Source organism: Patiria miniata, unplaced genomic scaffold (assembly GCF_015706575.1).
Source record: "Patiria miniata isolate m_02_andy unplaced genomic scaffold, ASM1570657v1 HiC_scaffold_1, whole genome shotgun sequence".
Classification (NCBI taxonomy): domain Eukaryota; kingdom Metazoa; phylum Echinodermata; class Asteroidea; order Valvatida; family Asterinidae; genus Patiria; species Patiria miniata.
Window position 1 is genome coordinate 18,038,963 of NW_024037047.1, and position 71,496 is coordinate 18,110,458.

Here is a 71,496-nt window from a genome sequence, read left to right on the forward strand (position 1 = left end):
AACGCTAATTAACTTTGGGAAAATGTGAAGCGAGAGCGCAGCTATTGTTTGAAAGACAATTTGTCATTTGAATGAAATTTTATCTGGTGTGTCTTTCGATATAGCCATTTTAAATTGGTTGGAATGGAAAAATAGAACTGGCCAGTATGATAATAGAAACGTTATGGTCCAATGCATGCTGGAAACTAACCAAATCCGTCGGGAATTTGCTTACTCATAATTGAGGTTTAAACAGTAATGTGGCTGTTTTTCTAATAGTTTTGAAAACAATAAAGTAGAAAATGTAACAAGTTATAATGGGCTATGATTGCATTAACAGTAGACTGAAATTCATTTTATGCCGTTTGTATTATTACCTGTGATTTAATTTCACTTTAATTTTAAATATATTCCCACTTTGCAATATAATTGAAAGATTTTTGTTTGAACAAAAAGCGGTAAATATGTTTCAGGAAGTCCAAGATCGGTGCATGCCAAAGGTTGGGGGGGGGGGTGGTGGGTGGATGGGTGTTTCCCCTCGACATGGTTGGTTTCCCAGAATAGGCGGGATAATGTACTGCCATCTTAAATGGAATAGACCCTCGGTACCAGAATTTGCTAGTCGTTGTTGCTAATTAACTAATTGCACATGGAGGTTACAACTGGCTGCCTGCTATCACTTATTAATCAGTCTGCCGACATAATGTCTAGAATAACTTATACCTAATTAATTTTAATGGCCCTGTAACAGAACTTATTATGCAGTCGAAGCAGAGTCAGTAAGAGTACAACGTCAAATGATAAAAACATTGTACTGAAAACATTCGATTATATTATGCATTCGTTGGGTGTATAGATACTTCTACCCAATTTTCTGTAAAGGTATTATGCATTTTTTTTTTCAAATATAAAAAAACCACCAAATAATTATAAAATACCTTACTTGCTTGTAAATGAATAATAGCATCAGCAGCGGAAGCAGCAGCAGTAATGCCGGCGAATGGGGTGTCATGGGGGATGACCAAAATCCAAAAATTGCCTGGCCGTTGCAATGCGAAAAGCGGTGGGGGGGGGGGGGGGGCTGGACACCGCATTACACTAGGGGCTCTTCAAGATGTAGATGTATTATCAATATGTATACTCTTGCCTACATCAAAACGGCGCATTTTAAAAGCTTTTGTACTTTCCCCCCCACTTTTCAGTGCTATTAAATGCAGAAAATAATACATGTAGTGGTATTAATATAGGCCTTTGCAAAAAATAACGAAAAGAGCCTGCTTGGTAACGGGGGTATTTGTACACTATCGTGTAAAATAGTATTAATTATCGTAGCATTTGAACAGCGACCCCATTCAAAGTATGGAACGAGCCCCATGACTGCAACCTTTAGACTACACGAAGCAGTCTAAAGGCTAAAGGATGCAGGCTCGTTTTGGGTGGAAATCTACCGCCGCAAGAATTGATCCCTAAACCTTCTGTTAATTAGGCAATAACACAATAACAAGGACAACTGGCAACTGAATGGTCTGTAATCTCAAGTAACAACGATGATTTATTTCAGAGACAACAATTAAATGATTAATTGATTTGGGAGTAATTGTCTTGCGTAGCTTTATTACAACCTGTGATTTTTGGAATATGAGCCCTATTTGCAATACACAACCAATGCTGCACTGCATAAACAATATCGCATTGCATAGCAGCTACGCATGTAGAGTACTGAACGACGATCTGCAGGAATGAGCATGACTTACTGAGACCAAACCTGATTGACGCAATGATCTACTTAAGAACGGCTTTATTACCGCTAATTACTATTGTATGGTGCGGAGGCCGATTTCTGCACGGCTGAAAAAGTAAAAACATACCGCCATAGCGAAACATTTCTCAATGCACATGCTTAATAGCTTAACGAAATAATCCCCCGGCGCAAAAGCATTTCTACGCACGTACTGCTTTATAACATAACCCCCAGAATTGCAAAATGCTGCAATGTACTTTATCATGCAATAATATTACGCCGGCCTAAATGTTCGAAATAGTAATGCTTTTGCGAATTACGCAATAATGCAACCTTTCACATTATTGAGAAATACATATAAATGTCCGCGTTATAGTCCAATTCGTCAAGTTGTCATGGCATTTAGATGTTTTGTTTACTATGTAGAAAAGCCTGCCCAGCACATGAATGTACTGGAAATCATTCTAATTAAACACACAAAAAAATAATTCCTTAGCGGGCGACTAATTTTTGAACTTTAACTCGTTCTTAAGCACAAAATGCACCGGAAAAATCTATTCTTAAACTGCGGATCTTGCATTCTGGTCACGTTAATTAGCTTTTAGTAAAGGTTTCACGCTTGTGCTCAAAATTCTAATTTAAGGTGAATAACTAAGCAGTAATTAGGCCATTCTTAAGCATGGAATGCACGGGATTTTTCATTCTTAAACAATTGGTCATTGATAAGTTCATCGAATACTATCTTTTCGTGTTGGAATCGTGCTTGTGCGCGACATTCTAATTAAAAGTCAATTTTGGGGGGTCTTTAGGCGGTGCCCCCTCCCAAACGCACGGGGTGTGACACTTAAGAATAACGGTTTCGAAGGTTGGACACCCCCACCTACTCGCTGCCACCATCAGACCTTTTGTGCGCGATATTCTAATTAAACCTCACTGGGCTCTCGGACTATTTTATATAGAGTGAAATTTTGTCAGCGCTATCGGAGAGAATCACCTGAATGCTTCAGCTGAATTAACCACGACGACATCCAAGCAGCTCCAATCGCAGAGCGGCACGAGCATACCGTTCAGTAGGCTCAATGCGTACTACCGTGGCCACCACACTCTCGTCAAACAGGTTAGTGACCGGGGTGTTTCTATCAGTGTTACCGATGAACACCTGAAATGAATCCCAACGCAATAAACGAAGATTTGTATAAAAATAGCCTACTTGTAGTAAAGTCTAGGACCAAAACTTCAAAAAGGTGGGCATTCTTAGCTGACGGGGTCTTCCTTCGAAACAGAATTTCAACAAACCGTAATAACTGCATAAAGTAAACTGCTTATCTTGGGTGGGCACTCACTTTTCTGAACATTCTCAGCGATATTATAGACATAATGACCTATTATAGACATTATAGACATACGTTTCCGTTTCAGCTTCAGAGCGTTTTGCTATTTTGGGACCAAAATCTGGACTAAATTGGACTAAATTGGTTTTGTTTAAGCGTGTGAAATTTTTCGTGGACGAAATTGAATGATAGAGTTGGTGAATTTGAATGAAAAATCTTTTAAAATAGCTGAGAAAACTAATCAAAAGCAGGACATGCTTTTTTGTTCACACGTGGTATAATCAGACGCGATTTCAAAATGGCTAAATGGTTGCATGAGCATGGAACCGTAGAAAGTCGTAAATAATGAAGTTATCATATTGCGATAAAAGCCCAAACAAAATATGAGGAAAAAAAACCTTTACATTTTCTTTTCAAAACTGTTTTACGAACGAAAGCTTAATGTAGCTTACAGCAAGACTTAGTAAAGATTGATGTTTACCTTGATGTTTCCGTTTCCATCCGTCACGTGTTCACGGTCGGATGAGGGCTGCTTCTTATACGCCACCTTGTACGCAGTTACATGCGAACCGCGGCCGGCGCCTTGTGTGATGACTCCAGTCACCACTGTACTCTGGACGAGGTCCACCTCGATCCAGGGATTGGCGTCGTCACTGTACACAGAGTGAAGAGAGGATGAGGAACAATGAAATAACGATACTCCGCAAATCCGCTTGTGGAATGGATTTGAAAATCAAATATTATTATTAAAACTCGTTACAGTGTGCAATTCAAATGCGCATGAGTCCGGGTTGGGCTTTGGCCGGAGATGATAACTTTTTTTTTTGGATAATGGAAAGGAGAACCATTGCAAAAAAGAAAAACAATGCCAAACAAAATAAAACAAAACGTACAGAAACAAAACCCCACTGAGGCAATTAGATGTTCATTAATTAAACACACTCAGGAGGGTTTTGTGGCATTGTAATGATACAGAGTGAATATGAGAGTGAAGTGTCAGGTGTTGTATTTCCCTTTGATATCTACCTCGAGGCTAACCATCCCTTGTCATTGTTGAGGCGTGCCTCCCGGGCTGGATATGTAGCGCTCCAAATACTGGACGTCGTGATGCGATCATCTTGGATTGTCCCGTCCTCCATACCAAGGGGTTGCAGACTGGAACACTCTGCTGGCAACAAATGAGTAAGCAAATGAAATATTTATTCATATTGATAGTTTAAAAAAAAAACAGTGATATTGAGAGAATGATAATTTGATCGTTACTGCAAATTTTACCTTACAAACATTACATTGATAGTAGGGCCTCGTTATTGCAAATAAGAAAAAGCCCCCCCCCCCCTCGAATTGGGCAGTGAGAAACGTTTTGAATTTAGGAGAAAATACAATGAGCATGACAATACACCAATGGTTTTTCCGTTGTTTATCTTTGTTGGGTTTACTCTGGGGGGGTGCACAAAAACACCTGAATGGATTTTCTTTCAATTGGGAGGAGTTGGGTAAGCAGCTTTCGATGAAACTTGATTAACGGTTAAAAAGAATATATTTAAAATGTTCAAACTCAATGCTATAACCTTGTGAAAGAACAGATCCATATGCTTATTAGTCAAACCTACGATATGGGATATTTTACGACGACTTAAAGTAAGGTATGTTTCCACGAGTCAGATAAGGTGGGTTTCTTCGTACCAGCCGAAGTAGGTTTCTCCGTAGCAGCTGGGCTAGGTTTCTCCGTACCAGCTGATGAGGAAGGTTTCTCCGCACCTGCTGGGGTAGGTTTCTCCGTACCGGCTGGGGTAGGTTTCTCCGTACCAGCTGGGGTAGGTTTCCCCGTACCAACTGGGGTAGGTTTCTCCGTACCAGTTGGGGTAGGTTTCTCCGTAACGGCTTGGGTAGGTTTCCCCGTATCAAGTGGGGTAGGTTTCTCCGTACCAGCTGGGTAGGTTTTAGATTGATAGTAGGGCCTCGTTAGTGCAAATATAAAAAAAACCTCCCCTCCCTCGAATTCGGCAGTGAGAAACATTTTGAATTTGGAAGAAAATTCAATGTGCATGACCATGCAACAACGGATTTTTCAATCTTTTCTTTTTTGGTTTTACTCTGGGGAGTTGCTAGACTTGATGACAAGTCGTTACAAACCCGTATTTTGTCCGTGAACTTCAGTCGAGCTCCATCGGTGCGGCTGGTATACGACTAGTACCTAATCGTATAATCTACGTTCTAGCACCGTTATTCATATATGCAAGCAGTGAAATACATAATGCAGTGCATTTTTCCGGTGAGATCCAATCGCGCACCGCTATGCAAATGAGGTCTCATTGATTCATTCCGTTACATGTGGAGTTCTTCTCAATACGTCAGGGACATGTTTGCAGTTCTGGCGACGTTTCTAACGACCAATACACTCAGCTTGCTCAATTGTGTATCGAAAAGAAATGTATCATTGTGATAAACTTGATTTATTTGAGTCGTGTATGCCCTATAATGAATTTTGTGATGTTACACAACACAAAGTACAAACCCTCGAAGTAATGAGAATGATCTTCCGTGCCGGCCTAGAATACACTCTGGAATCTGAACCAATCAGAGTGCTCCCATAGAGTTCGCAAATAAATCAAAATCAAAAAACTCCCATATGTTGTGTACAAAATTGAAAACGTTTTCTCCAAGTTGGTAATTTATCAGAAATAGTCAGCATTATTTGGTCTGGGAACCAGACTGCGCGCATTGCAGCGATATTTTGCGTGCGTGGAGCCAGTAACCGGTTAACGTACGCAAAACAAATACGGACTTGGCACCAAGTCACAAAATACACCGGATATTTTTTTTAATTGGGAGGAGTCGTGTAACATTTTTGAGGCAAAGAAGCAAACATGAAACATATTTTATTTCAGCAGGCCTTTAACGTCAGTTGCAGTCTTCGACGAACCTTGATATTCGGTAAACAACAAAAGTTCGATCTCAATACAATACATAACCTTGTGATAGAACAAATCCACATGCTTGTTAGTTATATCTAACGTATGGGTGATCATAGGACGACTTACCCGCTAGGGTGGGTTGTCTCCTTCCCGGGCAACGCTTCCGTATCTCTTGCATGACTTGCTTCATCCAGTCATCCGGATTATCAGGATCAGGTTCCGGTGGGGGACCGGAGTAACACACCCTCTGCTGGCTCTCCACACCAACCAACAGCACTTTGGAATTAATTACATTAAAACATAGATGCTAGCCCATAATGCCATAATGGTCGCTCTATAAAACAATGTGGCTAGTAAAATATCAACTTGGTATTTTTCACAACTATACGACAATCAAATAAAAAACAATTCATGTTTGAGGTGTAAGCCTACTGCATTACATGCGTCGCCTCTGATCCGGGGTCCCCATCCTCATTTTTCCACAATCATTTTATCCCAGTTCGTAAATATTTTAAATATTTAACCTAATATTACTATATGTGCATTGTATTTTACAGTGCAAAACAGCTAAAAGATATTGATATTGCACTTCATTGAAATCGCGAAATATAACGAACGAGTAAAATGTCCGTCTTTATGTATGTCTGCAAACATACATAAACACGGACACACATACAACCATTTATATCCTTGTGGAGTCATTTTTTGTCGTACATGTACATACATACATACAAATCGAAGAGCGTCCTCTATTGTCAAATGGTGACAGTCATATGGTGAACCCCCCCCCCTCCCCCCCGCTTAAATCTGGTTCCCAGACCAAAAATATTCTGACTACTTATATTTGTTATGCTTGTTATTTTTTTAAGTTGAGTTGATAATTGATATTCATTGGTTGCATTGAGTTTGAGAGGCAAAATCTCGTTCCCAGGGTGTTGAGCAGTACCCGCCTACCATTACCAGCTCTCTCACCCTGGTATTGGATCAATTGCACGTGCTTAAATTTTTAACACGTATGCAAAGAGAAATATTCTGGTGCCTGCCTGTGCGTTACAATTGCGTTGGTTTTTGTATGCGGTGTCTTGGGTAAAAACAGAATCAATTCATATTAAAAATGAGCAAATTGGAAAGAAAATGAATATTTTTGAGAAGGCGTTGACGTTATAATGACAATGATCGCCAACCCATGTAATGCATGTTGGAAATAACAACACCAAGTACACGATACAAATCCATTACTAGCCAATTTCGGTATCGAATCAGGATACAGGAAAACATGTCCTATCCAGGGCCTGCTTCTGGAAACGAGGCTGGAATTAAAATAAGCACTGGGGACGAAGTTGCGATTAACGAGCTTTTCTGCGTCATTTCCTTTTTGGAATCGGAGGACGGTCACCTATACGTGTATTCCAAAACTCGGCTTGGTCTTCATTTCGGCTTCGCCCACTATATGGGTTCCTAACTTGAAGATTCCAGTTCATCATTAATACTGAGCTCAATGTTTCCTTTAAAGAAATATCGAACTGTATGATATACGAAGCATTTTTTTCTTAAATTTGATCGGAACTTTAAAAGCTTTCAATTATAAAGTCCAAGCGGTGACGAAGCTGAGCTTTGAAAAAAAGGGTCGTCATGTTAATTTTATGCCCGGTGGCAGCTGCCTGACCTACAATTTATAGACGTCCGGGCGGAATTGTGAGGTCAGGGAACCAGACTAGACGTAATTCACGATCCGAGGAAACCATTTTCGATCATGTTCCCCGAATCTATTTGACAAATTGTAAACTGTTGAATAGGATGGTGCCATACCTGTGTTTTTTGACGTCTCATCCTCAATTTCATTATTTTAAAGGTAGTTTAAAACATAAGGGTATGTTTAATCAATGATGGTTTCTTAACAATTCATGAGAGCAATTTGGAATGAATCTTTCCTTTCTACTCTCAAGTTCAACAAATGAAGAATTTACCTCGCTTTGAATTTAACATGGCCGACACGCGAATAAGGTGTATTGATCTTTGGCGGTTAAAAAATTGACATCTGCTTTTCAGCTAACAGAATTGCAGAAAAGCTGATTGAACGTTTTTTGTCGAAATGCGTTTTCTAATTTTCTGATTGTCTGTCACAAGAAAATTCAAAGCAGATTTTGCTAAAATGCGCTTTGGTACTTTTTGATTTTCTGCTACCATAAATTTAGCTGATTGAACTTTTTGCTAAAACGCATTTTGCTACCTATGAGATATTCTGCTTCAAAAAAGCAGGTTTTAATGGCGGTTCAAAAAGGTACATCTGCTTTTAAGATACCAGAAAAGCAGATTGAACTTGTTGTCAGGTGGTTCAAATTCACAAGTGGACATCTGCATTTCTGCTACAAGAAAAGCAGATCAAAAATGTTGTCAGAATTAGAAAACGCATTTTAACAAAACATTCAAATTGCTTTCTGTTTAGCAAAAAAGCAAAAAAAGTAGAAAAGGCATCAAACAGCTTTTCGGCTTTTCAGTTAAGCTTTTGGATCACCATAATTGACCCCACTAATGTATGTACCGAATTTTAAATAATTTGAAGGAAATATCGAAACTATGAATATATTCACCAAAAATGTAATGACGCTCCCTTTAGAAGTCACCGTCGCGCTAACAAGTGAGGTTATGTTTTGGATTATAATTGGCCAACCAACATTATTGCTCAATTTTAGGGGGGAAAAAGTGGCTGACGTACTTGGAATTAAGGGTGGGGACACAATACTTCCGCAAGCAGGTCTGATATTGACGCTTGTCTGGTATTGGCAGTCGGAGGATCGACGTACTCAAGGTGATAGATTATTAAATCTTACCTGCCATTGCTGACAACATCAGAACCAAAGCTGCTGCACCGTCCATTGTCCAAGATGCAGGTGTATTCTGAGCACAATGCGCTAGGATGTATTTAACGACTCACACACCAACGCGACTACTGAACAACAATGGGAAGAGAGCCTCAACTTAACACTTTACTGGAATTCTTTCTCTGATCGATGCAATGAATGACACACACACACCACACCAGCTACGCATGTGGAGTACTGAACGACGATCAGGAAAGAGCCTGACTACTAAGACCAAACCTGATTGACGCAATGATCGAGACTCCGTTAGTGTTGATCGTATAAATGATCGAGTACAAAACGCCACTCGCTCGCCTCAGCACCTAAGCAGCCGCAGGCCACGAACAGGCTAACGTCATAGCAAGCCTATAGCCAATCACGAACGAGCCTGAACTTGCCACGAAGGCTTAAACTTTTATGATTTGTTCAATCTTTCAATATGCGTATCACGTTGTAATTACAGTTTCCAGTTTTAACAAAATAGCGTCTTGAAATTAACAAAATATCGTCCTGAAATTGAACAATAAAGACCATCGTGGTCATAAACAGTCAGAAATCGATATGAAACGGTGCGGCACCGCGTACGAACGGAGACGGCTTCCGGTAATAAACACATAATCCTCAGCAGCAATCAAGGTTGTTTGATTACAGAACCGCGTAAACAACGAACCTTTAGAAAACGATACGCATCGAGAGGGCCGTAATATTACAGATATTGCAATTAATATAGTTTGCCTCTGATTGTCAAGGCAGTATTGACAGAAGCCGAACAAGTCAGAAGGCATTGGAATACGAAATGTTGGCGGTGAAACCTCTAGAGCCATTTGCCCATAGACTTTGTGCATAAATATACCCTAAGCTGCCGGCACATACAGCACAGGGACGTAATCGTACATGTACAATGATAACGAAATTGGACATATTATATGAGAACTCAAAATTGTGGCAAAATTGCGAAAATAATTTTCTAACCAGAATTTGAGTCAGTTTGTTTTCTTGCAAATGAATAATTTAAGAGCCTTTTGTGCTTAAAATAAATTGATAACAGTTCATCTCATAATATTGTAGGGTGTACTGTTGTCGGGGTTCAATTTTATTTAATAAAAGGACAGACAAAATAACTCGGAGGCAATCACATAACATTCCAATGTCTAAATGGCTTGTAATCACTTCCTCAGAACAATTAATCAGTGTAATAATTTGAGATTTACCTCATCTCAGTAATCATGAACAACACTCGAATATGGAGCCTCGAGTTTCACGGAGCCAGCCGGTCGGCCGTGAACGATCCACAACACTCCATATCTGCACGGCATTTCAACTGCCCGCGCACGCGCGTGACAGCGATGCCTGCTTGTGCGTGCATGCTGACCTCACGCTGACCCCAGTCTCCACTGTAAACAGCGCCACCAGTAATTAACCTAAAACTCTACGATATAATGATTTGATGCTTTATGGGCTCCGTGCATGAACAAGAGAGGGCGCTTTTTGCAACACTTTCGAGAGCCCCTTGAACCTTAACAGTCACTGTGTTGTAGTAAACATTTGATAATTTAAAAATATAACAATCACTGTGTTGCAGTAAATAAATTAAACTATAATTTCAAAAAGTTTAAAATGTCAAATTTGAAAACGAATACAGCTAGGGCCAAGTTCGGGCAAGGACCATTAGTCGACTAGTGGTGGATTTGTGACGTACCTTACGCCTGCGCACTGATAGCGACGTGCGAACGTCTCTAGTCAAACGCTGGTTAAAATGTCATCGCAAAACTCCTGGATCCTGGCTCCCTGCTAGCGTTATGATTGCGCGCGACTATTGGTTACCAGCGAAGCAACCAACCCCAGTAGGCTGGTTCCAAATAGTCGACTAGTGTAGTCAACCATCGTCGACTAGACAGAGTTCGGGCAAACGTTAGTTAACCATTGGTCAACTATAATCCTTGCGCGAACTTGGCCATGTTATAATCAGCTTGACAAAAGCTCTATTTGTAAATTGGAGTCAGTGAATGTTTATAATTATGTTTGGTTTTTAAATATAAAAACATTTTTGTTTCAATTTTCAATTGAAACGAATTCTTGCACAAAGAGCTATTCGTTGTATGCTGTTATACTGCTCGTACCAACTGCAATATCGAATGGTGATCGGGGCGACTCATTTCATTCCAAAAAAATAAACGGGAAGCATTATGGGTACCTTTACCGCCATGATTCATAAATATGCATTCTGCGTGCGCAACGCGAGTCACCGGTGCTAACCTCGGCTCATGGTAAAATCTGCATACTAGACAGCCCCTGGATAGGTTCATAGGTATGATAGGGATCTCTACATGTCATCAGTCGATTGATATTTCGTTGTTGGTCGGCTCTGCAATGGCCAACATTTCTGTCGTCATTTTTTTCCCCTCAGCCTCCTTCTCAGGCTTCTTCTCGCCTGGTGTCCGCTCTCGCTTCAATCGCAGCTCCAGCAAACAGTACATGCCCAGGGCGAACACGAGGATGCATATGACGATTGAGATCACGTGGTAGGCACACATGGATTGTGGGATACCAAGGGCCAATATGGCGGCGGAGCCCAGGGACTGCCAGAAGCACAGATTGCCGAACGCTGCCTCTTGTTGACATACAAGCAGCATTCCCAAAAGAGCTATATACAAACATGACAATAAAGATCAAAGATGTACAGTCGTTTCGACTCAAAATGTGAACCTAAATTTGTAAGGTTACAGAAACTGTAAGTCAAGGAGATTAAACAAGTAATCACAATTCATCACAGGTCAACAAATCACAAGTCAAATCATGGGTCAATCACGTTTTTCACAAGTCATTCAGTCCCAAGTCAAGGGATGATTAAGCAGTCCCGAATCGGTGACATATTCCTTCATATATCAGCGTTCATTCACTGTCACCTTTCTGTGATCGACATGTGATTTGGCTTTTTATTGACTGTGATTCTTTTGATGTCACTTGTGATTTGATTGACTCGTGATGTATATTGTGAATGACATGTGTTGTGACTTGTGATTGACTTAGTGTTAATTGTATTTGACTTGTGATCGACTTGTGACTGTGACTTGTGAATGACTCGTAATTTGATTTGCGATGGCTTACTTGAGCTTATCGTAGCAATGCTTGCTCTCGCAAAGCCAACCGCCACAGCCATCAGAACGAGATGCCACAATCTGCCCTGGTCAGGGTCCCAGACCAACATGAAAACTAGTACCAGCAGGTAAGTAGCGCCCCCAACGATGAAGAGTGCAAACCTGCTGACGCACTTCATCAGCCGACCAATCAGGAAGGATGAGATGCAGCTGGAGACGGAACTGCCCATCATGACGTAGCCGACAACCTCGATCCCTCGTGTGCAACCAACGAAAAACTATGTGACCAAAGTTAGTGGATACGAGCAGATAATTTCAGACCACTGCAATAACGGAATCAATACACTATTTGATTTACAAAATGCCTATCTACAGGGTCTATATACATGCTGAGGTTCAAGTCACCATACGTCTAACTTAACTTTTGCAGTGGTTAGTTTTAATTTGGTTGGCAACTTGCACAACATGTAAAACCGATAAATCCAAGCCTGTTTCGGTGAATCTTTCGGTTGTGCGCAGGCGTGATCATTCGGCATGTTAGTCTGGTTCCCAGACCAAACGATTCTGACTATTTCTGATGAATCTTAGGTCAGGTAGCCTCCGGTAATACATTGTACATGTATTACAATTTATGTCACGTGACTAAAACGGGAGGAATTCCTCCTTTTTTCGAAAATGTCCGAAGTTTGCCGAATTTTGTCGACAATCGGATAGCGCCCAAGTATTTCCAAGTATAATATTGTTTTAATTAACTGTTTATTGCTTATTAAAAACTTTTTTTAATGAGTTGATAATTAATATTCATTGCTTTTATTTAGAAAACTTGAAATTCAACGACGATTTTGTGCATCGATCGGATCGTATGCGCGAACTTTTTGCTTCGTCATGTACTATTTTAAATTTGACGACCGTTACTGAGATTTTCCAAAACTCGGTCTTCATTCGGTTCCGCCTGCTAACAGTGCTATTTGGGTGCCTAATTTTCAAGATCCCAGGTCAACATTAGTCAATGTTTTCTAACAGAAATATCAAACTATATTATCATCTGTATGATATATGAAGCAAGTGATTTATTTTAAAAATTTGATAGGAACATTAAAAGCTTTAAGTGATAAAGCAAATTCGGAAACGAAGCCGAGCTTTGAAAAAAAGGCCGTCAATGTCGTCATGCCGGTTTATTTTTAGCCACGGAGGCTGCCTGACCTACAATTTAGACGTGTGGACGTCGGGGGAAATTGTCAGGTCGAGGAACCAGTCTATCGGCATGTCTGCTACCATCAAGAGTTCAAACCCACCTTTGTAAAATGGCCGCCCATTAACATCACATCCACTCCCAAGTACAACAGCGTTGGTATGAGCATTGCAATGCTCGGGTTAGTCATCAGGCGGAAGGTGGCGGCAAGCTTTGACTTCAGTAGGATTGAAGCTGAGTGATTTTACGTTTTTATTTCGGTCCTCAAAGTTTTCACGGAACATGGGCGCCGCCATCTTGGATTGAGTGCGCCCTCGCATGTTACTTATTTATTTATTTATTTTAAAATGAGGTCTCGGTCTCGGACTATGAGGTTTCGGTCTCGGTCTCTGTCTCGAATGGGGAATTAGTCTCGGTCTTGGTCTCGGTCTCGGACTATGAGGTCTCGGTCTTGTTCTCGGTCTAGGACTCTGAGGTCTTGACTCCAACACTGTCGAGAGGGCCGTAATATTAAAGATATTACAATGAAGATACATGTATTGTGCCTACAAAGTTCAAGGCAGTGTTGATAGGATACGCCCTACGAGTCAGAAGGGATTGAAATATGAAAAATTAAATCAAACCTCTTCGTGACGTGACAATGGAAGGGAAGCCTAAAGAGTCATTTGCCCATAGAATACATGCATAAATACATCCTAGCCGGTACAGATACAACTTAACGGAGCGTCGCGATCCGATGTGTACACTTGGCTCGGTGATTATAATACTGAAACTGCGATCTTTAAGCTCCTTGTCTCAGCGCCTTATTGCCTTTAAATTATAAACAAACAGCTAGTAAACAGAGCAAAACAACAAAAGTATTGTATAGGATGGGGCGTTGGGTTCTATAGGAATGGGTCAGTGTTGCTAGGCGCTCTCTGGTCGTAAAATAAAGTTGGTACAGACGATAACGGTACCTTGATTACGAGACTTTGCTAAATACGCGGATAGAAGTACAAAGTGGGATTTTCTTCTCTCCATTTCTGATGTATTTAATCATTACAATCAAATATGGACAGGCAGCAAGTCGTTTTGTACACGTCATTTTTAATACGCAAAGCACATCAACTGATCAACTAACAAATTAAACGAGTGAATGTTTCTATGGTTTTTTTTTTTTATTTCACAAGCATGTTCATATTCACAAAGCGTATACAATCATTTGAATTATAATTGAACAATATTGGTAAGTATGTGCTTCAATGAGATAAAGATTGCTTCCTCTTAGCTTCTTGTTATGGCAGCTCGGCATCAAATGAACATAACACTTTATGTGTCAATACTCATGTAGTTTTCTTCTTAATACAAATTGACCCTTAGTTTGAAATTAGGGTATTTTGATGACCCATACATCCTAGTAATCACGTATCAAAATGATATAACTGAAAAAAAATATTGTCTAAAACTGTATTAATTAACTTTGTTACACATAAATGTATACACGTATTTGTATTTAAATATTTTCCATATCGAACACCACAATTACAAATGCCAATAAAAATGTTACATTACGGCAACAATACACTGTACACGTTATACTATTCACCTAAATTATTATATGACTATTTGATATCGTGAGTTCAATTTCTTATATTGACAGCAAAAATACATCGGTTCATGGCATGCTTAAACATAATAAAGCAAAGACTACATTTAACACCATTTCATACTCGGAACGAAAGCGAACGCGACCTTGTGACGTCATGCCAACTTTTCCTGACGGAATTCGCAAAAGAACACATTTCAACACCAAGGCATTTCGTAGCGAATGCTTTCCTTACGTCAAATGCGCTTTGCAGTTGCAAATGTGTAAAGTATGAACCGGCCTTTAAACTCAAAGTTTGATCACTAAAAGATTTGAATTTTCAAGATGGTTTACCACTAGCCACTTCGATTTTTTTCATTCAAATCTATTTATGTAGAACACTGCATGGAAACGTTCTATATTGTATTGAAGATTTACGATAATAACACAATAAACAGCGTAATCTTAATATTGTACACAATAAAAAACAACTATGCAGCCAAAGCACTGCAAAAGTTTAGACGTTTCTGTTTAGAGTGGAAATACTTTTAAATATATATATATATATATACTTTACTTTTACTATTCATTAGGTGATTTTTTTCTTTTTTTTTGCCTTTTTTTAAATTTCAGATAATCTTGTTTATATTGCATTCCACGTAGGAAACTTGGCAATAATAGGTTCGTTAATTTTAATATAAACTGTGAACATTACCCTAATGTATAGGTTTTCCCGGCTATTTTAAAACATATTGCACTCAAATTCACCAACTCCAACATTCAATTTCGTCCGGGCAAAATTTCACACCCGTTATCAAATTCGATTAAGTCATTTACTATTCAATTTCAAAGTTTGGTCACCCTCTTTAGTCACCTGCTCGAGAAAATTCGCCATCACTAAGCTTTTGCCGAATGGCAGCATTCAGAGATCAAATTCGTCTTATATAAATCAATCACACGATTTGAATTTCTGAATAACGTCTTCGGCGTAGATGAGACAAAATTGAATAACCCGAGAATAAAGTGTGTGCTTATTGTTTCAATTTGCTTGAACTGAATTTGAAATTGTCTGACAAAAGACGAAATTGAACATAAAATTAAACGAAATTAAACTTAATCGATGTTGATTAACAGATTTGAATATTACAAACAGTAATTCGAACGACAAACGTTTTAAAATAGCCGGTAAAACCTATATTTTTTTCCGAGGAAACTTCTTAAGTTAAAGACAAAACAACTCATAAGAGTCCGTAGTGGTTATTCTAAATCTTCAGTGTATCCTTACTTTGTGTAAATATTCCTCCTACAAAGCATGGTATTTATTATCAACCTTAATATCATCTACCGTCGCATTTACTTTTATATAGAGTGAAATTTTGTCAGCGCTATCGGAGAGAATCACCTGAATGCTTCAGCTGAATTAACCACGACGACATCCAAGCAGCTCCAATCGCAAAGCACCACCATTCTGCCATTCAGAAGGCTCAATGCGCACTACCGTGGCGACCACACTCTCATCAAACAGGTTAGCGACCGAGGTGTCGGCATCAGTGTTACCGATGAACACCTGAAATGAATCCCAACGCAATAAACGAAGATTTGTATAAAAAATAGCCTACTTGTAGTTAAGTCTAGGACCAAAACTACAAAAAAAAGTGGGCATTCTTAGCTGACGGGGTCTTCCTTCGAAACAGAATTTCAACAAACCGTAATAACCATATAAAGTAAACTGCTTGTCTTGGGTGGGCACTCACTTTTCTGATCATTCTCAGCTATGTTATAGACATAATGACTTATTATAGACATAAGTTTCTGTTTCAGCTTCAGAGCGTTTTGCTATTTTGGGACGAAAATCTGGACTAAATTGGACTAAATTGGTTTTGTTTAAGCGTGTGAAATTTTTCGTGGACGAAATTGAATGATAAAGTTGGTGAATTTGAATGGTTAAATGGCTAAATGGTTGCATGAGCATGGAATCGTACAAAGTCGTAAATAATGAAGTTATTATATTGCGATAAAAGCCCAAACAAAATATAAGAAAAAAAAACTTTACATTTTCTTTTCAAAACTGTTTTACGAACGAAAGTTAAATGTAGCTTACAGCAAGACTTAGTAAAGATTGATGTTCACCTTGACGTTTCCGTTTCCATCCGTCACGTGTTCACGGTCGGATGAGGGCTGCTTCTTATACGCAACCTTGTACGCAGTCACATACCAACTGTAGCCGCCTTGTGTGATGACGCCCGTCACCACTGTACTCTGGACGAGGTCCACCTCGATCCAGGGATTGGCGTCGCCACTGTACACAGAGTGAAGAGAGGATGAGGAACAATGAAATAACAATACTCCGCAAATCCGCTTGTGGAATGGATTTGAAAATCAAATATTATTATTGAAACTCGTTACAGTGTGCAATTCAAATACGCATGAGTCCGGGTTGGGCTTTGGCCGGGGATGATGGATAATGGAAAGGAGAACCATTGCAAAAAAGAAAAACAATGCCAAAAAAATAGAACAAAACTTACTAGATGTTCATTAATTGAACACATTCAAAAGCGTTTTGTGGCATTGTAATGATACAGAGTGAATATGAGAGTGAAGTGTCAAGTGTGGTATTTCCCTTTGATACCTACCTCGAGGCTAACCATCCCTTGTCATTGTTGAGGCGTGCCTCCCGGGCTGGATATGTAGTGCTCAGAATACTGGACGCCGTGATGCGATCATCTTGGATTGTCCCGTCCTCCATACCAAGGGGTTGCGGACTGGAACACTCTGCTGGCAACAAATGAGTTAGCAAAGTAAATATTTATTCATATTGATAGTTTTTTTTTTTTTTAAATGTATTGAGAGAATGATAATTTCCTCCCCAACTTTGTTTGGGGGTAAAACGCACAATTGTAACTGCACATTTCACTCCCTCCCTCTAATTTGGCAGTGAGAAACATTTTGAATTTGGGAGAAAATACAACGAGCATGACCATGCATCAATGGATTTTCCGTTGTTTATTCTGTTGGTTTTACTCTTGGGAGTTGCACTAAAACACCTGAATGTAAGTTTAATTTGGAGGAGTTGGGTAAGCAGCCTTCGATAAACCTTGATATGCGGTAAGAAATAAAATGTTCAATCTCAATGCAATACAATGTATACCCTTGTGATAGAACAAATCCATATGCTTACAGTCAAACCTATGATTTCGTACCTGCTGGGGTAGGTTTCCCCGTACCAGCTTGGAAAGGTTTCCCCGTACCGACTGTAGTATGTTTATTCATACCTGCTGGGGTAGGTTTCCCCGCACCTGCTGGGGTAGGTTTCCCCGCACCAGCTGGGGTAGGTTTCTCCGTACCAGCTGGGGTAGGTTTCTCCGTACCAGCTGGGGTAGGTTTCTCTGTATTGGCTGGGGTAGGTTTCTCTGTATTGGCTGGGGTAGGTTTCTCTGTATTGGCTGTGGTAGGTTTCTCCGCACCAGCTTGGGTAGGTTTCTCCGTCCCGGCTGGGGTATGTTCCTCCGTACCAGCTGGGGTATGTTTCTCCATACCAGTTGGGGTAGGTTTCCCCGCACCAGCTGGGGTAGATTTCTCCGTCACGGTTGGGGTAGGTTTCTCTGTAGCGGCTGGGGTAGGTTTCTCCGCACTAGCTGGGGTAGGATTCTCCGTACCAACTGGGGTAGGATTCTCCGTAACGGTTGTGGTAGGTTTCTCTGTAGCGGCTGGGGAAGGTATCCCCGCACCAGCTTGGATTGGTTTCTCCGTACCGGTTGGGGTAGGTGTCGGGGTACCAGTTGGGTAAGATAACAATACGTCATTAGGTATTTCCAAAAAACCTTGCATTTTACACAGAGGAACATTTCCCATGTAAATGGACTTCTTGACTATTGTAAATGGGCTGCATGACTTAAATGCGTGCGCGTCTTGTTTTTAAGAAGCCTCGGCTTACTTAAACAGCCCCATACTCCTTAGTTATTTTGTACATAAATCGAAATAAGTTTAACATTTCTTCATAGCGTATCTTACTGGTATTATTTTCTTTCTTTTTTGAGACATATTTATTGATTTTGTTATCTTGTTATTTACCAGATTTCTTTTTTATTGATGGATGTATTCTCTAAAGGAGTATGGAATAAATGTTTTCTTGAATTGAATTGAATTGAATTGAAGAACGCGTGCAGCGTCCTCGCTTGAGGCCGCGCGCGAGTGTGGCATCACCTCAAAAATGGCTTTTTCGTGGTGATTGGTTCATATAATATATCCGCATACTACATGATTAATATTTAATACTTCTTAAAAGAAATGAAAAATGATCAGCTCCACGAGATGGTAAAGACACACTTGTATAAGGGTACTTGTACTTAAGCACGAATCACATTATTGGAGAATTTAAAGAGAACTTAAGTGACGTCTGGCGTCTAAATTTAATAAAAATGTGTTACTGTTTTGCATTACAAACATAACATGTGTCTATTACCTGGGTTTTTCTCTGCAGGCTCACATTTGAAGTAAGCTTGAATTTCGTCAGAATCCTCACTCAGGAAAAGCTCCTTCAGGTTGTGAGGCGCCCCCTGACGGTATGACGAAGCAGGGATGCGCATCCCACCGAGACGTATGGCGGTGCATTCGCACGGATCTTCGTACGGTAAGAACCAACGGGATGGGATACCAGATTGTGGGTTGTACTCCGATCCGATGAAGCAGACTTGATGGCACGAGACCAACACTACTACGAAAAACACCATGAAAAAGACGCAATCAGCTCCCAATATTACGATAACATTGCCTTCTTCTTATCCATCATAATGGGGCCTAAAGCAGAATGTAAACGCACAGCCGAATCACCATTAGTGTTATGCTATTTGGGTTTAATACGCGGCCGTCGCAGAATCGAAAGGTTGAGGGGGTTGACCGACAAATGGGGGCGCTACTACTCACAGTGGTCCTTATTTGACACTTTTTTCCTATAGAGCCTGGAAGTTCACGCCTGGTGGCGCGTTTCCTGGACCTTCGAATCAGAATGTTGTGTTCTAATTGACAATGGTCAAATTCATTACATTCCTATTTATTCATTATTAAAGCGCATAACTGGAAAAAGAAATGCGCACCCCTATTGAATAACTGATGTTAGTTAATGAAAAATTGAAAGTGCAATGAAATAGTCCCAGATACATTTTTTTTCATTCACCGTTAATTTAATTGATGAAATTATCAGTATTTGAGGAAACCTATATACCTGGCCATTCATTTATGGTTTTACAGTCACTGCTCCAAATTACCACTTCGCCGAATTACCACTTCGCCGAATTACCACTTCGCAAATTATCGTACCAAGTTCGCCAAATTGGCACTTCACCCATTTGCCACTTCGCCCACGCCCATGCTCGCACGCACCCAAACGTGTGTTTACCGTCGATTGTGGACGTCCTATTGTCCCTCTTTTGTTTGTTCTTTAACTTTTTAGGAAGACTCCCATAGGTTTTGTACACGACTCCAATCGCGGACGTATGCTGGGAATCGTGGACTATATTGTTCTCTTTTTTTTCTCTGGTATTTTTCGCCCACGGTTTGAAAAGATGAACACGTACACATGCACGCACACACAATGTTTACGTTACATACCTAGTGTGGACATTCTATTGCTTTCGTGTAGTTAAGAAAAACAGTGAAACTGAGAAAACTCTTTCAACCCAATTTTTTTTCTATGATTCCCTTTAGTGTTTCTCTTCATTCTGCCACTGATAAACCTAACCCTAAAATGCCTCTAAACCTGTTTTCCAGCAATGGGGAAACACTGTGTGGACTTGCCCATAGTCCACACAACGTCGCCTCCACCTGGTTTATGTTGACCTCTTTTTTTCGGAAGTCCACACAGTGAATGCCTACCCAAATGTACATGGGAATGGAGCTGCAGAAAGGCTCCATACATACATGTTTACCAGCACGTCTGTTTATGGTGTAAATCGAGGATTTTCTGTTGTTCTTCTTCCCTTTTTCTTAGTGTATACTCTAACTTTTTAACAACAGCTCTCGTTGTTTTTGTACACGTTTTCTAACCGGGAGTCCTCGGTTTGGTTCCTGTCCTCAATTTTTCGATGATTTTGCACGTGTGTGTCCTCGATTTTACACCATAAACACGCGCATGCATATGTGGTGGACACACTTAGACATTATTTTACCCCGACTTTCCTGACCGGCCAGCCACTGCATATAAATAGTGACTGACATCGTTTTTGCATGGTCGTGCGTAAGCGCACCGTGCACGCACGGTTATATCGTTGTTGGCTGGGCATTGTGCCCGCACTTGCACTTGTGGGCGCACTTGTACTGTTTTCCTTACACTCACCCTTCTTTCACAAATGGAAGCAACTAGGCGAATTCCGCGTTGTGATTGGTTAACCTTTCTGCATTCTTCTTATTTGCATAAAAATATGAATAATTCAACAAAATCAAGTTGGAAAAGGCCTCGTGGCTTCGCCACTCGTGCGTGCTGACTAAATCTTTGCTCCAGTCGCTTCGTTTTTTCCGCAGCTCCGCCACTCTAAGCCACGATAGCCTTGGCGAAAGACTAAGGCATGGGCGAAGTGGCATACGTTTATACAGTCACTGCGCCAATTCATTTATTACATTATCTGAGGTAGATGGGCGGAGTTTGGTAACAAATCAAAATTGATGATGACAAAAGGATGGAAAAGTGTTTAAGACCAGCCAGCCGGCCGGCCGCTAGCAGGTCTTTATGATTCATTTAAGACCGGCAATGTGACGGGCTCTCGACCAATAGGAATGGGCCAATGGGTAAACTGTCTTAGGTATTTATGCATTTCATTTACATAGTTGGGAAACTTTTGACGTAGTAACCCAAAAATTAACCATTTTTTGATTTTTTTTGTATGCACTGATAACAACAAAATCAAGTGTTGATTATTCAATCATCACTGTGATCATATCTCCAAATCAATATCTTGTCAAACGAAACAAATAACTGGCAGGATACGATCACCCAATTCAATATAGCGATCGGCTTCTACAAAATTAGGGGGAGGGTTGTTGGAAAAGAAATGGGGGATGCACTTTATGTCCCTGATCCTGATATCATGGCAAATCTTGTCTACTTTTGCCAACAAACCAATCAGGAATTTGAGGATGTACAACAGGTGATATTTATTCTTCTTACCTGCCATTGCTGACAGCATCAGAACAAAAGCTGCTGCTCCGTCCATTGTCCAAGATGCAGATGAATTCTGAGCACAATCCACTACGCTGTGGGATTTTTATGAACGACTCACACAACCACGCGAATTAATAGGCAACTACGCACGTAAAACTCAAAACAACAAACGCGAGAGAGCCTCAACTTAAAACCTTACTTGAAACTTGTTCTGATTAGTGTAATGAGCGACTCACACAACACGCAAACGCAACCTAATAGGCAGCTATCTACGCATGTAGAGTACCGAACGACGATCAGGAAAGAGCCTGACCACCAGGACTAAACCTGATTGACGCAATGATCAAGACTCCGTTAGTGTTGATCGTATATCACCGAGTACAAAACCACTCGCTCGCCTCAGCACCTAAGCAGCAGCAGACAACTAACAGGCTGACGTCATACCAAGCCTAGCCAATCATGAAACGAGCCTGAACTTGCCATGAAGGCTTCAATTTGTATAATTTGTTCAATCTTACAGTATGGGTGGAGTTAAGGCTGGGAGCGGGAAACGTAACAGCCAATGGGAATCACGTTGTAATTACAGTTTCCAGTTTTAACAAAATAGCATCTTGAAATTAAGAAAATATCGTCCTGAAATTGAACAATAAAGACCATCGTGGTCATAAACAGTAACGAATCGATATGGAACGCTGCAGCACCGCGTACGAGCGGAAGCGGCTTCCGGTAACAAACATAGAATCCTCAGCAGCAATCAAGGTTGGTCTGGCAAATTACACAACCGTGTATACAACGAACCTTTAGAAAACGATGCGCATCGAGAGGGCCGTAATATTTCAGATATTGCAATTAATATAGTTTGCCTCTGATTGTCAAGGCAGTATTGACAGAAGCCGAACGAGTCAGAAGGCATTGGAATACGAAATGTTGGCGGTGAAGCCTCTAGAGCCATTTGCCCATAGACTTTGTGCATAAATATACCCTAAGCTGCCGACACATACAGCACAGGGACGTAATCGTACATGTACAATGATAACGAAATTGGACATATTATATGAGAATTCAAAATTGTGCCAGCGAAAATTATTTTCTAACCATAATTTGAGTCAGTTTGTTTTCTTGTAAATGAATAATTTAAGAGCCTTTTGTGCTTAAAATAAATTGATAACAGTTCATCTCATAATATTGTAGGGTGTACTGTTGTCGGGGTTCAATTTTATTTAATAAAAGGACAGACAAAATAACTTGGTGGCAATCACATAACATTCCAATGTCTAAATGGCTTGTAATCACTTCCTCAGAACAATTAGTCAGTGTAATAATTTGAGATTTACCTCAGTAATCTTGAACAACACTCAAATCTGGAGCCTCGAGTTTCATGGAGCCAGCCGGCCGGCCGTGAACGATCCACTACACTCCATATCTGCACGGCATGCAACTGCCTGCGCACGCGCATGACAGCGATGCCTGCTTGTGCGTGCATGCTGACCTCACGCTGACCCATGTCTCCACTGTAAACAGCGCCACCAGTAATTTACCTGAAACTCTACAATATAATGATTTGATGCTTTATGGGCTCCGTGCATGAACAAGAGAGGGCGCTTTTTGCAACACTTTCGAGAGCCCCTTGAACTTTAACAGTCACCGTGTTGTAGTAAACATTTGATAATTTAAAAATATAACAATCACTGTGTTGCAGTAAATAAATTAAACTTTAATTTCAAAAAGTTTAAAATGTAAAATTTGAAAACGAATACAGCATGTTATAATCAGCTTGACAGAAGCTCTATTTGTAAATTGGAGTCAGTTAATGTTTATAATTATGTTTGGTTTTTAAATATAAACACATTTTTGTTTCAATTTTCAACTGAAACGAATTCTTGCACAAAGAGCTATTCGGTGTATGCTGTTATGCTGCTCGTACCAACTGCAATATCGAATGGTGATCGGGGCGACTCATTTCATTCAAAAAAATAAACGGGAAGCATTATGGGTACCTTTACCGCCATGATTCATAAATATGCATTCTGCGCGCGCAAAGCGAGTCACCGGTGCTAACCTCGGCTCATGGTAAAAGCTGCATACTAGACAGCCCCTGGATAGGTTCATAGGTATGATAGGGATCTCTACATATCATCAGTCGATTGATATTTCGTTGTTGGTCGGCTCTGCAATGGCCAACATTTCTGTCGTCATTTCTTTCCCCTCAGCCTCCTTCTCAGGCTTCTTCTCGCCTGGTGTCTGCTCTCGCTTCAATCGCAGCTCCAGCAAACAGTACATGCCCAGGGCGAACACGAGGATGCACATGACGATTGAGATCACGTGGTAGGCACACATGGATTGTGGGATACCAAGGGCCAATATGGCGGCGGAGCCCAGGGACTGCCAGAAGCACAGATTGCCGAACGCTGCCTCTTGTTGACATACAAACAGCATTCCCAAAAGAGCTATATACAAAAATGGCAATAAAGATCAAAGATGTGCAGTCGTTTCGACTCAAAATGTGAACCTAAATTTGTAAGGTTACAGAAACTGTAAGTCAAGGAGATTAAACAAGTAATCACAATTCATCACAGGTCAACAAATCACAAGTCAAATCATGGGTCAATCACGTTTTTCACAAGTCATTCAGTCCCAAGTCAAGGGACGATTAAGCAGTCCCGAATCGGTGACACATTCCTTCATATATCAGCGTTCATTCACTGTCACCTTTCTGTGATCGACATGTGATTTGGCTTTTGCTGTGATTCTTTTGATGTCACTTGTGATTTGATTGATTTGTGATGTGAATTGTGAATGACGTGTTGTGACTTGTGATTGACTTGTGGTTAACTGTATTTGACTTGTGATCGACTTGTGATGTGACTTGTGAATGACTCGTAATTTGATTTGCGATGGCTTACTTGAGCTTATCGTAGCAATGCTTGCTCTCGCAAAGCCAACCGCCACAGCCATCAGAACGAGATGCCACAATCTGCCCTGGTCAGGGTCCCAGACCAACATGAAAACTAGTACCAGCAGGTAAGTAGCGCCCCCAACGATGAAGAGTGCAAACCTGCTGACGCACTTCATCAGCCGACCAATCAGGAAGGATGAGATGCAGCTGGAGACGGAACTGCCCATCATGACGTAGCCGACAACCTCGTGTGCAACCAACGAAAAACTATGTGACCAAAGTTAGTGGATACGAGCAGATAATTTCAGACCACTGCAATAACGGAATCAATACACTATTTGATTTACAAAATGCCTATCTACAGGGTCTATATACATGCTGAGGTTCAAGTCACCATACGTCTAACTTAACTTTTGCAGTGGTTAGTTTTAATTTGGTTGGCAAATTGCACAACATGTAAAACCGATAAATCCAAGCCTGTTTCGGTGAATCTTTCGGTTGTGCGCAGGCGTGATCATTCGGCATGTTAGTCTGGTTCCCAGACCAAACGATTCTGACTATTTCTGATGAATCTTAGGTCAGGTAGCCTCCGGTAATACATTGTACATGTATTACAATTTACGTCACGTGACTAAAACGGGAGGAATTCCTCCATTTTACGAAAATGTCCGAAGTTTGCCGAATTTTGTCGACAATCGGATAGCGCCCGAGTATTTCCGAGTATAATATTGTTTTAATTAACTGTTTATTGCTTATTAAAAACTTTTTTTAATGAGTTGATAATTAATATTCATTGCTTTTATTTAGAAAACTTGAAATTCAACGACAATTTTGTGCATCGATCGGATCGTATGCGCGAACTTTTTGCTTCGTCATGTACTATTTTAAATTTGACGACCGTTACTGAGATTTTCCAAAACTCGGTCTTCATTCGGTTCCGCCTGCTAACAGTGCTATTTGGGTGCCTAATTTTCAAGATCCCAGGTCAACATTAGTCAATGTTTTCTTACAGAAAAATCAAACTGTATTATCATAACTGTATGATATATGAAGCAAGTGATTTATTTTAAAAATTTGATAGGAACATTAAAAGCTTTAAGTGATAAAGCAAATTCGGAAACGAAGCCGAGCTTTGAAAAAAAGGCCGTCAATGTCGTCATGCCGGTTTATTTTTAGCCACGGAGGCTGCCTGACCTACAATTTAGACGTGTGGACGTCGAGAAAAATTGTCAGGTCGGGGAACCAGTCTATTGGCATGTCTGCTACCACCAAGAGTTCAAACCCACCTTTGTAAAATGGCCGCCCATTAACATCACATCCACTCCCAAGTACAACAGCGTTGGTATGAGCATTGCAATGCTCGGGTTAGTCATCAGGCGGAAGGTGGCGGCAAGCTTTGACTTGAGTAGGATTGAAGCTGAGTGATTTTACGTTTTTATTTCGGTCCTCAAAGTTTTCACGGAACACGGGCGCCGCCATCTTGGATTGAGTGCGCCCTCGCATGTTACTTATTTATTTATTTATTTTAAAATGAGGTCTCGGTCTCGGTCTCGGTCTCGGACTATGAGGTTTCGGTCTCGGTCTCGGTCTCGAATGGGGAATTAGTCTCGGTCTTGGTCTCGGTCTCAGACTATGAGGTCTCGGTCTTGGTCTCGGTCTAGGACTCTGAGGTCTTGACTCCAACACTATCGAGAGGGCCGTAATATTAAAGATATTACAATAAAGATCATGTATTGTGCCTACAAAGTTCAAGGCAGTGTTGATAGGATACGCCCTACGAGTCAGAAGGGATTGAAATATGAAAAATTAAATCAAACCTCTTCGTGACGTGACAATGGAAGGGAAGCCTAAAGAGTCATTTGCCCATAGAATACACGCATAAATACACACAGATACAACTTAACGGAGCGTCGCGATCCGATGTGTACACTTGGCTCGGTGATTATGATACTGAAACTGCGATCTTTAAGCTCCTTGTCTCAGGGCCTTATTGCCTTAATTATATACAAACAGCTAGTAAACAGAGCAAAACAAGAAAAGTATTGTATAGGATGGGACGTTGGGTTCTATAGGAATGGGTCAGTGTTGCTAGGCGCTCTCTGGTCGTAAAATAAAGTTGGTACAGACGATAACGGTACCTTGATTACGAGACTTTGCTTAATACGCGGATAGAAGTACAAAGTGGGATTTTCTTCTCTCCATTTCTGATGTATTTAATCATTACAATCAAATATGGACAGGCAGCAAGTCGTTTTGTACACGTCATTTTTAATACGCAAAGCACATCAACTGATCAACTAAAAAATTAAACGAGTGAATGTTTCTATGGTTTTTTTTTTATTTCACAAGCATGTTCATATTCACAAAGCGTATACAATCATTAGAATTATAATTGAACAATATTGGTAAGTATGTGCTTCAATGAGATAAATATTGCTTCCTCTTAGCTTCTTGTTATGGCAGCTCGGCATCAAATGAACATAACACTTTATGTGTTAATACTCATGTAGTTTTCTTCTTAATACAAATTGACCCTTAGTTTGAAATTAGGGTATTTTGATGACCCATACATCCTAGTAATCACGTGTCAAAATGATATAACTGAAAAAAATATTGTCTAAAACTATATCAATTAATATAAGATTGGAGGCTTTGCATGGTGGGGTATCGGTATCGTTTCGGTTTGCGGTAACACCATGTGGTAATAACTACTGCTTAGAAGATATTAGTTCTGAGAAGAACTTGTCCTGCTCATTATCAACTTTGCTCAGAACTAATATCTTCTAAGCAGTAGTTATTACCACATGGTGTTATATCAATTAACTTTGTTACACATAAATCTATACACGTATTTGTATTTAAATATTTTCCATATCGAACACCACAATTACAAATGCCAATAAAGATGTTGCATTACGGCAGCAATACACTACACACCTGATACTATTCACCTAAAGTATTATATGACTATCTGATATCGTGACAGTGACAGCAAAAAATACATCGGTTCATGACATGCTTAAACATAATTAAGCAAAGACTACATTCAACACCAGTTCATACTTTTTTTTCTTCTTTTTTTTCTTTTTTCATTTATATATTTATATTTACATTGAATACTATTTATTTTTTGTGTAGACATTTCGAGCATGGGTTGGCAGGCTTTAGGGCTACAGTGTTTCAGTACACTTTTGTTTACCCTGGTCGGTTTGGAATGTTATATTGTTTTTGTTTTCTGTCCCTCTATCTCCTCTCCCCTGTCAAACTGTCCACCCTCCCTTCCCTCCCCCTCCCACGACCCATTCCTACTCGCATTCTTCAGTCTTGTCTGGTCTTACTTTTCAATTTCCAATTTTTGTTTACTTTTTACTTTTTATTTGCATTGTCAATGTACCTTTGTTCATTTGTTGGCCGAATAAATAATAATAATAATAATACTCGGAACGAAAGCGAACGCGACCTTGTGACGTCATGCCAAGTTTTCCCGCCGGGAATTCGCAAAAGTTGAACACATTTCAACACCACGGCATTTCGTAACGAATGCTTTCCTTACGTCAATTGCGCTCTGCAGTTGCATACGTGTAAAGTATGAACCAGTCTTTAATCTAAAAGTTTGATCACTAAAAGATTTGAATTTTCAAGATGGTTTACCACTAGCCACTTCAATTTTTCTATTTTATCACGTTTTAACAATTCAAATGTATTTATGTAGAACACTGCATGGAAACGTTCTATATTGTACTGAAGATTTACGATTATTACACAATAAACAGCCTAATCTTAATATATACAATAAAAAACAACTATGCAACAAAAGCACTGCAAAAGTTTAGACGTTTCTGTTTAGAGCGGAAATACTTTAATATATATATATAGGCGAAGCCAAGGCGAAGCCGAGGCGAAGCCGAGGCGAAGCCGAGGCGAAGCCGAGGCGAAGCCGAGGGTGCTATGCGTCCCCGAGGGTGTTAAAAACGTCATATCCCACATCACACCAGTCAACAACTGTTTTGTCATACCTCTGTCTTGATGATGTGTTTTACTTGTTTTTCTAAGGGTGCATTTCCGAAGTTCTGAAGGCCTAGGCACCGTTACTAGAGTCAATCAAAACGTAAACATAATCTTAATGCCGCTCGTCGATGGCCGCCAAATTAAAGTAAATATCGTCTGCAAATGCACTGCTCCCTCACTGCTATACATTATATTGTAGAACGTGAAAGTACTGCGGGGTACCAGTGAGTACAAGTATAGTCTGGTTTAAACGCGGTCCGCACATAATGGTTTGGACTGTGGGGCGGGGACTAGTCTACATGCATGTGATATCACAATGTGATATACAACGGGAGTGTGCCATGCATATTTATCGCCCGGTCAGGTGATCGTCCTGGGCCAATGAAAATACAGTATAAAGACAAAGGTACGACAAATATATATACTTTACTTTTATTATTCATTAGGTGAATTTTTTTTTCAAATTTTTGACATTTTTTGAATTTCAGATAATCTTGTTTATATTGCACTCCACGTAGGAAACTTGGCGATAATAGATTCATTAATTTTAATATACATTGTAAACATAACCCTAATGTATAGGTTTTCCCGGCTGTTTAAAAACATATTGCATTCATATTCACCAACTCTAACATTCAATTTCGTCCGGGCAAAGTTTCACACCCGTTATCAAATTCAATTAAGTCATTTACCATTCAATTTCAAAGTTTGATCAGCCTCTTTAGTCACCTGCTCGAGAATATTCGCCATCACAAAGCTGTTGCCGAATGGCAGCATTCAGAGATCAAAATCGTCAGTTATATAAATCAATCACACGATTTGAATTTCTGAATTACGTCTTCGGCGTAGATGAGACAAAATTGAATAACCCGAGAAGAAAGTGTGTGCTTATTGTTTCAATTTGCTTGAACTGAATTTGAAATTGTGTGACAAAAGACGAAATTGAACTTAATCGATGTTGATTAACCAATTTGAATATTACAAACAGTAAATTCGAATGACAAACTTTTAAAATAGCCGGTAAAACCTATATTTTTTCAGAGAGATACTTCTTAAGTTCAAGACAAAACAACTCATTAGATTCCGTAGTGGTTATTCTAAATCTTCAGTGTATCCTTACTTTGTGTAAATATTCCTCCTACAAATCATGGTATTTATTATCAACCTTAATATTATCTACCGTCACATTTACTTTTATATAGAGTGAAATTTTGTCAGCGCTATCGGAGAGAATCACCTGAATGCTTCAGTTGAATTAACCACGGCGACATCCAAGCAGCTCCAATCGCAGAGCTACAACTATCTGCCATGCAGTAGGCTCAATGCGCACTACCGTGGCGACCACACTCTCATCAAACAGGTTAGTGACCGGGGTGTCGGCATCAGTGTTACCGATGAACACCTGAAATGAATCCCAATGCAATCAACGAAGATTTGTATAAAAATAGCCTACTTGTAGTGAAGTCTAGGACCAAACTACAAAAAAGTGGGCATTCTTAGCTGACGGGGTCTTCCTTCGAAACAGAATTTCAACAAACCGTAATAAAATAAAGTAAACTGCTTGTTTGGGTGGGCACTCACTTTTCTGATCATTCTCAGCCATGTTATAGACATTATAGACATAAGTTTCTGTTTCAGCTTCAGAGCATTTTGCTATTTGGGACCAAAATCTGGACTAAATTGGACTAAATTGGTTTTGTTTCAGCGTGTGAAATTTTTCGAGGACGAAATTGAATGATGGAGTTGGTGAATTTGAATGAAAAATCTTTTAAAATAGCTGAAAAACTAATCAAAAGCAGGACATGCTTTTTTGTTCACACGTGGTATAATCAGACACGATTTCAGAATGGCCAAATGGTAGCATGAGCATGAAACCGTACAAAGTCGTAAATAATGAAGTTATCATATTGCGATAAAAGCCTTTACAAAATATGAGAAAAATAAACCTTTACATTTTCTTTTCAAAACTGTTTTACGAACGAAAGTTAAATGCAGCTTACAGCAAGACTTAGTAAAGATTGATGTTTACCTTGACGTTTCCGTTTCCATCCGTCACGTGTTCACGGTCGGATGAGGGCTGCTTCTTATACGCTACCTTGTACGCAGTCACATACCTACTGTAGCTGCCTTGTGTGATGACGCCCGTCACCACTGTACTCTGGACGAGGTCCACCTCGATCCAGGGATAGGCGTCGTCACTGTATACAGAGTGAAGAGAGGATGAGGAACAATGAAATAACGATACTCCGCAAATCAGCTTGTGGAATGGATTTGAAAATCAAATATTATTTTTGAAACTCGTTACAGTGTGCAATTCAAATGCGCATGAGTCCGGGTTGGGCTTTGGCCGGGGATGATAACTTTTTTATATAATGGAAAGGAGAACCATTGCAAAAAAGAAAAACAATGCCAAACAAAATAAAACAAAACGTACAGAAACGTACAAAACCCCACTGAGGCAATTAGATGTTCATTAATTAAACACATTCAGGAGGGTTTTGTGGCATTGTAATGATACAGAGTGAATATGAGAGTGAAGTGTCAGGTGTGGTATTTCCCTTTGATACCTACCTCGAGGCTAACCATCCCTTGTCATTGTTGAGGCGTGCCTCCCGGGCTGGATATGTATTGCTCAGAATACTGGACGCCGTAATGCGATCATCTTGGATTGTCCCGTCCTCCATACCAAGGGGTTGCGGACTGGAACACTCTTTTGGCAACAAATTAGTAAGCAAATGAAATATTTATTCATGTTCATAGTTTTATAAAAACAGTGATATTGAGAGAATGATAGTTTGATCGTAACTGCAAATTTTACCATACAAACATTAGATTGATAGTAGGGCCTCGTTATTGCAAATAAGAAAAAGCCCCCCCCCCCCACTCCCTCGAATTTGGCGGTCAGAAACATTTTGAATTTGGGAGAAAAAACAATGAGCATGACAATACACCAATGGTTTTTCCGTTGTTTATCTTTGTTGGTTTTCTTGGGGGGGGGTTAACAAAAACACCTAAATGGATTTTTTTCAATTGGGAGGAGTTGGGTAATTAAGCAGCTTTCGATGAAACTTGATTAACGGATAAAAAAAAATAATAAATGTTCAAACTCAATGCAATAACCTTGTAATAGAACAGATCCATATGCTTATTAGTCAAACCTACGCTTTGGGATATCTTAACCCTGCGCAGAGTGACCTCCGTACCTTGGGTACGCAGGTGACCGAATTTTTTTGGGGGAAAAATGAGGGCCAATGACGGTCACCTTCCATCTAACCCTCATTCAACCCATGCCAAATCAGCTGGTTCAATGAACTTTGCAGCCAGGGCTTCACCCAAGCCGTCTCAACAAACTTTCGACCAGGCCTCCTGCCAAGTCTCATTGAAACATATACAAACACCTGTAACTTGACACAGCCATCTCCCTTCATAGCCGCAAACCACAGCCGCCAGTCAATTATCTTTTAAGTGCACTGTCTGGCAACTGCCTGGACACTGTCTGGCAAGTGGCTTTTTTGTTGTTTTGACATGAATAGGGTCTTGCGTAGTGCGGGGAAGTACCTGTGGCCCAAAGGGCCACCGTTGGCGAGTTCTGATAAACATTTTTTGTAAACGCTCAGCAGTGTTAAAACGACTTAAAATTAGGTATGTTTCCACGAGTCAGATAAGGTTTCTCCATACCAGTTGGGGTAGGTTTCTCCGTACCAGCTGAGGTAGGTTTCTCCGTACCAGCTGAAGTAGATTTCTCCGTATCGGCTGGGGTAGGTTTCCCCGTACCAGCTGGGGTAGGTTTTCCCGTACCAGCTGGGGTAGGTTTTAGATTGATTGTAGGGCCTCGTTATTGCAAATATAAAAAAGCCTCCCCCTCCCTCGAATTCGGCAGTGAGAAACATTTTGAATTTGGGAGAAAATTCAATGTGCATGACCATGCAACAAAGGATTTTTCAATCTTTTCTTTTTTTTTTTTAATTTACTCTGGAAGTTGCTAGACTTAATGACAAGTCGTTAGAAACCCGTATTTTGTCCTTGAACTTCAGTCGAGCTCCATCGGCGCGGCTGGTATACGACTAGTACCTAATCGGCGGGGTTGCGACAAATCTAACGACTTGACGATTACGTTCTAGCAACGTTATTCATATATGCAAGCAGTGCAATACATATGCAGTGCATTTTTCCGGTGAGATCCAATCGCGCACCGCTATGCAAATGAGGCCTCATTGATTCATTCCGTTACATGTGGAGTTCATCTCAATACGTCAGGGACATGTTTGCAGTTCTGGCGACGTTTTAACGACCAGTACACTCAGCTTGCTCAATTGTGTATAGAAAAGAAATGTATCATTGTGATATACTTGATTTATTTGAGTCGTGTATGCCCTTTAATGAGTTTTGTGATGTTACACAACACAAAGTACAAACCCTCGAAGTAATGAGAATGATCTTCCGTGCCGGCCTAGAATACACTCTGGACTCTGAACCAATCAGTCTAGTGCTCCCATAGAATTCGCAAAATATCAAAATCAAAATACTCCAATATGTTGTGTACAAAATTGAAAACGTTTTCTCCAAGTCGGTAATTTATCAAAAATAGTCAGCATCATTTGGTCTGGGAACCAGACTGCGCGCATTGCAGCGATATTTTGCGTGCGTGGAGCCAGTAACCGGTACCGTACGCAAAACAACTACCGACTTGGCACCAAGTCTAGGGAGTTGCACGAAAACACCTAAATGTTTTGTTCGAATTGAAAGAGTCGTGTAACATTTTTGAAGCAAACAAGCAAACAGGAAACATATCTCATTTTAGCGGTCGTTTAACGTCATTTGCAGCCTTCGATGGACCTTGATATTCGGTAAACAAAAAAGTTCGATCTCAATACAACACAAACCTTGTGATAGAAAATATCCGCATGCTTGTTTGTCATACCTAAGATATGGGTGATCGTAGGACGACTTACCAGCTGGGGTGGGTTGCCTCCTTCCCGGGCAACGCTTCCGTATCTCTTGCATGACTTGCTTCATCCAGTCATCCGGATTATCAGGATCAGGTTCCGGTGGGGGACCGGAGTAACACACCCTCTGCTGGCTCTCCACACCAACCAACAGCACTTTGGAATTAATTAAATTAAAACATAGATGCAAGCCAATAATGCCGTGATGGTCGCTCTATAAAACAATGTGGCTAATAAAATATCAACTTGGTATTTTTACAACTATACGACAATCAGAAGGAAACAATGTATGTTTCAGGTGTGAGACTACTGCATTAGAGGCCATTCAAAACGTTTGATGTTTTTAAAGTTCGAGATTCACTTCTATTTTCAATTAAAAAGATAGAACATAGCTCTTTTGACTTGCCAATTCAACTTTGTGCATGTGTTCCAATTCGTAAACCCTTTGCCCATTCCGCACGGGTACAGTATGCATTCGGTACATGTACAACATACCGTGTATTGTGTAAAAGTCCATCGGAGCATCATATGCATGGGGACCAGTAAAGTTAGACTTAAAACATGCGTAAAATCAGTGCGCCGTGCAAATGTAGTGAGATACCAGGTTCATTGGTTACGATATAATCGCGACAACGAAATAAACGTACTTGTGTTCAAGACTACTTAGGCAACCTGCATGCATGCACATAGTATATCTGCGTGCAATGAACTGCAGCGCCCACACGTCTGGAAACCGCAAGTTGAATGTGAATAAGGCCAAAAAAAAAGTCTCCGGTTTCTGGTATGGAGCTTGCCCAAAAAGTGGTGCGGCGACGCGGCTTTTTTTCTGTTTTACCTGGTTTTTTTTGCTTCAAATGTCAGCTGATGACTGCAAATAATGCCCGACTAAACTTAGTGCAAATATATGGGAGTCCAGAGAGGCCACATAAAGCTTATTATCGATCATAGCCCCATCTGAAAACACGTTAATATTGTGCAGCAGCAGGATTCCAGTCAAACCAGTGAGTTTGGCGGTTTTGAGACATCATCTTTTATTGAAAAAAAAAACGTTTTCGTTTTGCCGACGCGCATGGCTACGGCGACGCGCGCGCAAACCAGAAACCGGAGACTTTTTTGGCCTAATGGGAGTCATTACACTTCTTTACACCAAAACGAAATATATATCTTTTTTTAAAAGCGAGCTGATACTTATTATTACCGTTTAGAATGGACTTGTTGTACGTGTTTCCAGTTGGATTCCCTATACGTACGGGAATGCCGTCCCTCCCCCCCCCCCCACATCGATAGTTTTGGCCAGAGGGCTCCGATGGCGTTGTTCCGCAATAATTTGTCAAAGTGTACGTATATATATTGTTTTCGTATATGTTTTCCAGAGAGGGGTAAAACATTGTGTGGACGTGGGCAAGTCCATAAAAGGTCGCAACTATTTATACTTGGTTTATATGGACATCTTTTGTTGGGAAGTCCACACAGTGAATGTAATGCTTGTACACATTTGTGTCGTCGTGGAGTCATTTCTTTGTTCCTACATGCACCTACACAGTAAGTTGCCGTGTCGCGCGTAGCTGGTCGCATTTCTCGTCCACACAAACTGACTGCAACGCGAGGCTAGCGAACGATGGCTGCAAATAACGCTACAGAAAATCCGCGATTTTCATGCCAAACCCTAACAGATCCACACAAATAAAGTTGTTTTAAGTATTAAAAGACCTACTACATTGGGTCGATTATTACGTACGGAAACGTATTACCGCCACACATTTATTTATTTTTTTCACGTACGTACGTGATAAGTTTCACGTACGTACATGATAAGTTTTCTGTTTCACGTACGTACATGATAAGTTTCACGTACGTACATGATAAGTTTCACGTACGTACATGATAAGTTTCACGTATGTACGTGATAAGTTTCACGTACGTACATGATAAGTTTCACGTACGTACGTGATAGTTGACATGCCGCGACTAACTGAAACTAAACGCTAGTCTGGTACGTGAAACTTATCACGTACGTACGTGAAACTTTTCGCGTACGTACGTGAAACTTATCATGTACGTACGTGAAACTATCACGTACGTACGTGAAAAAAAAAATGTGTGGCGGTAATACGTTTCCGTAAAATATATCTCATAAAAACGAACTTCGACAAAACATATCTCGTAAAAACGAACTTCGACAAAATATATCTCGTAAAAACGAACTTTGGGGAAAATGTATCTCATAAAAACGAACTTGGGAAAAATATATCTCATGAAAACGAACTTGGACAAAATATATCACGTAAAAACGAACTTTGGGAAAAAATATATCTCATAAAAACGAACTTGGACAAAATATATACTTGATGGCACTACAGGGCTTTCGTAAGTGATAGTTCTCAAGCCTGCAAGTCGCTCTTTTACACGTGGCATCCTTCCACTTTCCCAGGCAAAGAGGACCCATTTTTCAACCGAAATTTTAGCAAGCGTGACCTCAGATGGAAGCCCAAAAACCATGGAGTTCATGTCTATGAGTGGGAAATGTATCATGAACTGCGGAAAATCAACATCACCAAATCAGCTGGACCAGACAATATTCCTAATAAGATCATTAAAGAATTTGCATGTGAATTGAGTTTCCCAATCACAGATATTCTAAATTCCTCTCTTAAGGAAGGAGTGGTCCCACAGGTTTGGAAAGATGCTATTATTGCACCAATCCCAAAAGAGCTCCCTGCTTCAATTGATAAGTTGAGACCCATATCACTTACATCACAATTTTCTAAAATTGTTGAAACTTTCATATCAAGATGGCTGCTCCATGATATTGCTGGAAATCTTGATCAACATCAGTATGGTAGCCTTGGCGGGTCATCCACAACACATTTTTTAGTTGATCTGCTGAATGTCTTTTATAAAGGTAGTAATCAACCCAAAACAACAGGCACTCTAGTGTTAACAGATTTTTCTAAAGCATTCGACTGTGTTGATCATACAATCGCTGTGACTAAACTGATCTCCCTTGGAGTTAGATCTGAAATTGTTCCATGGATCATTAGCTTTCTTTCGTGCAGGCGTCAGAGGGTTCGTTATCAATCAGCCATTTCTGATTGGGAACACCTTACATGTGGAGTTCCTCAAGGGACAAAACTTGGTCCAATTATTTTTTTGGCCACCATTGATGACGCCTGCGCTGACTCCGTTGGTCACAAATGGAAATATGTCGATGACCTCAGCTTAGGTGAGATCAGATCAGTCAATAGCCATTCTCTTATGCAAAATAACATGGATGATTTGTTTCATTGGTCTCAGGCTAACAAACTTACGCTTAATCCATCAAAGTGTAAAACTATGCAATTTCACTTTGGGAAAAATCCCCCCGACCCACCTTCTTTAAAGGTTGGCGATAACATAGTTGATGTTGTAGCACAAACAAAGTTGTTAGGAGTTTGGATTCAGAGTGACCTTAAATGGAGCACCCAGGTCCAAGAAATGGAGCACCCAGGTCCAAGAAATGATCTCTAAAAGTAGTAGACGCCTCCACATCCTTAGCCGTTTAAAAAGGTTTGGTGTTCCCAGAAACGATCTTGTAACAATATTTACTACTTATGTTCGTCCTGTCTTAGAATACGCTGCCCCTGTGTGGCACTCTGGTCTTACATCAAATCAAACATCATATATTGAAGCAATCCAAAAACGGGCATTTAAGATAATCTTGGATCAGGATCACTCCACTTATGATCATGCATTGTCTAGATTTAGTATGTAAACCTTGGCTAACAGGAGGGAAGATCTTTGTTTACAATTTGCCAAATCTTGTGTTGCTTCTGATCGTTTTAAGAGTTGGTTCCCCCTAAACAGTAGAGTTCATGCCATGGAACTAAGACAAAGACGACAGTTCATTGAACGTAAAATAAAGGTGGAAAGGTACTCCAAAAGTACTGTCCCGTACCTTACAAAACTACTAAACGCATGTATGCGCACTTGATTGTCAACAGTTTTATAATAATCACATTACCTAAACAAACACGGAAAAAAAGAAAAAAAAATCCCAAAAATTAACAAATTATATAAAAAAAAACTCTCCAGGATATATACCACCCCTAAATTTCAACTGCCGGTTGGATTTTGAAAAAGGCTGGACCATTTTTATTTTTTTTTATTTTATTTTATTATTTTATAGTGCCGTTTGTTTTGTTTTTTTCTTTCTTTTTCTTGTTTTCACAATCTGAAAATGTTAATGTGATTTTAATGTTAAGTAAGCTTTTAAATGTATTGTTCATCTTTTTGGTCAAAATTTGTGTGTGTGTAATTTTAATTAATAATGTTTTAATGGTGTTTTTATATAAGTGAAAACTTTTAATCTTTGTACATTGAACCGCAATTCGGTCTCTTGACCGCGAGAGTTCGATAAAAAAATAAATAAATAAATGAAAAAGAGTTGATCATTGGCTATATAAACACAATTCCACTATTTTGAAAGCCAGACGTTCTTCATTTTCAAAAGAAGTTGTGGGGGGTTTACTTTCTATGCTAATGACCTCGCGTAGAAATTCTAACTTAAATTAGTGCAATTGATCAATTTGCGTTTACACGCAAATTGATGAACTCTCGCAATAGTTTTCATTTTGCAACCGGCAATTTGGACCGAAAAAAAGAAAAGGCTCCTGCAAGTGTTTCACACGTAAATGAAGCGTACACTATCCTCCACCTACTGAACCTTGACATTTCTTTCAGTTTGCTTTAAGAATCGTTTGTAAACCTACAAACAACTGGCCCTCGCTTTTTGTTACTATAAAGTATCATTTTTGTTTGACGCGACGTCAAACAAAAAAACAACACTTTAAACAACACTTTTAAATTGGTCAAATACAGAAATATTTGGTATCAAAATAAAATTTAAACTTTTCACTTGCGTCGTCATCTTGGCCGATAGTTGTACATCCGAGTAGTTGTCGGTGTTTTGTGTAGTCTCGAATGCAGTCTCGTAAAATCTCGCGTAGGCTTTCGGGCATATGCGTGCGTGACCCCCAAACAAGAAACTGAGGTCAAACAGGGCTCCGCGTGTGACACGGCCACTGACTGTACATACATGCAAAACGAAGAGCACCCTCTTTGGTCATATGGTGACAGTCACATGTTGACACCCCCTCCTCCTTTCAACAGGTTCCCAGACCCAAAAAAAATCATCTTGGGTGAGGTAGCCACCAGGCGGGTATAAGATAACCTATACTCAGACTTGAATTGAAGGACAAGGGAAACAAATCACTGTGTTTATGCCACAACCACAGACAGAGGAGTGTTTTATTCCGGATACCAAAGATAGGGCAAACCGGTTGAATTGTCAATTGTAATTGTTTTGTAATAATAATGGGCAACACCAGGCCCGACCAGAAAGGGCAACACCAAAGGCCCAAAGCCACAGCGGCACACATTAATAACGAACATTTTACAGACATTACGAAATGGAGTTCACATGTGAGAACCGACATAATGTTATAAAACACATAACACGTGGGCAACACCAGGCCCGACCAGAAGTGGGCAACACCAGAGGCCCAAAGCCACAGTGGCATACACGATATACCTGACAATAAATGAAATACATGTATGAAAATGAGATATATGGCCATTAATAAAAAATTAAACTTGAATAATAAAAATTAGCTTCCCACTAATGTTACATTCAGTCAGGAAAACGAAGCCTCGGGAAAATTGAGAGCGCTACGGCAAGTATCACATTTGCCTAACAAAATAGAAAAACAAGGGATTTAACTGGTTTCATTTGCCCCATAATCTGAGAAGTTAAGTTACTGGCTGGCTGTATCCTAAAAAATGCCACCCGCGCAAAGCGCGCCCACCAGGCTAGGAGACAGACAGACCAAGTTACTAATCAACAAAGTCTAGCATGAAATATAAGACAAAATAAACTGCCGCAAAGTGGAAGTGAAAAAGTGGTTTCCCGCTGGGGATAAGTGGACTCAGTCATACTGAAATAAAGCAGAATCAGATCACTGAAATTGTGGGTGATGAAGGCAAAGGGGCGTGTGGTAGTTTAGCACATTGAGACCGCGCCCATCTATTAATTGTGTGGCGTTTGTGTTCTAATGCTGGCTGCAAGTGAGCACCAAAATAGAAGACCTGCGGTAAAATGTCGGAGCATACAATAGTCATAGTGGGACACCAGGCGGCACAGTCCCTAAGCATGACTGCAACCCCCTGCCGAAGGGCATACGCATCAATTTTGACGAGGTCGTTAGTACCCAAATGTATAATCAACATTGCTGGTGGAGGAAGGCTTTAACCCAATATCAGGTCATAAAGATCTGCAACGCCAGCCCCACCTTTACCATGCCAACACATATTGACTGAGAGATCAAGACGACTCTCTGCCCAGCGAATGATGGAGTCACCAATGATCCAAATGGGATCTAGAAATAATTGTAAGCAAATTGTATACAGCCAGGACTAGACCGGACTACCAAAGTGGGACAATATTCTGGCAATTGCTAGTCTAGGCTAGTTGGGGCGCGGTCCATTTCCTGCCGCACCTCAATACTGCAAAGTGGTAAGGGGCGTAGATAAGATAAAAATGCATCTGAACGCCAGCGCCCCATCAACTGAATATCAGTGTTGGTCACCCCCATATGCGACGCAGAAGATGCAGCCCCGATGCTAAAAGAATGATCTTTAATGCGGACTTCCTCGAGTCCCATAAACCCTAGAGCTTTCTGCAAGACCGCATTAAACTGATACTGTGTGAGTGGACTCCCATCAAAGTGACAGAAATATGGACCTAAAATGCAAGGGCGCACAGAAGAAAACTGTAATAATGCTGACACAGGGCACAGGGACTGGTCAGAGAACTGCACTAAACGAACGCTCTGGGAAAGGCTACGCTGATTATTCTTAGATTTACGAAACTGTAGGACAACGGAAATGGACTGATCAGCCGTCGTGGGATGGGAAAAATGTACGTCATGATAACTCAAAACTGATTCATGAAGGCCCTGTTTAGAGCCAACTGCAAATTCGCTTACCCGCGTAAAACCGAAAAAGGCACTCAGAAAAACTCAGATTCAAACTCAGAAAAACAAACGGCAGACAGTGAATTAATAATACGCCCCAGCAAGGGCAGGGTAATTGGCAATCGAGAATCTTGAACCGGGCGAAGCCGGCGGGCATGACCCACTCTAGATACATATGTAGCGATTGTGGAGGAAGATAAACCCCGGAGAGAGAGCCATGCTACGAATTGGCGTATCTCTTCAACTGATGCAGACTGTTAGCCATACTCTGCTGCCGAAATTGACAAAACGCCCTCCAACCAGTAGCGTATGTTTTGTGCGAGTTCTCAGAAATTGATGCAGCTAGTAATCGTTCCACCTCGTCATCTACCAAACTTGTAGGAAAGGAGAAAGTTGGGTCATAACTTGGTCTGCATGAGGGGCGGCAAGGCGGAAACGGTCCATCCCCAGGTCTGCATGAGGGGCGGCAAGGCGGAAACGGTCCATCCCCAGCCACAAGATTGGTGTAATGTCTGGGCGGAATGGACTGCCCCAGGGTCTCGCTACAAATAGGGCGAGGTACTGAACATGCATTGTCTAAGTTATGTAAGTTCTCTTGAACTCGGGAGACTTCCAGAAGCAGCCCGGCTGCACCGCTGGTCATCAACCCGGTGGAGGTAGGCATGACTGGCAGACTTAACGCTGATGGCGGCATAATATTCAAAGCCGGAGGAGCTGCGCTTGCCGGGTACTGGTACTGGCTGGTTGTCATGGTGTTTGATGCCGCGTGGGAACACACCCTCGTACCGCCAGCCATGCTAAAATGGGCAGTCGCATTGGCGAGTGGTTGTAAGACCGGTGCACTCATGCCGCTCGAAAATACCGGCGCCGTAGGGATAAAAAATTGTCCCAGGATCCGCAGAGGAAACCGGAGGCACTACAAAGCACTCGTTCAGGGTGGCTGGTGTCACTCCTTCGGACAGGGGAAAACATTGGTGCGGGATCGTTGTCCTGGTGCTGCTGCCTTGGCACCCCGGCGACGCGCCGCCTGCACCACGGTAGCTGCTGCCCTCTTGTTGGTCTGCTTGCTGGCAGCGGAGCGTACGGTGGTGTCAGTAAAGCGAGCCGGCCGTCGGCGAGTGCGGTGTAGATCTCCGCGATTCATATCGTCAGACAATACCCAGAGAAAACGTCGAACCCACGGTTGGGCGATTAATTCCAACGAAAGGATATTTCGATTCCGATGAAGAAAAAACCCAAATTAACCAAACAACCGATTGAAAACTCCAAATAACCAAACAACGGGTTGTTTTTCACGGAATACAAAAATTTTGCAAGGAAACTTCCTCTGAGTCCTGTCTTAGTGACGGGCTGGGACCAAGTGACCATGTGCTTGCCTCAAGCATGTTCAAGTGACCAGAGGCCCCACATACCAAGATTGGCTATAAAATAGATTTATGATGATGATGATGTGATGGCATTCCTGTGCCCCCCTGGATGCCTGGTCAGGCCCCCCTAATAACCAGACATGCTGTCTCCGATGACCCACCCATCAATCATCATATGCAACAGACTCAGATCGAATATCCCCTTCCAGGCTGAGTATAAAACCTTTCATCGCGAATTGGTAAAAGGAGTTATCTGCCATGCATATTGCATTTTTTTAAGACGAGTTGATAATTAATATTCATTGCTTGCATAAAAAGCCTTGAAATTCCACAACGTTTTTGTGCATCAAGTATGCACTCATACAATGCGAGGGCGAGCTTTGCTGCGTCATTTACTTTGTGGAATCTGACGACGGTCACCTGTACGTGTATTCTAAAACTCGGCTTCGTCTTCATTTCGGCTTCGTCCACTATTTGGGTCCCTAACTAGAAGATTCCAGCTCAACATTAGTCAATTTTTCTTCAAGAAATATCAAACTTTATGATATATGATGCAAGTTTTTCTTTTACTTTGATCGAAACATTAAAAGCTGTTAATGTCAAAGCGGTAACGAGGCTTTGAAAATAGGCCGCCATATGTTTATTTTAAGCCCGGTGGAAGCTGCCTGACCTACAATTTCTAGACTTCCGGACGGAATTGTCAGGTCAGGGAATCAGACCAGACGTTATTCATGATCCGAGGAAACCATTTCCGATCATGTTCCCCGACTCTATTTCACAAATTGTAAACTGTTGAATAAGATGGTGCCAGAATACTCTATTTGGCGTCCCATCTTCAATTTCATTTATTTTAAAGCTAGCTTAAAACATAAGGGTATGTTTAATTAATTTTTTTTTAATGATTCATCAGAGCAATTTGGAATAAATCTTTCATTTCTACCCTCAAGTTTAAAAACTGAAGAATTTACTTAGCTTTGAATTTGATATGGTCGACATGTGAATAAGGTATACTGACAGAGTTGTAACCAAGTCAATTTTTTTCCAAGTCAAGTCAAGTCCCAGTTCAGATTTTAGCAAGTCAAGTCTCAAGTAAATTGTTTTCAAGTCAAGACAAGTCTCGAGTAATTTTTCTCTTAAATATTAGATGCACCCACTACGGGAACCAGTTGATGTGTTGGACGACGGAGCCGGAGTAGAGATGGGAATGGGGTTTGTCAAAGCGTGCATCATGTAAGGAGACTTAACAAAATATCGTACTTTCTCAAACACCTTATTTGTATGAAAAGTGTCCTAAAACGCAATTTGATATAATATTTTCAAACTTGTTCCATCAAAATGTTTGAAGGACGTCTGACAAAATGTCCTTCCGAACGTTTTCGTTTTTGGCATGATGTGAATTCTTGTTGCTTTATGGCGGATTGGGAGTAGCAGCGGTTTTCCAGTGATTTAAGCCCTCTTTGCATTTAGCACGCTGACGGTATAAACCACTTCATAGCAGAAAAGCTGATTGAAAGTTTTGTTAAAATGGGTTTTCTCATTTTCTGACTATCTGCTACCAATTTTCTGCTACCAGAAATTAAGCAGAATGAAAGTTTAGCTAAACCGCATTTTTCTACTTTTCTGATATTCTGCTATACATGTACCAGAAAAATACGCTTAACGTTAGTCCTTCACTGGCTTTTCTGCTGCCAGAAAAGCAGATCAAACATTTTGTCAGAAAGGCAATGAATTTCAGCAAAACATTGAATTTGCTTCAGAAAAGCAGAAAAGTAGAAATGCATTTTAACAAAACGTTCCATCAGCTTTGTTTCTATTCTGTTGGGCTTCTGGACCACCATAAAAGACCCCAAAAAAATGTTTGTACAGAATTTTAAATAATTTGAACAAAAATGTCAAAATTATAAATGAATTTATCCAAAATGAAACGACGTGCCCTTTTGAAGTCACCGTCGCGCTAACAAGTGAGGTTATATTTTGGATTATTTGCCAACCAACATTATTGCTCAATTGTAGAAAAATCGGCTGACGTACTTGGAAATAAGGATTGGGACACAATACTTCCGCTAGCCCGAAGGGACTTGACAGGGTCAATCTTGATAAGGTTAATCATACTAAAATCTTAACACTAAAATCTATGTATATGTTACCAGTTCAATTTTCAATTTCCGTGGTTACAAACTGGTAATATATGTAGCGGCCACCGTTTCGTTTCCAATTCTTTCTGTTTCAGCGCGCCGTTTAATTTATCAATATAACGTTCTGTTTTAACGGTTATGCCGGTGACCATAAACATACACAAATTATTTCTTGTCAAACCGACACAAATCACCAAATTCAATGGCGAACGACTATTGCAACTTGGGGTTTCATGTTGAAAAATAAATGGGAGAGATGCACATTGTATCCCCGATCCTGATCTAGCTAAGTTTGTCTGATATTGCCAAACAAACCAGTCTGAGGATGGACGTGCCACAGATAATAGATCATTAAATCTTACCTGCCATTGCTGACAACATCAGAACCAAAGCTGCTGCTCCGTCCATTGTCCAAGATGCAGGTGAATTCTGAGCACAATCCGCTGGGATGTATTTAACGACTCACACACCAACGCGAATTATACAAAAGGTAACTATACCCACGTTGACTACTGAACAACAATGGGAAAAGAGCCTCGACTTAACACTTTACTGGAACCTCTCTCTGATTAATGCAATGAACGACACAGACACCACACCAGCTTCGCATGTAGATTACTGCACGACGATCATGAGCCTGACCACTAAGACTAAACCTGATTGACGCAATGATCGAGACTCCGTTAGTGTTGATCGTATATCGCCGAGTACAAAACGCCACTCGCTCGCCTCAGCAGCTAAGCAGCCGCACACAACAAACAGCCTGACGTCATAGCAAGCCTAGCCAATCATAAAAAGAGCTTGAACTTGCCACGAAGGCACAAACTTTTCTGATTTTTTCAATCTTACAGTATGGGTGGAGCTAACGCTGGAAGCGGGTAACGTTACAGCCAATGGGTACAGCCTTTAAATTACAGTTTCCAGTTTTAACAAAATAGCGTCTGGAAATTAACAAAATATCGTCCTGAAATTGAACAATAAAGACCATCGTGGTCATAAACAGTCACGAATCGATATGAAATGCTGCGGCACCGGGTACGAACGGAAACGGCTTCTGGTAATAAACACAGAATCCTCAGCAGCAATCAAGGTTGGTCTAGATAATTACACAACCGCGTATACAACGAACCTTTAGAAAACGATACGTACCGAGAGGGCCGTAATATTACAGATATTGCAATTAATATAGTTTGCCTCTGATTGTCAAGGCAGTATTGACAGAAGCCGAACGAGTCAGAAGGCACTGGAATACGAAATGTTGGCGGTGAAGCCTCTAGAGCCATTTGCCCATAGACTGTGTGCATAAATATACCTATATGCTGCCGGCACATACAGCACAGGGACGTAATCGTACATGTACAATGATAACGAAATTGGACATATTATATGAGAACTCAAATTGTGCCAGCGAAAATAATTTCTAACCAGAATTTGAGTGGTTTTTTTTCTTGCAAATGAATAATTTAAGAGCAATTTTGCTTAAAATAAAGTGATAACAGTTCATCTCATAATATTGTAGGGTGTACTGTTTTCGGGGTTCAATTTTATTTAATAAAAGGACAGACAAAATAACTTGGTGGCAATCACATAACATTCCAATGTCTAAATGGCTGGTAATCACTTCCTCAGAACAATTAGTCAGTGTAATAATTTGAGATTTACCTCAGTAATCTTGAACAACACTCGAATCTGGAGCCTCGAGTTTCATGGAGCCAGCCGGCCGGCCGTGAACGATCCACTACACTCCCAACCTCGTCCCCAAGGTGTCGAGCAGTACGCGCCCACTACTACCTGCTCTCTCACTCTGGTATTGGATCATTTGCATGTGCAAGATTTTTGCACACGTATGCAAATGAGGAACAGTCTGGTGCCTAGATAAGCGTTACACATTAGCGTTTGTTTTCGTCAATTCGTAGCAGCGCGAGCACGGCGTGAGTTACGAAAACACGATTTTTGAAATCAAACTGTTACGATCTTATCAAGACAACATGCAGTATCATATTTCACATTAATATGAGCAAATTGGAAAGGAAATTAGTATTTTCGAGAAGGCGTGGACGAATGATTGCGAAAACACGTACTGCACGTTGTGAATATATTGCACCAAGTACACGATAAAAATCCATTACTAGCCAATTGCGGTATCCAATCTGGATACAGGAAGAAAGTTTCCTATCCAGGGTTTACTATTGGAAACGCGGTTGGAAATAAAGTAAGCACTGTAGACGAGGTTGCTACACTCCATATCTGCACGGCATGCAACTGCCTGCGCACGCGCATGACAGCGATGCCTGCTTGCGCGTGCATGCTGACCTCACGCTGACCCATGTCTCCACTGTAAACAGCGCCACCAGTAATTTACCTGAAACTCTACAATAAAATGATTTGATGCTTTATGGGCTCCGTGCATGAACCGAGAGGGCGCTTTTTGCAACACTTTCGAGAGCCCCTTGAACTTTAACAGTCACCGTGTTGTAGTAAACATTTGATAATTTAAAAATATAACAATCACTGTGTTGCAGTAAATAAATTAAACTATAATTTCAAAAAGTTTAAAATGTAAAATTTGAAAACGAATACAGCATGCTAAAATCAGCTTGACAGAAGCTACATTTGTAAATTGGAGTCACTTAATGTTGATAATTATGTTTGGTTTTTAAATATAAAAACATATTTGTTTCAATTTTCAACTGAAACGAATTCTTGCACAAAGAGCTTTTCGATGTATGCTGTTATGCTGCTCATACCAACTGTATTATCGAATGGTGATCGGGGCGACTCATTTCATTAAAAAACAAAAATGAACGGGAAGCATTATGGGTACCTTTACCGCCATGATTCATAAAAATGCATTCTGCGCGAGCAACGCGAGTCACCGGTGCTAACCTCGGCTCATGGTAAAAGCTGCATACTAGACAGCCCCTGGATAGGTTCATATGTATGATAGGGATCTCTACATGTCATCAGTCGATTGATATTTCGTTGTTGGTCGGCTCTGCAATAGCCAACATTTCTGTCGTCATTTCTTTCCCCTCAGCCTCCTTCTCAGGCTTCTTCTCGCCTGGTGTCCGCTCTCGCTTCAATCGCAGCTCCAGCAAACAGTACATGCCCAGGGCGAACACGAGGATGCATATGACGATTGAGATCACGTGGTAGGCACACATGGATTGTGGGATACCAAGGGCCAATATGGCGGCGGAGCCCAGGGACTGCCAGAAGCACAGATTGCCGAACGCTGCCTCTTGTTGACATACAAACAGCATTCCCAAAAGAGCTATATACAAAAATGACAATAAAGATCAAAGATGTACAGTCGTTTCGACTCAAAATGTAAACCTAAATTTGTAAGGTTTACAAAAACTGTAAGTCAAGGAGATTAAACAAGTAATCACAATTCATCACAGGTCAACAAATCACAAGTCAAATCATGGGTCAATCACGTTTTTCACAAGTCATTCAGTCCCAAGTCAAGGGATGATTAAGCAGTCCCGAATCGGTGACACATTCCAGAATATATCAGCGTTCATTCACTGTCACCTTTCTGTGATCGACATGTGATTTGGCTTTTTATTGACTGTGATTCTTTTGATGTCACTTGTGATTTGATTGACTCGTGATGTATATTGTGAATTACATGTGTTGTGACTTGTGATTGACTTAGTGTTAATTGTATTTGACTTGTGATCGACTTGTGACTGTGACTTGTGAATGACTCGTAATTTGATTTGCGATGGCTTACTTGAGCTTATCGTAGCAATGCTTGCTCTCGCAAAGCCAACCGCCACAGCCATCAGAACGAGATGCCACAATCTGCCCTGGTCAGGGTCCCAGACCAACATGAAAACTAGTACCAGCAGGTAAGTAGCGCCCCCAACAATGAAGAGTGCAAACCTGCTGACGCACTTCATCAGCCGACCAATCAGGAAGGATGAGATGCAGCTGGAGACGGAACTGCCCATCATGACGTAGCCGACAACCTCGATCCCTCGTGTGCAACCAACGAAAAACTATGTGACCAAAGTTAGTGGATACGAGCAGATAATTTCAGACCCCTGCAATAACGGAATCAATACACTATTTGATTTACAAAATGCCTATCTACAGGGTCTATATACATGCTGAGGTTCAAGTCACCATACGTCTAACTTAACTTTTGCAGTGGTTAGTTTTAATTTGGTTGGCAACTTGCACAACATGTAAAACCGATAAATCCAAGCCTGTTTCGGTGAATCTTTCGGTTGTGCGCAGGCGTGATCATTCGGCATGTTAGTCTGGTTCCCAGACCAAACGATTCTGACTATTTCTGATGAATCTTAGGTCAGGTAGCCTCCGGTAATACATTGTACATGTATTACAATTTATGTCACGTGACTAAAACGGGAGGAATTCCTCCTTTTTACGAAAATGTCCGAAGTTTGCCGAATTTTTTCGACAATCGGATAGCGCCCGAGTTTTTCCAAGTATAATATTGTTTAAATTAACTGTTTATTGCTTATTAAAAACTTTTTTTAATGAGTTGATAATTAATATTCATTGCTTTTATTTAGAAAACTTGAAATTGAACGACGATTTTGTGCATCGATCGGATCGTATGCGCGAACTTTTTGCTTCGTCATGTACTATTTTAAATTTGACGACCGTTACTGAGATTTTCCAAAACTCGGTCTTCATTCGGTTCCGCCTGCTAACAGTGCTATTTGGGTGCCTAATTTTCAAGATCCCAGGTCAACATTAGTCAATGTTTTCTTACAGTGATTTATTTTAAAAATTTGATAGGAACATTAAAAGCTTTAAGTGATAAAGCAAATTCGGAAACGAAGCCGAGCTTTGAAAAAAAGGCCGTCAATGTCGTCATGCCGGTTTATTTTTAGCCAAGGAGGCTGCCTGACCTACAATTTAGACGTGTGGACGTCGGGGGAAATTGTCAGGTCGAGGAACCAGTCTATCGGCATGTCTGCTACCATCAAGAGTTCAAACCCACCTTTGTAAAATGGCCGCCCATTAACATCACATCCACTCCCAAGTACAACAGCGTTGGTATGAGCATTGCAATGCTCGGGTTAGTCATCAGGCGGAAGGTGGCGGCAAGCTTTGACTTCAGTAGGATTGAAGCTGAGTGATTTTACGTTTTTATTTCGGTCCTCAAAGTTTTCACGGAACATGGGCGCCGCCATCTTGGATTGAGTGCGCCCTCGCATGTTACTTATTTATTTATTTATTTTAAAATGAGGTCTCGGTCTCGGACTATGAGGTTTCGGTCTCGGTCTCGGTCTCGAATGGGGAATTAGTCTCGGTCTTGGTCTCGGTCTCGGACTATGAGGTCTCGGTCTTGGTCTCGGTCTAGGACTCTGAGGTCTTGACTCCAACACTGTCGAGAGGGCCGTAATATTAAAGATATTACAATGAAGATACATGTATTGTGCCTACAAAGTTCAAGGCAGTGTTGATAGGATACGCCCTACGAGTCAGAAGGGATTGAAATATGAAAAATTAAATCAAACCTCTTCGTGACGTGACAATGGAAGGGAAGCCTAAAGAGTCATTTGCCCATAGAATACATGCATAAATACATCCTAGCCGGTACAGATACAACTTAACGGAGCGTCGCGATCCGATGTGTACACTTGGCTCGGTGATTATGATACTGAAACTGCGATCTTTAAGCTCCTTGTCTCAGGGCCTTATTGCCTTTAAATTATATAAAAACAGCTAGTAAACAGAGCAAAACAACAAAAGTATTGTATAGGATGGGGCGTTGGGTTCTATAGGAATGGGTCAGTGTTGCTAGGCGCTCTCTGCTCGTAAAATAAAGTTGGTACAGACGATAACGGTACCTTGATTACGAGACTTTGCTAAATACGCGGATAGAAGTACAAAGTGGGATTTTCTTCTCTCCATTTCTGATGTATTTAATCATTACAATCAAATATGGACAGGCAGCAAGTCGTTTTGTACACGTCATTTTTAATACGCAAAGCACATCAACTGATCAACTAAAAAATTAAACGAGTGAATGTTTCTATGGTTTTTTTTTTATTTCACAAGCATGTTCATATTCACAAAGCGTATACAATCATTTGAATTATAATTGCACAATATTGGTAAGTATGTGCTTCAATGAGATAAAGATTGCTTCCTCTTAGCTTCTTGTTATGGCAGCTCGGCATCAAATGAACATAACACTTTATGTGTCAATACTCATGTAGTTTTCTTCTTAATACAAATTGACCCTTAGTTTGAAATTAGGGTATTTTGATGACCCATACATCCTAGTAATCACGTATCAAAATGATATAACTGAAAAAAAATATTGTCTAAAACTGTATTAATTAACTTTGTTACACATAAATGTATACACGTATTTGTATTTAAATATTTTCCATATCGAACACCATAATTACAAATGCCAATAAAAATGTTACATTACGGCAGCAATACACTACACACCTTATACTATTCACCTAAATTATTATATGACTATTTGATATCGTGAGTTCAATTCCTTACATTGACAGCAAAAATACATCGGTTCATGACATGCTTAAACATAATAAAGCAAAGACTACATTTAACACCATTTCATACTCGGAACGAAAGCGAACGCGACCTTGTGACGTCATGCCAACTTTTCCTGCCGGGAATTCGCAAAAGAACACATTTCAAAACCAAGGCATTTCGTAGCGAATGCTTTCCTTACGTCAAATGCGCTTTGCAGTTGCAAATGTGTAAAGTATGAACCGGCCTTTAAACTCAAAGTTTGATCACTAAAAAGATTTGAATTTTCAAGATGGTTTACCACTAGCCACTTCGATTTTTTTCATTTTGTGTGTGAAATATCGCGTTTTAACAATTCAAATCTATTTATGTAGAACACTGCATGGAAACGTTCTATATTGTATTGAAGATTTACGATAATAACACAATAAACAGCGTAATCTTAATATTATATACAATAAACAAACAACTATGCAGCCAAAGCACTGCAAAAGTTTAGACGTTTCTGTTTAGAGCGGAAATACTTTAAATAGATATATATATATATATATATATATATATATATATATATATATATATATATATATATATATACTTTACTATTATTATTCATCAGGTAATTTTTTTCCCTTATTTTTGAATTTTTTTGAATTTGAGATAATCTTGTTTATATTGCATTCCACGTAGGAAACTTGGCAATAATAGGTTCATTAATTTTAATATAAACTGTGAACATCACCCTAATGTATAGGTTTTCCCGGCTATTTTAAAACATATTGCACTCAAATTCACCAACTCCAACATTCAATTTCGTCCGGGCAAAATTTCACACCCGTTATCAAATTCGATTTAGTCATTTACTATTCAATTTCAAAGTTTGGTCACCCTCTTTAGTCACCTGCTCGAGAAAATTCGCCATCACTAAGCTTTTGCCGAATGGCAGCATTCAGAGATCAAATTCGTCTTATATAAATCAATCACACGATTTGAATTTCTGAATAACGTCTTCGGCGTAGATGAGACAAAATTGAATAACCCGAGAAGAAAGTGTGTGCTTATTGTTTCAATTTGCTTGAACTGAATTTGAAATTGTCTGACAAAAGACGAAATTGAACATAAAATAAAACGCAATTAAACTTAATCGATGTTGATTAACCAATTTGAATATTACAAACAGTAAATTCGAATGACAAACGTTTTAAAATAGCCGGTAAAACCTATATTTTTTTCCGGGAGATACTTCTTAAGCTAAAGACAAAACAACTCATAATAGTCCGTAGTGGTTATTCTAAATCTTTAGTGTATCCTTACTTTGTGTAAATATTCTTCCTACAAAGCATGGTATTTATTATCAACCTTAATATTATCTACCGTCGCATTTACTTTTATATAGAGTGAAATTTTGTCAGCGCTATCGGAGAGAATCACCTGAATGCTTCAGCTGAATTAACCACGGCGACATCCAAGCAGCTCCAATCGCAGAGCAAGACCATTCTGCCATTCAGTAGGCTCAATGCGCACTACCGTGGCGACCACACTCTCATCAAACAGGTTAGTGACCGGGGTGTAGGCATCATAGTTACCGATGAACACCTGAAATGAATCCCAACGCAATCAACGAAGATTTGTATTAAAAAAAATAGCCTACTTGTAGTAAAGTCTGGGACCTAAACTACAAAAAAGTGGGCATTCTTAGCTGACGGGGTCTTCCTTCGAAACAGAATTTCAACAAACCGTAATAACTACATAAAGTAAACTGCTTGTCTTTGGTGGGCACTCACTTTTCTGATCATTCTCAGCCATGTTATAGACATAATGACTTATTATAGACATTATAGACATAAGTTTCTGTTTCAGCTTCAGAGCGTTTTGCTATTTTGGGACCAAAATCTGGACTAAATTGGACTAAATTGGTTTTGTTTAAGCGTGTGAAATTTTTCGTGGATGAAATTGAATGACGGAGGTGGTGAATTTGAATGAAAAATCTTTTAAAAAACTGAGAAAAACAATCAAAAGCAGGACATGCTTTTTTGTTCACACGTGGTATAATCAGACGCGATTTCAGAATGGCTAAATGGTTGCATGAGCATGAAACCGTACAAAGTCGTAAATAATGAAGTTATCATATTGCGATAAAAGCCTAAACAAAATATGAGAAAATTAAACCTTTACATTTTCTTTTCAAAACTGTTTTACGAACGAAAGTTAAATGCAGCTTACAGCAAGACTTAGTAAAGATTGATGTTTACCTTAATGTTTCCTTTTCCATCCGTCACGTGTTCACGGTCGGATGAGGGCTGCTTCTTATACGACACCTTGTACGCAGTCACATATACACCGTAGCCGCCTTGTGTGGTGACGCCCGTCACCACTGTACTCTGCACGAGGTCCACCTCGATCCAGGGATTGGCATCGTTACTGTACACAGAGTGAAGAGAGGATGAGGAACAATGACATAACAATACCCTGCAAATCCTGTTGTGGAATGGATTTGAAAATCAAATATTATTATTGAAACACGTTACAGTATGCAATTCAAATGTGCATGAGTCCGGGTTGGGCTTTGGCCGGGGATGATAACTTTTTTTTGGATAATGGAAAGGAGAACCATTGCAAAAAAAAGAAAAAAAATGCCAAACAAAATGAAACAAAACGTTCAGAAACAAAACCCCAATGAGGCAATTAGATGTTCATTAATTAAACACACTCAGGCGCGTTTTGTGGCATTGTAATGATACAGAGTGAATATGAGAGTGAAGTGTTAGGTGTTGTATTTCCCTTTGATATCTACCTCCAGGCTGCCCATCCGTTGTCAATGTTGAGGCGTGCCTTCCGGGCTGGATATGTAGTGCCCAAAATACTGGACGCCGTGATGCGATCATCTTGGATTGTCCCGTCCTCCATACCAAGGGGCTGCGGACTGGAACACTCTACTGGCAACAAATGAGTAAGCAAATGAAATATGTATTCATATTCATAGTTTTAAAAAGCAGTGATATTGAGAGAATGATAATTTGATCGTAACTGCAAATTTTACCTTACAAACATAAGATTGATTGTAGGGCCTCGTTATTGCAAATAAGAAAAAGCCCCCCCCCCCCCTCCCTCGAATTTGGCTGTCAGAAACATTTTGAATTTGGGAGAAAATACAATGAACATGACAATACACCAATGGTTTTTCCGTTGTTTATCTTTGTTGGTTTTCTTGGGGGGAGGGGGGGGGGTTGCACAAAAACACCTAAATGGACTTTTTTTTTTCAATTGGGAGGAGTTGGGTAATTAAGCAGCTTTCGATGAAACTTGATTAACGGATAAAAAAAAAATTAAATGTTCAAAATCAATGCAATAACCTTGTAATAGAACAGATCCATATGCTTATTAGTCAAACCTACGCTTTGGGATATCTTAACCCTGCGCAGAGTGACCTCCGTACCTTGGGTACGCAGGTGACCGCATTTTTTTTTTTTTTGGGGGGGGGGAATGAGGGCCAATGACGGTCACCTTCCATCTAATCCTCATTCAACCCATGCCAAATCAGCTGGTTCAATGAACTTTGCAGCCAGGGCTTCACCCAAGCCGATTCAACAAACTTTCGACCAGGCCTCCTGCCAAGTCTCATTGAAACATATACAAACACCTGTAACTTGACACAGCAATCTCCCTTCATAGCCGCAAACCACAGCCGCCAGTCAATTATCTTTTAAGTGCACTGTCTGGCAACTGCCTGGACACTGTCTGGCAACTGGCTTTTGTTGTTTTGACATGAATAGGGTCTTGCGTAGTGCGGGGAAGTACCTGTGGCCCAAAGGGCCACCGTTGGCGAGTTCTGATAAACATTTTTTGTAAACGCTGCGCAGGGTTAAGACGACTAAAAGTTAGGTATGTTTCCACGAGTCAGATAAGGTGAGTTTCTTCGTACCAGCCGAAGTAGGTTTCTCCGTACCAGCTGGGGTAGGTTTCTCCGCACCAGCTGATGTAGATTTCTCCGTATCGGCTGGGGTAGGTTTCCCCGTACCAGCTGGAGTAGGTTTCTCCGTACCACCTGGGGTAGGTTTCTCCGTACCAGCTGAGGTAGATTTCTCCGTATCGGCTGGGGTAGGTTTCTCCGTACCAGCTGGGGTAGGTTTTCCCGTACCAGCTGGGGTAGGTTTCCCCGTACCAGCTGAGGTAGGTTTCTCCGAATCGGCTGGGGTAGGTTTCCCCGTACCAGCTGGGGTAGGTTTCCCCGTACCAGCTGGGGTAGGTTTCCCCGTACCAGCTGGGGTAGGTTTCTCCGTACCACCTGGGGTAGGTTTCTCCGTACCAGCCGAAGTAGGTTTCTCCGTATCGGCTGGGGTAGGTTTCTCCGTACCAGCTGGGGTAGGTTTCCCCGTACCAGCTGGGGTAGGTTTCTCCGCACCAGCTGGGGTAGGTTTCTCCGTATCGGCTGGGGTAGGTTTCCCCGTACCAGCTGGGATAGGTTCTAGATTGATTGTAGGGCCTCGTTATTGCAAATATAAAAAAGCCTCCCCCTCCCTCGAATTCGGCAGTGAGAAACATTTTGAATTTGGGAGAAAATTCAATGTGCATGAGCATGCAACAAAGGTTTTTTCAATCTTTTTTTTTTTTAATTTACTCTGGGGAGTTGCTAGACTCGATGACAAGTTGTTAGAAACCCGACTTACCAGCTTGGGAAGGTTTCCACATACCGGCTGGGGCAGGTTGCCTCCTTCCCGGGCAACGCTTCCGTATCTCTTGCATGACTTGCTTCATCCAGTCATCCGGATTATCAGGATCAGGTTCCGGTGGGGGACCGGAGTAACACACCTTCTGCTGGCTCTCCACACCAACCAACAGCACTTTGAAATTAATTAAATCAAAACATAGATGCAAGCCAACAATGCCATGATGGTCACTCTATAAAACAATGTGGCTAATAAAATATCAAATTGGTATTTTTACAACTATACGACAATCAGAAGGAAACAATGTATGTTTCAGGTGTAAGACTACTGCATTAGAGGCCATTCAAAACGTTTGATGTTTTTAAAGTTCGAGATTAACTTCTTTTTTTTTCAATTAAAAAGATAGAACATAGTTCTTTTGACTTGCCAATTCAACTTTGTGCATGTGTTCCAATTCGTAAACCCTTTTCCCATACCGCACGAGTACAGTATGCATTCGGTACATGTACAACATACCGTGTATTGTGTAAAAGTCCATCGGAGCATCATATGCATGAAGACCAGTAAAGCTAGACTAATAGCCTAAATCCGCCTCATAGGTCCGACACTTCATAAGTCCGACGCCTCATAAGTCCGGAATTTCGGACTTCAATGAGGCGTCGGACCTATGAGGCGTTGGACTTGTAAGTGGACCCCCGATATCCGGCCTTACAGTACGCTTTAAAGGGCCACAACATTAGAAACACACTCTTGGAAAAAAATGGTCTAGTTAACTCATTCTTTATGATGGGACTTGCGGTTTTGCCGAAGTCAATAGATCGTGATCGGCTGACTAATAAGGTTTACGCACAAAACCCCAAGCCAATGAGAAAGAGTATAGAAAGCTGGCCGAACCACTTTTTGCGAGAGTGTGCCGGTAATTGCTGAGCCTGCATGCTGCCAAATTTACCAATGGCGTCCCTACATTTTCTCGTGCTAATAGGACCTATTTTTGGACCCTAATTTTATCAAATCTGCTCTTAGATAATAGCCCAATAGCTAGGGAGATGATCCTGGGAAGTTGGGGTCAGCGCAAGTCAGCGTGAAATTTGCGCAAAAAGTGCGTGCGTGCGCGTGCGCGGTTAGTTGCTGTACAGATCTTGGTTGTGAAGGTTGTTCTGAAAGGCCAGCTCCGTATGTACACAACCCAGGCTCCACGTTGCGATTACCAGTATAGTGCAGATAAAGGTAAATCACAAGTAATACTGATATCGTGTGTTCATTGTTTGGATGTTTGGAGGAAAGAATTAGAAGTTAAGAAACCGGAATATTGGTGTCATTTGTGTCTTATTCTGTCTGTCTACTGAATAAAATTGTCGGATTGATCCACCGACATGTCAGACACCAACCCAATGCACCCTTCTACTCGTCCATCCATGCCCCCTCCACCCGTTTCCCTCCCGACACCATGGTTCCATACAATTCCCCCATTTTCACTGCCCCGCAAGGTGACATGTCACGTTTTGTAGTTGACATGCCGCATGAAGTTCCCCGTGTAGCTTTTGACCCGGAGCACTCATTCCTGTCGCTACCGGGGATCCTCCCGCCAGCGACCAGCTCGTTGCAGTGGACAACCGCAGGGTATCCGGCCGACGCCTCCACGCCCACACCGTCACCCCACAGCAGAGCACAGGAGCAACCACTCTTTCACGGCGCCGCATCATACGACGGAGCCACCGATGCACTGATTGGTCCACCGATCGTTTCCTCACCACTCGTCGGTACAAGGCAGGTACATTGAGTCAACGGGGACACGACAACCCAGCACAGCAATGGCTCCGCAGTGCAACTGTGGCACGACGGACAAGGGCGACTGCACTTCGCTGGCGGTTCAATAATAATACCGACGGCTAGCGCACCGGATAGCGCTGCGACGGTTGTGGGGGCACCGACGGGTTCATCGGTTGCACCGACAGGTTCATCGTTCGTCAATCCACAATTCATAGGTGAGCACCACGAGCACGGAGCATGGGGCGTCGGTTCGGCGCAGCAACCCATGGGAGTCGGTCAGCGACCATGGAACGGTACACCAGGGTATGATTATGTTCGTGCCGCTGGCGGTTCAGGGGTCATACCGACGGCCAATGCGCCAGGTGGCGATGCGTCGGTTTTCGGAATAACGACGGGTTCATCGGTTACACCGACCGGTTCATCGGTTGGCAATCAACAGTTCATCGGTGCACACAACGAGCACGGAGCCACAGGCGTTGGTTCGGCGCAGCAACACATCGGAGTTGGTCAGCGACCATGGAACGGTACAAGAGGGTATGATAATGTTCGTGCCGCTGGCGGTTCAGGGGTCATACCGACGGCCAAAGCGCCAGGTGGCGATGCGTCGGTTTTCAGGGTATCGGCGAGTTCATCGGTTGCGCCGCCCGGTTCATCGGTTGTCAATCAACATTTCGTCGGTGCACACAACGAGCACGGAGCCACAGGCGTCGGGTCGGCGCAGCAACACATTGCAGTAGGTCAGCGACCATGGAATGATACACCAGGAGTCGGTCAGCGAAATGTTCTTGCCGCTGGTGCTTTTCCACAACATTCAAACACAAGCACGATTGCAGCAGCTGCGACCCGATAGATACAATGGGACGACTTCATGGACTGCATACTATCGACACTTTGAAATGTGTGCCAGTATTAACGGATGGGGGAGATAGAGAAAACGGAGTATCTTGCTGTATCCTTGGCCGGAGCAGCCCAACAGGTGGTGCAGGGTCAGACAAACGATGGGACACCATTAACATTCAGCGGTCTGGCGAATGCTTTGAAAGCAAGGTTTGAACCAGATGGACGGAAGGAACTATATAGGGTGCAACTTAAGAACGGGCGCCAGAAAAATGGAGAGACTCTGTCGGAGCTCGCACAGGATATTCGGTTTCTCGTTGAGAAGACTTTTGGCGAGCTTCCAGCTGCCGGGGTGGCAACAATGGCCAGAGATTATTTTCTTGATGCTTTGGCAGATGGAGACATGCGGACACGGACGCTTCAAATGCGTCCCTGTAATTTAGAAGAAGCACTCACAGCTGCGATGGAACTTGAAGCGATAAAAGGTGCTGAGCAGGAGAACAACACCAAGAGACTACGCTCCGTAGGGGAAGGGAAGGAACAGGTGGTTGTCATTGAGGTCAGCAAATGTGAACCCCACGACAGTACCGTATCCAAGCTTGAGCAGCGTATGGAACAGATAGGCAAACACCAAGCACGAAAGGCCACCACAGAAAGTGTTTCATAGCGGAACCATAGCCCCGGTTGGGGCGGGCCTCCATGTAGCTGGGCACATCAACGGAACTCCAGTAGAAATGCTTCTCGATACGGGTGCGACTATCTCCATCGTTTCCAAAAGAGTGGTAGATCAGTTTGATAACACGCCAATAATCAAGAGTTCTAGCGTGCAAGTTTTCCAAGCAAACGAGACATTGCTAAGTGTTTATGGGGAGGCAACAGTCGAGCTTCAGCTAGGTGGTAGAAAAGTGCACCACGAAATGGTGATAGCTGATATTCATAATGACATTCTTCTTGGATTGGACTTCCTGGACAAGCACAACTGCGTCATCGACGTTGGAAGAAGACACCTCGTGTATGGAAATTTGGAAGTTCCTCTGAGAAACATCAACGTAAGACAACAGAGCTGCCGAGTGACGGTGAAAGATACAGTAGCTATTCCACCATTTTCTGAGATTGTTGTCGAAGGTGACATAGAGCGACAGAACTGTGCAAATGGCATTGGGATTGTTGAACCGATCCAAAGCTTACTGAAGAAGCACAGCATACTTCTCGCCCCAGCAGTGACTCGGTATGATACGTCTTGGGTTCCGCTTCGCATCTTAAACCCCAGTGAGGACACCGTTATCTTGCGAAAGGGAACAGCAGCGGGTTTGTTCCAGACCGTAGACGTTATTGGCCCCCCAATTTCCAGCACAGAAGTGAGAACTTCGTCCCAATTAAGCGAGGAACAGAGGGGCCGCATACACAGGCTTATTTGCGAACACCGAGATGTGTTTTCTCAACATAAAGGAGACATTGGCCTTACTTCTTTAACTGAACACTCTATAGACACCGGAAGTGCGAATCCCATAAGACAAGGGGCTCGTTGCATACCCCTCCTTCAGAAAGAGACGGTAGAGAAAGAAATCAAGAAGATGATGGACGGCAGCATCATAGAACCGGACTTTGGGCAGCGCCTATTGTGCTCGTGAAAAAAAAAGATGGTTCAGTTCAATTCTGCGTTGATTTTCGTAGGCTCAACGCAATCACTAGAAAGGACGCTTTCCCAATACCCCGAATAGACGACTCATTCAAAACACTTGAAGGATCCAGATATTTTACAACATTGGACCTAGCCTCGGGGTATTGGCAAGTACCAATGAGCCCGGCAGACAAGGAAAAGACAGCTTTCTCAAGTCATTGCGGGCTGTACCAGTTTAGGGTCATGCCGTTTGGGCTTTGCAATGCCCCGTCGACCTTTGAACGTCTAATGGAGAGAGTCCTCCATGGGCTACAGTGGCAGATATGTCTTGTGTACCTAGATGACGTCATTATATTCTCCAAGACATTTGAGTCGTACATTGACAGACTGGGAGTGGTGGTAGATCGCATACGGCAGGCCGGACTGAAGCTCAAGCCGGATAAATGTCATCTGCTTCAGGAAGAGGTTTCCTACTTGGGGCATATTGTCTCAAAAGGGGGAGTCAAGACAGATCCAAGCAAGACGCGGCAAATCGAGGAATGGCCAGTACCAAGAAACATACAGGAGGTGAGAAGTCCCTTGGGCCTGGCATCATACTACAGGAGGTTTGTAGCTTCCAAGTTGCGACCAAGTTGAGCAAGGATACGACAGCAGGGAACAACCATCGCGTGAGGGACGGACACAAGTTAAGGGAGACCAGCACCATAGCACAAAGGAGAAATGCCAACAAATAGAAATGTTGTGGAAAATTCAAGAGCAAGATCCAGACCTGCCAACTGAACCAGTCCATTCACTACCTGCGCAGCATCATACACACAGTTCAGACAGCAGTCAGTTCATTCGTGAGGTGTCGTCTTTCTGTTGGCTGAAAGGTTTCACTGCTTCGGAGTTGAGAGAAAAACAAACAGGTGACCAGACTCTGCAGAAGATCATAGGCTGGCTGGAAAGTGGAAATCCACGACCAACTTGAAAAGATGTGTCTGCTGAGGGTACGTGGCTCAAAACCTTATGGGGGGCATGGCAGCAGCTTTGTTTGCACGACGGCGTGTTATACAGGCGTTGGAACGAGGATGATCGGCACCACTCTCGGTGGCTTTTAGTAGTCCCCAGGTCCCTCCATGGGGACGTTTTCAAGCAACTTCATGACCTTTCAGCTGGCCACCTCGGCATTAACAAAATGCATGCAAAGGTGAAGTCCAGATTCTTAGTAGAGGACTTGAGAGACTAAGTGGTGACGTGGTGTACCCAATGCCTCCAATGTGCCAAACGCAAACCTCCTCCCAACTGGAGCAGAGCACCAATTAGACAACAGGTCTCCGGGGTTCCGATGGAAAGGGTCGCCATTGATATTACAGGACCATTTCCGATTACAGAAACAAGAAAAAACCGATACAACCTTGTCATCACGGACTACTTCTCTAAGTGGACGGAAGCCTTTCCCCTACAGGATGTTACAGCCCAGACGGTTGCCAATGTCTTTGTCAGAGAGTTTGTTTCTCGACTCGGTGTACCGCGACAGCTGCATAGCGACCAGGGTCCAGGGTCGCCAATTCAAAAGCAAGCTGTTCAAGAGATGTGTGTAATCCTTGGAATAGATAAGACCAGGACGAGTCCCCACCATCCCTAAAGCGACGGCCAAGTTGAACGATTCAATCGCACGCTTAAAGACATGCTGCGCGCCTATGTTGCTGAAAATCAGTTGGACTGGGACCTTCATTTACCACTAGTGATGATGGCATATCGGGCATCAGAGCATAGCAGCACTGGACAAACACCCAACTATCTCACTTTTGGTAGGGAAGTAGAACTCCCGGTAGACCTGGTTTTAAGATCCCCAGAAGAACCCCAAGAAATCACTGAATATGCCATACACCTGAGAGAAAGAATGCACGAGGCCCATGAGAAGGCACGAGTACACCTTCATAAGGCCGCAAAGCACCAAAGGCGGAATTACAAAGTAGCAGGCAAGCCGAAGTGTCTGCAACCAGGGACTGCTGTGATGTTGACAGTTGAGCAAAGAACTGTTGGGCTGTCTCCCAAGCTCCAGCCAAGATGGGTAGGCCCATACCTTGTAACTGAAGTGCTAAATGATGTCAACGTCAGAATCCAACGAGGATCACGCCATAAGCCCAAAGTTGTCCATATTAATCGTCCGAAGCGCTTTGTGGGTGAAGTTTACAAGTCATGGTGGAGGCCAAAGAGCAGTGCATTACAGCAACTTCCTGGGTCCGAGGAGCTCGAAGAGGAGGGGGAAGAGGAAGCCCCTCGAGTTGTTCTGCAGCCGGATTCTTCTGGTGGAGGCAAGGAGAGCAAAGAGGCTACCACAGAAGGGTTCTCACAGAAATCAGCAGAAGACCACAACATGCAGGAACATATTGAAGTCGTCAATGGAGAGATTGGGGTTCCACCAGTTGCTGAACCTAAGAAAGCTTCAGACACATGCGGTCACCATGAAGGGCACAACAGAAAACGTCGACCTCCTCAGCGTTATGGCGAATGGACCGAATAACATTTTTAACTACGGAGCAAATGCGAACTAACCTAATCCCCTGTTCTCTGTTGTATTCTCTGCAGATGCCGAGAAGAAGTCACAGCCGTCATCACCGGGATTCTCCTCGCCGATCGCCCACACCTGACCGAACCCACCAACGACATGATGAACGAGCGGAAAGCTGCAGGTGCCTCGAATGCGATAAGTCATTTGGGGCCACGTCAAAATTGGCAAGGCACATGGCCGAACAACACCAACCACGTGATCGGTTCCCCTGTCCGTTTTGCGACATAATCTACTGCCGGAAGAACGACTTGGCGAGGCACATCCGACGGGCTCACACAGGCAATCTTGATGCAGGCAACAAGTCGCCGGTATCAGTCAGCAACTCCCCCAAAGCTCCCAAGAGGCCCGAGATCTCCAAGACGCCCGAATAGAAGTCCGGACCGTGCCTGGAATTACACTTGTCTCCAGATGACGTGAGGCGTTTGGTTTCGCCACAAGGTGCAACATCCTTAAGGAAAGTTATCATACCCCCAAGTTTTGCAACGGTTTCGGGCCAATCAGATGAGGCAACAGGAAAGCTCGTCAAGCGGAGGCGCGTTTTTGACCTCTACGATGAGGATTCCTTGATCGCGAGGATTACTTCGGAGGAATTCTTTCAGGAGTAGGACATGGTGGTCAACTTGTAGTTTTAATTGTTCTTGTTTTTTAGAACCTTAACTTGTTAATGGCGTTTTTCTAGTTAAATTTGTTGTTCGTGAATGATGGACGCATTCTTTCCCCGGGGAGGGGATGATGTAGAGTTTGCAGAATCCAGTATAGGCGGCGCTGTTAACTTTTAGTGGAGGTTAGGGTCAGCGCAAGTCAGCTTGAAATTGGCGCGAAAAGTCATTGTTTGGATGTTTGGAGGAAAGAATTAGAAGTTAAGAAACCGGAATATTGGTGTCATTTGTGTCTTATTCTGTCTGTCCACTGAATAAAATTGAACCACCGAAAACGCTACAGTATGGAAATAAGGATGGGGCACAACGTGCCTTCCCCTCGTCCTCAAAGGACATGACAGGGTCAATGTTGGTAGGGATAATCATACTGGTAGTAAATGTAGCAGCCCGGCCCCAAAAACAATCTGGGATTCTCCTTTACACCCGCATAATTATTACCACATCAAAATCAAGTTTTGTTTAATCGGCTGTCATGGTGATCATACAAAAACTCAAAGTATTTTTTTCAACCCAACACACATTACTTCAAAGATAAGATCATCAAATTCAACAGTGATCGACAACTGCAAACGTGAGGTTTTGAAATGGTCTAGCTAAGCTGGACTGCTATTGTCAGCAAACCTGCCATGGTTTTGAGGACATACTCTCCAAATTCCAAAGAGTGAAAATTCACTCCATTCGAGTGAAGATTAACTTCCACAGTCGAAAACTAGGGACTAGACGTTTGAGAGTGAAATTTCTTCAATCGCAAAGATCGAGTCTCCACACGAGCTTCGACTGAAATGGTTCTTTGTTTTCAGACTATTTCAATCGAAAATGAGAGTGATTTTCACTCTAAAACGTCTAGTCACTAATTTCACTCTTTGGAATTTATAGAGAGTACCTCAGGGGATAGATATTACATCTTACCTGCCATTGCTGACAACATCAGAACCAAAGCTGCTGCTCCATCCATGTTCCTAGATGAGGTGAATTCAGAGCACGAATGCGATAGATGTATATATCAACGACTCAAGCACCTACGCGAATTAAAAGGCTACGCATTAAACCACTGAACAAAAATCGGGTAACAGCCTCAACTCGAAAACTTGCCCGAAACTTGTCTGATAAGTGCAAATATTGGCAATCCGTTTTGTTGTTTGTATTCTTCAGCGACACACACACCAATGCGACCTACTAGAAGTAAGCTACGCAGGTAGAGTACTGCACGACGATGGGGAATGTGCCTCAGACCGTGTCTGACGCTATGATCAACGCTATGATCGAGAGTCTATTATATTGATAGAATCACCGATAGGAACAACCACGGCACAGCTCACCCCAGCAGCTGCGCAGCCGTATACCACGGATCAAAAATACGTTATGGCAAACCTAGCCAATCAGGAACTAGCCTGGAACGTTAAAATTATGATACAAAAATGTACAAACATTGTAATAACGTAGTTTGTGATAAGGACGTTATAGATTGCCTTGAAAATCGCATAATGCCCTGAAGCCAACAAACTTGCTCAATTAACGAACCTTCATAATTAACCACTAATGAAGGTTTGGAAATTGTGAAGCGAGAGCGCAGATATTGCAATTATATAAGAAGTTTTGTCCTTGATATTAACGTGATCATAGGATTTTGAAGGGGACGTTAGAGTGCCTTGAAAAGGCGACTTATTAAAACGCATAATGCCCTGTAGCCAACAAGCGTGCTTCCATTAACGAACCTCCGTATTGAAACGCTAATTAACTTTGGGAAAATGTGAAGCGAGAGCGCAGCTATTGTTTGAAAGAAAATTTGTCATTTGAATGACATTTTATCTGGTGTGTCTTTCGATATAGCCATTTTAAATTGGTTGGAATGGAAAAATAGAACTGGCCAGTATGATAATAGAAACGTTATGGTCCAATGCATGCTGGAAACTAACCAAATCCGTCGGAAATTTGCTTGCTCATAATTGAGGTTTAAACAGTAATGTGGCTGTTTTTCTAATAGTTTTGATAACAAAAAAGTAGAAAATGTAACAAGTTATAATGGGCTATGATTAACTGTAGACTGAAATTCATTTTATGCCGTTTATATTATTACCTGTGATTTAATTTCACTTTTATTTTAAATATAGAAGGGCAGCATACATTCCCACTTTGCAATATAATTAAAAGATTTTTGTTGGAACAAAAAGCGGTAAATATGTTTCAGGAAGTCCAAGATCGGTGCATGCCAAAGGTTGGGGGGGCGTGGTGGGTGGATGGGCGTTTCCCCTCGACATGGTTGGTTTCCCAGAATAAGCGGGATAATGTACTGCCATCTTAAATGGAATAGACCCTCGGTACCAGAATTTGCTAGTCGTTGTTGCTAATTAACTAATTGCACATGGAGGTTACAACTGGCTGCCTGCTGTCACTTATTAATCAGTCTGCCGACATAATGTCTAGACTTACTAATACCTATTTAATAATATTATGCATTCGTTGGGTGTATAGATACTTCTACCCAATTTTGTGTTTTGTGCATTTTTTTTTCAAATATAAAAAAAAACACCAAATAATTATAAAATACCTTACTTGCTTGTAAATGATTAATAGCATCAGCAGCGGAAGCATCAGCAGTAATGCCGGCGAATGGGGGGTGATGGGGGATGACCAAAATCCAAAAATTGCCTGGCCGTGGCAATGCGAAAAGCGGTGGGGGGGGGGGGGCTGGACACCGCATTACACTAGGGGCTCTTCAAGATGTAGATGTATTATCAATATGTATACTCTTTCCTACATCAAAACGGCGCATTTTAAAAGCTTTTAATAGTGGTATTAATAAATGCCTTTGCAAAAAATAAAGAAAAGAGCCTGCTTGGTAACGGGGGTATTTGTACACTATCGCGTAAAATAGTATTAATTATCGTAGCATTTGAACAGCGACCCCATTCAAAGTATGGAACGAGCCCCCCCCCCCCTCCCCCTTTATTTGACGGAGCCAAGTGTCGGGACAAAAAAAACCTGTCTACCTTTCAGCATTTATTTGCTTATCGGCACCCCTCCCCCTGCAAAAATTCCTGGATCCGCCCCTGGGCTGCATCCCCGCATCACATCGCATTCTGGCGGAATGCCAAAATAAAATTCCAACATGTTTCTCGGGGTGCATAGGGTTAAAAAATATTCTGTCAACAAGTATAGTGTGGCGGGACTGTTCCCAAACCAAGTTATTCCTCGGACCAGGGACTACACGAAGCAGTCTAAAGGCTAAAGGATGCAGGCTCGTTTTGGGTGGAAATCTACCGCCGCAGGAATTGATCCCTAAACCTTCTGTTAATTAGGCAATAACACAATAACAAGGACAACTGGCAACTGAATGGTCTGTAATCTCAAGTAACAACGATGATTTATTTCAGAGACAACAATTAAATGATTAATTGATTTGGGAGTAATTGTCTTGCGTAGCTTTATTACAACCTGTGATTTTTGGAATATGAGCCCTATTTGCAATACACAACCAATGCTGCACTGCATTAACAATATCGCATTGCATAGCAGCTACGCATGTAGAGTACTGAACGACGATCTGCAGGAATGAGCATGACTTACTGAGACCAAACCTGATTGACGCAATGATCTACTTAAGAACGGCTTTATTACCGCTAATTACGATTGTATGGTGCGGAGGCCGATTTCTGCACGGCTGAAAAAGTAAAAACATACCGCCATAGCGAAACATTTCGCAAAGCACATGCTTAATAGCTTAACGAAATAATCCCCCGGCGCAAAAGCATTTCTACGCACGTACTGCTTTATAACATAACCCCCAGAATTGCAAAATGCTGCAATGTACTTTATCATGCAATAATATTACGCCGGCCTAAATGTTCGAAATAGTAATGCTTTTGCGAATTACGCAATAATGCAACCTTTCACATTATTGAGAAATACATATAAATGTCCGCGTTATGGTCCAATTCGTCAAGTTGTCATGGCATTTAGATGTTTTGTTTACTATGTAGAAAAGCCTGCCCAGCACATGAATGGACTGGAAATCATACCCAATCATGATCCTGAATTATTAAAGAGAGATAAATTACGAAGAACCGTATCGAAGGCCTGAAATCAAGCACACGATTTAGGATGTTACGAATCCTAAGGGCCATACAATCGTAATTAGCAGTATTAAAGATCGTTGTGCTCAAAATTCTAATTAAACACATACAAAAATAATTCCTTAGCGGGCGGCTAATTTTTGAACTTTAACTCGTTCTTAAGCACAAAATGCACCGGAAAATGTATTCTTAAACTGCGGATCTTGCATTCTGATCACGTTAATTAGCTTTTAATAAAGGTTTCACGCTTGTGCTCAAAATTCTAATTTAAGGTGAATAACTAAGCACTAATTAGGCCATTCTTAAGCATGGAATGCACGGGATTTCTCATTCTTAAACAATTGGTCATTGATAAGTTCATCGAATACTATCTTTTCGCGTTGGAATCGTGCTTGTGCGCGACATTCTAATTAAAAGTCAATTTCGGGGGTCTTTGGGCGGTGCCCCCTCCCAAACGCACGGGGTGTGACACTTAAGAATGACGGTTTCGAAGGTTGGACACCCCCACCTACTCGCTGCCACCATCAGACCTTTTGTGCGCGATATTCTAATTAAACCTCACTGGGCTCTCGGACTATTTTATATAGAGTGAAATTTTGTCAGCGCTATCGGAGAGAATCACCTCAATGCTTCAGCTGAATTAACCACGACGACATCCAAGCAGCTCCAATCGCAGAGCGGCATTAGCATACCGTTCAGTAGGCTCAATGCGTACTACCGTGGCCACCACACTCTCGTCAAACAGGTTAGTGACCGGGGTGTTTCTATCAGTGTTACCGATGAACACCTGAAATGAATCCCAACGCAATAAACGAAGATTTGTATAAAAATAGCCTACTTGTAGTAAAGTCTAGGACCAAAACTTCAAAAAAGTGGGCGTTCTTAGCTGACGGGGTCTTCCTTCGAAACAGAATTTCAACAAACCGTAATAACTGCATAAAGTAAACTGCTTATCTTGGGTGGGCACTCACTTTTCTGATCATTCTCAGCGATATTATAGACATAATGACCTATTATAGACATTATAGACATACTTTTCTGTTTCAGCTTCAGAGCGTTTTGCTATTTTGGGACCAAAATCTGGACTAAATTGGACTAAATTGGAAATTTTTCGTGGACGAAATTGAACGATAGAGTTGGTGAATTTGAATGAAAAATCTTTTAAAATAGCTGAGAAAACTAATCAAAAGCAGGACATGCTTTTTTGTTCACACGTGGTATAATCAGACGCGATTTCAAAATGGCTAAATGGTTGCATGAGCATGGAACCGTAGAAAGTCGTAAATAATGAAGTTATCATATTGCGATAAAAGCCCAAACAAAATATAAGGGAAACAAACCTTTACATTTTCTTTTCAAAACTGTTTTACGAACGAAAGCTAAATGTAGCTTACAGCAAGACTAAGTAAAGATTGATGTTTACCTTGATGTTTCCGTTTCCATCCGTCACGTGTTCACGGTCGGATGAGGGCTGCTTCTTATACGCCACCTTGTACGCAGTTACATGCGAACCGCGGCCGGCGCCTTGTGTGGTAACCCCAGACACCACTGTACTCTGGAAGAGGTCCACCTCGATCCAGGGATTGGCGTCGTCACTGTACACAGAGTGAAGAGAGGATGAGGAACAATGAAATAACGATACTCCGCAAATCTGGTTGTGGAATGGATTTGAAAATCAAATATTATTATTGAAACTCGTTACAGTGTGCGATTCAAATGCGCATGAGTCCGGGTTGGGCTTTGGCCGGGGATGATAACTTTTTATTTATAATGGAAAGGAGAACCATTGCAAAAAAAGAAAAACAATGCCAAACAAAATAAAACAAAACGTAGAGAAACAAAACCCCACTGAGGCAATTAGATGTTCATTAATTAAACACATTCAGGAGGGTTTTGTGGCATTGTAATGATACAGAGTGAATATGAGAGTGAAGTGTCAGGTGTGGTATTTCCCTTTGATACTGTAACAAAGACTCTGTTCGCCACGTGCAACACAGCGGTTAAGTCCCAAACATATTTTGCATTCCTTTAATACCTTTTCTGGTCGGGTGCACCTTACGGGTATATAAGGCCGGTGCGCGCAATTGGGCGTTGGTCATTCTTTCTTTTTGTTATCACACTGTTACGTTGAAGTTCCGTTTGCTGTGCGCTCTCCTCCAGCCACGCCACTGCACTGGTCTTATAGTTGTAAGTTTCACCCGATATTATATTTATCTGTTTTTATTAATTTACTCTTGGTTTATCTTTGTAAATAGTTATTGCGTATATTATCAAACTAAAATCTGGGAGGCGCCCCCGAATTCTGTCTTGCTCACTGTGTGTTTTCTTTGGTTGATGTTTTAATTAGTAGCCCCGCCACGCCCCGGCCTGCTCGGCCCGTTACAAATTTTGGTGGCAGCGTTGGGATCGTGGCACGGGAACCAGTCGGACCAGCTGCCGTAGTCGCCGTCAACTGCTCTGTTGACGACCGGACACGCTGTAATTTCCTGTATCCAAAGGTCCAAGGTGTCCTTATCTTGTGGTCTTGTTGTGCAGGCGTCAGTTTGTGTGTTCCAGCCGCAATAGGGATCCCTGGCCTCCACACATTCCTTCATTGTGGCGTACATGTGACATCGTTGTACCGACACCATCACGACACCGAACGACATCCCTACATAGAGGGCGCCCATCTCTGAGTGAAGCTCAATCCTTTTCAGTGGTTGGCACTGTCGATTAGGCGTAACACACAGGATCTCAATCTCGCAAGACGTGTCCGTACCCGGTAACCTGACTACCTTAGTGATCTTGCCGTCTTCTGTTCCGAGGAACATCACATGGTATGTCTCATATTTGCCTTCAACTATGTCCACGACGATGCGATCAAGCTGTGGTTTTTGTGGCTTGGACACGAACAGAGGCACTCGGTTGGATGGGACCACCTCACCGGCCATCAGCTGGTACTTCTGAGCGTCTTGAAGATTCCGACTCTGATGCATGTTGCAATTGAAATGAGGATTGGAGTTGATCTGGTTCGTCCAGGCCGAGCGCGAGTTCTGTTGGTATTTGAACGGGCCCTGGAAAGAAGCCTCAATGTGGGGCTCGAACCCACGACCCTGGGATTAAGAAGGGACCTTGCAAAGTTCTCAAGAAGTTTTCTGATGCGAACTACCTAGTCCAAGTACCGAGTACTACTCGCCAGCGTCAAGTCGTCCACTTTGACAGACTGAAGCCGTGTACTCTGAGGGAAGGCGACAATCCCGTGATCCAGGGCGAAAGTCAGGCTGACAGACAGCCAACCGGTTGGTCCGCAACTACCGATGGAGAATTCGCAAGCTGGACTGACTCTGACGATTTTGGCCAAGTCGTTGGGGACATTACAACCGGGGATCCAACTCAAGAGGACAACACCTTCTGTCATCGTCGGACCCGAGCTGGACGAGTAACGCGACCTCCCAACTGGATGAGAGACTTTGTAACTTAAATTCCCTGTTCTCTGTATCTTTTATTGTGATAAATCTTGTTTAACTGTCCCAAGTCATTAGAGATTCTGTGTAAAACCGTACCATTAATCATTGTGTAAAAAAAAAAAAAAAAAAAAAAAAGCAACATTACGGTGAATTTGGAATGTTAACATCTGTAGAGCACACACAAGATTTTTGTTTTATTACTGAGTAAAATTTTAGTTGACCCATGTAATTGTTTTCTAGTATATTTTCGTTAAACTTTTGGAAAAAAAACAAACAAGTTGAACAAGTGTTTTCAAAATATGCCGATATTGATAATATCAAAGATTTAATTGAAGAAGAAAAAACAAAAACCATAAAACGTTTGATAATGGAATTTTAGGGAAAAACTAAAAAAATCCTAGACATATTTAAACGTTAAAAGGTAATTTAATTATGGAATTGATGAAAGATTTACGACGTTTTTATGACATTGCTAAAAGTTAAGAATTGGAAAATTTAGTTTCATTTATAAACAAAGAAACTTTAAAAGCAGTTTATGGACTTTTAATTGATTAACGATGATAATAATTATTGAAGAATTAAATATTTGAAATTATAAAATTAATACAAGTTCTTTAGGTCCCACTTTTTGTAATAATTACTAAATTGTTGTTGCACAGACACGGGACGTGTCTTTTTGGAGCAGGAGGTGGTGTAACAAAGACTCTGTTCGCCACGTGCAACACAGCGGTTAAGTTCCAAACATATTTTGCATTCCTTTAATACCTTTTCTGGTCGGGTGCACCTTACGGGTATATAAGGCCGGTGCGCGCAATTGGGCGTTGGTCATTCTTTCTTTTTGTTATCACACTGTTACGTTGAAGTTCCGTTTGCTGTGCGCTCTCCTCCAGCCACGCCACTGCACTGGTCTTATAGTTGTAAGTTTCACCCGATATTATATTTATCTGCTTTTATTAATTTACTCTTGGTTTATCTTTGTAAATAGTTATTGCGTATATTATCAAACTAAAATCTGGGAGGCGCCCCCGAATTCTGTCTTGCTCACTGTGTGTTTTCTTTGGTTGATGTTTTAATTAGTAGCCCCGCCACGCCCCGGCCTGCTCGGCCCGTTACAATACCTACCTCGAGGCTGCCCATCCGTTGTCAATGTTGAGGCGTGCCTTCCGGGCTGGATA

At 41.6% G+C, this 71,496-nt stretch overlaps 7 protein-coding genes across 7 annotated transcripts in view; 1 reads left to right on the forward strand and 6 right to left on the reverse strand.

Moving 5' to 3' along the window:
- Positions 1–2,496: 2,496 nt before the first annotated feature.
- On the reverse strand, positions 2,497–5,071 carry LOC119731251 (lactadherin-like). Its single transcript, XM_038204346.1, has 4 exons — positions 4,861–5,071; positions 4,078–4,219; positions 3,533–3,704; positions 2,497–2,879 (listed from the first exon to the last, which is right to left on the reverse strand). The coding sequence occupies exons 1-4, from the start codon at positions 5,069–5,071 to the stop codon at positions 2,733–2,735; spliced, it is 672 nt and encodes a 223-aa protein (XP_038060274.1). The 3' UTR covers positions 2,497–2,732.
- A 10,898-nt stretch (positions 5,072–15,969) lies between these two features.
- On the reverse strand, positions 15,970–17,459 carry LOC119739741 (lactadherin-like). Its single transcript, XM_038215188.1, has 3 exons — positions 17,318–17,459; positions 16,815–16,983; positions 15,970–16,251 (listed from the first exon to the last, which is right to left on the reverse strand). Exons 1-3 carry the CDS (start codon positions 17,428–17,430, stop codon positions 16,105–16,107), a joined length of 429 nt encoding a protein of 142 aa, XP_038071116.1. The 5' UTR covers positions 17,431–17,459; the 3' UTR covers positions 15,970–16,104.
- Positions 17,460–23,454: 5,995 nt separating this feature from the next.
- On the reverse strand, positions 23,455–49,195 carry LOC119724168 (protein unc-93 homolog A-like). The gene is made up of 4 exons (XM_038195105.1): positions 49,181–49,195; positions 48,177–48,206; positions 24,741–24,978; positions 23,455–24,284 (listed from the first exon to the last, which is right to left on the reverse strand). The coding sequence occupies exons 3-4, from the start codon at positions 24,961–24,963 to the stop codon at positions 23,974–23,976; spliced, it is 534 nt and encodes a 177-aa protein (XP_038051033.1). The 5' UTR covers positions 24,964–24,978; positions 48,177–48,206; positions 49,181–49,195; the 3' UTR covers positions 23,455–23,973.
- LOC119724177 (retinoschisin-like) lies at positions 29,997–31,443 on the reverse strand. Its single transcript, XM_038195116.1, has 3 exons — positions 31,313–31,443; positions 30,771–30,939; positions 29,997–30,143 (listed from the first exon to the last, which is right to left on the reverse strand). The coding sequence occupies exons 1-3, from the start codon at positions 31,423–31,425 to the stop codon at positions 29,997–29,999; spliced, it is 429 nt and encodes a 142-aa protein (XP_038051044.1). The 5' UTR covers positions 31,426–31,443.
- Positions 49,196–52,072: 2,877 nt separating the features above from the next.
- LOC119731257 (EGF-like repeat and discoidin I-like domain-containing protein 3) lies at positions 52,073–55,896 on the reverse strand. The gene is made up of 5 exons (XM_038204362.1): positions 55,875–55,896; positions 55,359–55,532; positions 53,486–53,627; positions 52,944–53,112; positions 52,073–52,287 (listed from the first exon to the last, which is right to left on the reverse strand). Exons 1-5 carry the CDS (start codon positions 55,894–55,896, stop codon positions 52,141–52,143), a joined length of 654 nt encoding a protein of 217 aa, XP_038060290.1. The 3' UTR covers positions 52,073–52,140.
- Positions 55,897–56,805: 909 nt separating this feature from the next.
- On the forward strand, positions 56,806–57,978 carry LOC119731258. Its single transcript, XM_038204378.1, has 2 exons — positions 56,806–57,118; positions 57,344–57,978. Exons 1-2 carry the CDS (start codon positions 56,806–56,808, stop codon positions 57,976–57,978), a joined length of 948 nt encoding a protein of 315 aa, XP_038060306.1.
- Positions 57,979–67,515: 9,537 nt separating this feature from the next.
- LOC119724187 (EGF-like repeat and discoidin I-like domain-containing protein 3) overlaps positions 67,516–71,496 on the reverse strand; it is an 8,745-nt gene continuing 4,764 nt past the window's right edge. The window contains exons 3-5 of the mRNA XM_038195127.1: positions 71,444–71,496; positions 68,299–68,470; positions 67,516–67,662 (exon numbers count right to left, since the gene is read on the reverse strand). The exon at positions 71,444–71,496 is cut by the window's right edge and continues 86 nt beyond it. Of these exons, the coding sequence (XP_038051055.1) occupies positions 67,516–67,662; positions 68,299–68,470; positions 71,444–71,496 (372 nt within the window). The remainder of the gene's footprint in view (positions 67,663–68,298; positions 68,471–71,443) is intronic.

Bases quoted from the DNA above. Each gene is read 5' to 3' on its own strand.
- LOC119731251 (XM_038204346.1), bottom strand. From the start codon at position 5,071: ATGTTTCTCACTGCCGAATTCGAGGGAGGGGAGGTTTTTTTTATATTT. The intron at 3,705-4,077 runs GTAGATATCAAA...CTCTGTGTACAG, and splicing joins AAGGGATGGTTAGCCTCGAG to TGACGACGCCAATCCCTGGA. The intron at 2,880-3,532 runs GTAAACATCAAT...GATTCATTTCAG, and splicing joins ATGGAAACGGAAACATCAAG to GTGTTCATCGGTAACACTGA.
- LOC119739741 (XM_038215188.1), bottom strand. From the start codon at position 17,430: ATGGAGGACGGGACAATCCAAGATGATCGCATCACGGCGTCCAGTATT. The intron at 16,984-17,317 runs GTAGGTATCAAA...CTCTGTGTACAG, and splicing joins AAGGGATGGTTAGCCTCGAG to TGGCGACGCCAATCCCTGGA. The intron at 16,252-16,814 runs GTGAACATCAAT...GATTCATTTCAG, and splicing joins ATGGAAACGGAAACGTCAAG to GTGTTCATCGGTAACACTGA.
- LOC119724168 (XM_038195105.1), bottom strand. From the start codon at position 24,963: ATGATGGGCAGTTCCGTCTCCAGCTGCATCTCATCCTTCCTGATTGGT. The intron at 24,285-24,740 runs GTAAGCCATCGC...TTTTGTATATAG, and splicing joins CATTGCTACGATAAGCTCAA to CTCTTTTGGGAATGCTGTTT.
- LOC119724177 (XM_038195116.1), bottom strand. From the start codon at position 31,425: ATGGAGGACGGGACAATCCAAGATGATCGCATTACGGCGTCCAGTATT. The intron at 30,940-31,312 runs GTAGGTATCAAA...CTCTGTATACAG, and splicing joins AAGGGATGGTTAGCCTCGAG to TGACGACGCCTATCCCTGGA. The intron at 30,144-30,770 runs GTAAACATCAAT...GATTCATTTCAG, and splicing joins ATGGAAACGGAAACGTCAAG to GTGTTCATCGGTAACACTGA.
- LOC119731257 (XM_038204362.1), bottom strand. From the start codon at position 55,896: ATGGACTTTTACACAATACACG. The intron at 53,113-53,485 runs GTAGATATCAAA...CTCTGTGTACAG, and splicing joins AACGGATGGGCAGCCTGGAG to TAACGATGCCAATCCCTGGA. The intron at 52,288-52,943 runs GTAAACATCAAT...GATTCATTTCAG, and splicing joins ATGGAAAAGGAAACATTAAG to GTGTTCATCGGTAACTATGA.
- LOC119731258 (XM_038204378.1), top strand. From the start codon at position 56,806: ATGGTTCCATACAATTCCCCCATTTTCACTGCCCCGCAAGGTGACATG. The intron at 57,119-57,343 runs GTACAAGGCAGG...CACAATTCATAG, and splicing joins CGTTTCCTCACCACTCGTCG to GTGAGCACCACGAGCACGGA.